Source organism: Rattus norvegicus, chromosome 4 (assembly GCF_036323735.1).
Source record: "Rattus norvegicus strain BN/NHsdMcwi chromosome 4, GRCr8, whole genome shotgun sequence".
Lineage (NCBI taxonomy): Eukaryota > Metazoa > Chordata > Mammalia > Rodentia > Muridae > Rattus > Rattus norvegicus.
Genome location: NC_086022.1, coordinates 166,071,273 through 166,132,220, shown reverse-complemented (window position 1 = coordinate 166,132,220; position 60,948 = coordinate 166,071,273). Strand labels below are relative to the sequence as shown.

Here is a 60,948-nt window from a genome sequence, read left to right as displayed (position 1 = left end):
AAGATTAAAACTTCATATTGCATCCTCCAGGCTGCTCTCTGCTGTTCCCACACCTGACCTGGCAATGTGCCCTTTCTATATTCCTGGTTCTTGGCAGTTATTAAATATTACAACTCATTTTGAAGACTTTGCGCCAGGTGTCTCAGATGAGAGAGAATATTCATTGTTGTTTATTTGGGCCTGAATTATCCCACGCAGTAGGATCTTTTCTAGTTAAATCCATTTACCAGGTACCAGGATGAGTGGGATCTATAGACTGTGGCTTCCATGGAGAGGTTGGCCATCTTAGGTGTTTGGGTCTTCAACACATGAACTCAAGTGATATTTTTGTGTCTTGGATCACCTGTAGTAATGTCTGTGAAGCTGTGAACATAATGTATAAATAAAGACAGAAAAAAACATTTAATATTCTTGTGTTTATCAAAATGTGTAATAATAACTTTAAAGCAACATTTGTATTTATTACTTAAACTTTGACTCTTTGCTATTTGCATAGATTGTTTAAAAGTCCTTCAATGATTTTCAGTGGTACTGATTTTACCTAACATTTTTGGGTGTTGAAATCTTGAACAAACAGGCCATGTCAATATTATAATAATTTAGTATTAAATTTTTAATTCTTTCCATATTTCCTAGAACTTGATGTTAGCATGTGAAATGTAAGCAACTTTAACACAAATCTGCAAAGTTTTCTCACCTGTAATTGAATTCAGGGTTAGTCCATATCAGGGTGTTTGGATCATTAAGTGAATTAGTCAGGCCCCACCCTTTCCCAACCCTCTGTACCATCAGATCCAGGTACTTTCCTAAAGGCAAACATTTTAACTTTTTCTGTTTTTAAAAATCACTCAAGTACATATTTTAACAGAGAAGATACTCCAAATACTCCCAAGATGAATGAGCAGAGGGTCACTTTCTGAACTGCGAGATTTCATAATTCCTCAGTGCTGCAGAACCAGGAGAGGACAGAGGGGGACTCAGAGGCCTAGAAAAGCTGGAAACAGAGGTAAGTGATTTTACCATTTAAAAAATGTATTTTAAACTTTTAGGAATTTAAAAGTATCCAACTTGCTTTTATCGAAAGAATAATGTTCTATTACATCTGGGCTTGGTTATGCACATGGGTGAGTGGGAAGCAGAGAGTATTAGTTGGAGGGTAATCACGTACAAAAATTGCTGAAAACTAAGTTTAAAAAATAAGGCAAACAAGTTTAAGAAAAAAAACAGAAAGAAAAATATAACCCTATTTCTACTGCTTAGATATTTTTTGGTACGGGAATAAATCAGATGGGCTGATTTGAACACTGGAACTTTGTAAAACAAATTCTTGTTATTGAAGAAGTGAGGTTTTTTATTATTTAGTTTAGTGAAAATTTATTTTTTTATATTTGTTTATTGGATTTTTTTCATTTATTTACATTTCATATGTCATCTCCTTTCCCGGTATCCTGACCATAAACCCCTTTTCTTGCCCCATTCCCCTTCTTCCATGAGGTGTTCCTTCACCCATCAAACCACCCCTTCCCACCTCCCTGCCCTGACATTCCCCTACACTGTGAGGTTGGTCCAGCCTTGTCAGGACCAAGGGCTTCTCCTCGCCTTGGCGTCCAACAAAGCCATTCTCAGTCACATATGCAGCTGGAGCCATGGGTCTGTGCATGTGTAGTTTTTGAATGGTGGTTTAGTTCCTGGGAACACTGGTTGGTTGGTATTTTTGTTCTTATGGGGTTGCAAACCTCTTCAGTTCCTTTAATCCTTTCTCTAACTCCTCCAATGGGGATCTTTTTCTCAGTTCAATAGTTGTGAGCATCCACCTCTGTATTTTTCATGCTCTGGAAAAGCCACTCAGCAGATAAATATAGCAGGCTAAACCTTTAAAACTAACAGAAAAGCTAGTGCCTAAATAATATTAAGTGTTCTAGAGAAATGAACTCCTAAGGAAATGAAGCTTTTGTTTTCATTTGTTAGGAGTGAAATATTTCACTCTTGAAAAATATGTTTTAATTGCCATAAATACCCCAACTTCTAATGCAACTAGGCAACAGCAGATGTCCATCAGAAGAATTAGTGTCCTCCTGAGAATAAAGGTACAGATGAAGGGAGAGCAAATGAAAGGATTAGTGTGTGTGGGAATGAGTAAACTCCAATGTTATTTCCCCAAAATACCAAAGAACAATTTTGTTTATTAATGAAGCCAAGGAAATCTTACGTTTTATTCTCTTTGTAGTTACTCTGTAGACACTGCATTTGAGGTGCTCCAAGCCGAGATTTTTTCTTTTTCTTTTTCTTTTCTTTTCTTTTCTTTTTTTCTAATACAGTGTTAATTAGAGGCATGAGTTTCCGATTTCAATCACCTTAGATACACCAAAATGTTTAGTATTATATTAAGGAATTTTGAACTTAAAGGACAAAAGAGATTGTTGACTTATATGCCCTTTCAAGGATGGGATTGTATACAGATCAAATCCAGAGCAACTCAGGTTCTCTATCAGTTCTCAAGAACATTCATCCCTCTTTCCTTCCTCTTCATCTTCATTTATGCTCTCTGGCTGGTTGACTGCATGCTCCAACTTGGTATCTTGTACATGGATTATAGCTGTGCCTCCAGTGTCTTCTGTAGAATGTACTACAGTTCCTATGGGACTGTGTGAAGGGACATGCCTGTCATCTACCTCCTTCTAGGCTGAGTAGGAGGATTCACAATACAAGGCCATGGCCTTCTTCAAAATTTTATGAGACTTTACCCCAGTAGCATTCCTAGAGCAGGTACATTTTAGATAGAAATCTACAGCTTTGAGAGCACATTTTCAGTCAGTTCATATCATAGACTTGCGTAAAAAATTTTCTGGGTTTCCATGCTACACAGACTGTAATTTGTACTGAGATGTATTCTTTTCATGGGGATTTTCTTGCATATTTTGCCTTTTTATGATTGTTCAGTCTGCTGGCAGAGCACTGTGACAGCTCTTGGAATCCTGTGTTCCTTTCGGCTAGTATCGGTTGCAGTGTTGGTGACAAACTGTAAGTAATTGAGATACACATTTTTTATCTTCTGCATAAAGAATAGTTTTAATCATGAACTGCTATGCAGTTACACACTTTCCGTTTTTCTGCCTATAATCAGGGGATGAGCTAGAATCTCTGTACACTAATATTTTTTATCCTGACACGCTGCAGTCTCCTTTCCCCTTACATACCTAAGCATGAGCACTGGGGTTGTTGTAAACTCCCCTTTCTCTCTCACTTTTGGCAATGTTCTGTCTTACTACTTGGTGATTGTCTGCCTTTGGATCTCAGGTGACTGTGAATGTTACGTAAACATTTTGGGAGAAACAGCTCTGTAAAGAATAACAATGACCTTCTTTTCCTTTTTCTTCAAAGTATATTGAGATCATGGTTAAGTAAAGAGACTCATCTGCACAGCTAAATTAAAAGTTATACTTTATGGAATTCCTTCACAATTAAAAAGAAATCACTTTCAGAATGTGTTTTAATATTGTTATACGTGTGGATATGTAGCTTTCCATACATTGCAATAAGAATTTCATCATTTCCTAACGATTTTTATGTCAAAATTTTATGTTGTGTTAAGGTATTTATTTGTAAATTTGTGCTGTAATAATGAAGTAATTGGTCATTACTTCTACAATAATTTTATACAGCTGTATTTATTTTATAATTAACTGTCCCCTAAGGAAAACTTGATGTATATATTTCTATAGTGAGTTAATTGAAGGGCCAATTTACAAATGGAACAGTACCAACAAAATTAATGATGTGTGTTAGCTGTCAACATGAATCTTTTCTTCTAATCTTAAATTTTAATATGTAACACTTAGGACCATTTTTGATATTTTATATGTTACTAATTTTAGTTTTTCAGTACAGTCACGAAAAACATGAACTTCAGGAAACTCTAACCAACCACCACCATAACTACAGCATCATGCAAAATGACATCAACTTAAAGGAAGAAATGCTGAGAGATATGCCTACAGAGTATAGTGCTATTAATCATTTTCTGGAATTCCTCAACAGAGAACAGAACAGATGATACAACAAAACCAAGATTGTTTTAGATTCTTCACAGCACTCAGGTACTGAGCATGGGAGGACCATGAGTGCAGAACTGCATTACCCTATTATTTCTTATTTGGAACCTTTGAAGTACAACAAGCAACTTAAAATGCTGGTGGTCTCTGGGTTAATTGCTTGGAGGTTCCTTATTAGGGCCTGGAAACTCAGAAAACCCTGTTTGGATTAGAAGAATATTATAGTTTCTAGAAGTGAGTGTCTGTTTGGCACTCCTACTGATCCTAGGGGATGGAATTAGACATTAGTACATCTGAGAATTTTGATTGTTTTGGTCTATGGGAAAGTCTGAGTCTCTGACTTCATTCCTGACACAACATGAAACTTTTTCATAAGAGCATAGTATAAAATATTTATGCTAAAATATAGTTAGAGCATTTACATGAATGCAGTTATAAAAATAACCGTGTGTGTGTGTGTGTGTGTGTGTGTGCGTGTGTGTGTGTGCGTGTGTGTGTGCGTGCGTGTGTGTGTGTGTGTGTGTGTGTGTGTGTGTTTTCCATCTGAATTGTTTTGAGAGAGTTGGCCAATAGTAGGTTGTGATGATTCTCATTATGTAAGGAGTGATTTTTTAAATCTGCTACAGTATAAAATATGTGTCAGGGGAAAAATGCTCCAAAATATGTAATTGAAATATTTCAGACCCATGAAATAGGTTTTGGGTCATTATTTTAATATAAGTTCATTATCTGTTAATGGTAGCATACTGATGTAGTCCCTATAATTTTGAGATTGGGAGAGGAGAATTATAATTGTAAGGACAATGTAGACAGTCCAGTAAATTTCAGGCCAGTCTGACCTGCACAATGATATCTTGTCACAGAAAAATGAAGATGGGAGATAAACTTTAACAGAGCATAGACATTCCCAGCACCTCACTAATCAAAAAATTCATATTGGGTGATCCTACTATACAAACTGCACACATCGTAATGCATCAAACTTGAATCATTTGTGCTTGTGGGCACACCAATGAAGGCCTGGACATAACAATGAGAAGAGCATCAGTAGCAAAACCTCCTTCATATGTCTCTTAATTTTCTTAATATAATAGGATTTAACTCAGATCAAGTTGTGGGGACTAGTGTGGGCACAATGCTTTACTAGAATTCAGTCATCAGTTTAAATCCCTTTGAACAGAAAGTGCTCATTGCCTTCCCTTTGGCTCCTAGTATCTCACAAGTGTCTGCTTCAGAGAACTGGGCTGTTTTAGAAATCTAATCTGAAAGCATTCATACAATTTTGTCCTAGGCCTAAAGTGTTTCACTTTGCACAGCATCCTTAAAGTCAATGATGCTCATCACATAGGTCAGCATCCTGCTTTTGTGTTCAGTTTGAAACAAGATGTCATTCTGTAGCCTAACATGACTTGGAACTTACTGAATAGCCAAGGCTGGTATGGAAGTCAACACTTAGTCTAGGCTGGCATCAAACTGGCAGTGATCTTTCTGTTTCTCTCTTTGGAGTGCTCTGATTTCAGGCATAAGTCATCATGCCAGGCTGATTCATTTCACTTTAAAGAATAAATAGTGTTCTTTTGTGTATTTGTGCTTCATTTTCTCTAGTGATTCAACTATGATTGCCAGAGGAAATGTTTCTATAGCTCTATGTTATTAACAAAGGATCCTTTATGTGCAGGGGTCTCTGGTCATCATACAATCTCAATTTTTGAGCCATGTGAAAGTTTACTTTTTTTACACAGGTTGAATAAATACAATGTTCTCATAACGAAATACCAGAGAATAATAAGTTTAACCATTTACATTCTCTGTTGTAGATAGAGGTGTTGAAATACACTGGTTCTGTTATGGTATGGAATGTTATCATTTCATCATGGACAGAAAAACATGGAGTGGATATAGCCAGACCTGTCAGAATTACAGTTTGGCCCTTCTGGCAATAGATGATGAGGATGAACTGGTGAGATACTGAATACAGGATGTTTTTGTTTTGTTTTGTTTTTTAAATATTTGTATATGGTTTTCTTGTAATGGGAACAAAACTGTAGAACATAGTACTTTTAAAGGGAGACTTGTTTTTATAGAGACACTTCTGTCTTTCAGTCTCCTCCCTTTCCAGGAATCTACAAGAGAATTCCTCAGAAAGCATATCTTTCTCAGATGTAGTTTGATCCTTTGGTAAAACATATCCTGTGGTAGCCAGTTGTTTATTAAATCCCTTCTGCCTAGAGATTTGCTCTTTGGAATTAGGAGTGTGGCTGCCTGAAATGAGTAATCAGATGACAACAGGGCAAATGGTTGAACTCTGGGCCTTGATGCATAATGAGATAATATGAGAAATGTGAATTTAATGTTTTGACCAGTTAGTCCCATTGCATTTTTCATGGAAAATCTCCATAATCTTTATTATATACTATTCCTATGTTCTGTGAAAAAAAGATATCCATCTTTAGAAATGACAATTTAAAAGAAAACAAATTTACAAATTTCTGGCATTTCCTGTTTATGTTTTGTATATGCCAAGGATAAGCTGGGAATTGATGTAGAACTATTACCAGTTTTATCAGAAACCACCAAATGGATTTCCAAAATGCTTGTAAAAGTTTGCACTCCTATTAGAATTGGAGGAGTCTTCCCCTTTCTCCACATCCTTTCTATCATGTGCCATCAATTTAGTTTTTTTTTTATCCTATTAATTCTGATTGCTGTAAGATGGCATCTCAGATTTCTTCTGATTTTCATTTCTTGGAAGGCTAAGGTCTTTGAAATTTATTTATGTGCTTCTCAGCCATTTGAAAATCCTATGTTGGGAATTTTCTGTTTAGCTGAAGCTTAGAAGGTACAAAAGAAGAAATTGATACATCAGTTAAACAAAATGCTAAATTAAAAAAATCCTGACACAAATCACCCAGGAAAACTGATATACCATAAAAAGGCCTAACCTAGGAATAATAGGATTAGTAGAATTTGACAAGTCCCTGCTCTAAGCCCAAAATTATTTTCAGCACAATGATAGAAGAAAACTTTAGCAAGTTAAAGAAAGATGAGACTATAAACATTTAGAAAAAGCTTTTAGAAAACTAATTAGATTGGGCGAGAAAAGGAAATCCTCCCACCACATAATAATAAAAAGACAAAATCTACAGAGCATAGAAAAAATATTCAAAGCAGCAGAAAAAAATTGCAGGTAACATATGAAGGGAGAACTATCAAAATTACACCCAAATTCGTAGCAGAGACTGAAAAGCTAAAAGGGCCTGGGCAGAAATCTTGTAACCTCTGACAAACCAGAGATGACAACATAGACTACTATACCCAGTAAAACTTTCAATCACTTTAGATGGAGAAAAGAAGATATCACAAGACAAATCCAATTTCAAGCAATATCTATTCATAATTCCAGACTTCCACAAAATACTAGAATAAAAATCCAACCTAAGGGAGTAACTAGGTAACTGCATCCAGGTAAACACAAAAAATAAGTAAATCCTTACCAGCAAAAGCATGTAAGCACACACAGTCACACACACACACACACACACACACACACACACACACACACACACACCACCACCACCACCACCACCACCACCACCACCACAACCACCACTACCAATAAAATTAGATTTAACCCCAGAACATATTTTAATATATAATTACTCTATTAGACATCATACCACTCACGTATCTCATGTAAGATACACTAAATGCTAGCAAATATGTCCCCATCTACTTCTCAGTTCTGTCACTTCTGGATTTTACCTAGGGAAAGTTCCTCTCTGGAGTATGGAGCTTCATGCACAGAATTTCATAGAGCAATTTTTTAAGTTTTTTTTTTCCTTTTTCCTTTTTTTTTCCAGAGCTGGGGACCGAACCCAGGGCCTTGCTCTCACTAGGCAAGCTCTTTACCGCTGAGCTAAATCCCCACCCACTCATAGAGCAATTTTTGTCTTTATAAATTTTCTTTGAAAATAGGGCAGTACTTCCCATACAAGCACTTCCTATATGCTTGTGAAGTATTCCAGAATACACTGCACATTTGAACAATTTCATAGAGCATCAGAAACTGTTTAATGATCTATGTGCTTTTATCGGCCTTAAGCAAGAAGATTGTTAATTCAAGGACTGGCTTTGTACATAGTAAGACTCTGTCTAACAAGCACTGTCACAAATTGTGTCATGAACCCAGTATCTCAGGACACCTGAAGTTTTTATTTTCAATAACTCATTGAATTGACATAGTTTTGATTTAAAAATGATACTAGTAGGAATTTCTTTAGAAAGTTTACATGGTGAGACTGAGAGGTGGGACAGGAGAGCAGAGAATGACACAGTAATGCTGGGAAGTTTTGCTGCATGTGCTCTCATTCAACAGAAAGAAATTTCATCATAAGGTTTGTTGTTTCCTTTATAGCTGTTCCTTCATCTCCTGGTTACTCCAGACAGTTACTGGATTGGATTATTTTATGATAGTACAAAAAGTGATTGGACATGGATTGACAACAACCCATCTGAACTGTGAGTTTCTGAACCCTTCAGACTGTAACACTGGTGTGGGGATTGGGAGAATTGTGTGCAAAGACTTTTCTCTCATTTTACATGACTTTCCTCATTTTCTATGCACCGCACGTATAAGAAGTTACTTAAGGCCTTACACTTGTACACTGTGCACTTGTTTCAGAGGGAAGATGTATGTTTTAGAAACTGACCAAAAGTGACTTAATACTGCATACACCTCAGGACTGTGTGTTCTAAGTTGTGAAGGGCACTAGAAAGTCAAAAATCTTGAGAGAGTGTGAAGTGACCGAATAATCATGACAGATACAATGAGTCTCTCAGACATTCCTGTGACATTTTTGTTATCATTAGCTTACATAATTATTGGTTACTTAAGAATATAAGAACATGTTTATGAAAACATATATATGTATGCCTACTTTCTATTTCAAGGTGTTGTGTAGACTCCAAGATTATGTTTATTTATAATCTAATAGAGAATTCTTCACTGATTATCTTTATTAATAATATTCATTTTTCTTGATAAATTTCATTTATCTCACTATATTAAATAAATTATGATCATGTCATCCCACTCCCCACAAAAGCTTCTTCTGCCTAAGCTCTACCATGTGCCCTGCTAACTCATACTTCGTATTTATGGTTCATGGTTATAGGCCACAAAATTGCGTAAAGAAACACATCAATGTCCACACTATCAAAAAAAGAATGAATCCCTCCTTTCCAGCACCTGTCACCCAAAGAAATTTATTTCCTAAGATGTAAAAAGTTTTGCCAGTCTTTGCCATACCTCTTGTCCACAGCCTGCATTTTAGAGAGCACTTTCCCGGCTGTGATTCCTACATTCTTGTTCTGTCCTCTTCCATGCTGTTCCCCAAGTCATGGTGGTGGTATGGAGGGGAAGAAGTTGATGTAGATGTCTCCTTTATGGCTGAGCACAAAAAGCTTCTCCTAAGCATTTGACCAATATCTGCCCCTCTGCACTGACTTCTACCCACTGTAAAAGAAGCTTCTCTGATGGAGGTTGACAGAAACTCAGGTTTAGGTCATTACTATAAATGATAAGAATACTATTTAATTCCCGATATCAGCAGAGTGATAGTAGCTAGTTCTCACCTAGGGCCTGAGTCCTTCCCAATTCCGGATTTTGATTTCCATATCGAATATGTTTTTCCTGTGGTAAAGGCCACAGTTCCACTAAGAAGGTATCTCTATTACAATTGTAATGCTGCACATATCTGTATGGTTTGTATCAGGTCAGCATTGCAGGATTGAGTGTCCAGTGCAGGACAGGATTATTCATAAATTTTCTCCCCTGCAACCTGCAAAGCACCTGCTAACCATTAGAAAGCCAGCACAGAAAAAGATATTTCCATATTTGTTTGAAGTTAATGTCTCTGTCTTGATGGGAAGGTGTGGAATATCCTCAGCAATAGGGCCTTGCTTTACACTTATAATGGATTACTAAGGACAGTAGCAATAGCTTGTGCTATGTGGGAGACAGCTTTTGTCTCCCTGACCAGTAATTCCTCTGGAGTAATCCTATGCCTTGCACATTGGTTTTCTTATAAAAATACATATCTTCTAAATTGTAACTCTTCTTTAATGTTAAATTTCAATCAATTAATTTATTTTTTATTTTTAAATATTTTTTTACAGTCCACTCTTAATCACCTCTTGTTCTACCTTCTGTTCTTCATTCCAAAACTCCTTGCTCAGTCTCCAGTAGGATGTCCCCACCTCCCCTACCACCTCTCCAACTATCCTCTGCACTGCCTAGGGCCTCATGACACTCCAGGGTTAAGTGCATCTTCTCTCACTGATGTCAGAACAGGCAGTCTTCTGCTGTATGTGTGTAAGGGACCTCATGAAAGCTGATGTATGTTGCCTAGTTGGTGGCTCAATGTCAGAGAACTCAGGGGTCCAAGTTAGATGAGACTTCTGGTCTTTCTATGGGGTAACCTTCCTCAGCTTCTTCCAATTTTCCCTAATTCAACTACAGGGCCCTCTGACTTCTGTCTATTGGTTGGGTATAAATATCTGCATTTGACTCGTTCAGATACTTGTTACATTTTTATTTTTCAATTAGATTTTTTCATAGAATATATATTGATCAGGTTCTGTCTCCACTAAATACTCATTATTCCTTCCCAAATTCCTACCCAGTCATCTTCATGCTACTTGTTTCTCCAAAACAACAACAACAACCCAAAAGGTAACATAAAATCAAGCAAGCAAGCAAACAAAATCCCAGTAAGAAAAAAAAATTGTCCCCAAATAAACACTGAAACACACCACATATATAAAAAAAGCAAACCAAACCAAACACAACAAAAACTCCAAACCACCAAGAAAACCTGGAGAGTATTTTGTTCTTGTCAACATTAATTTACTACCTCCTGGGTTTCATGTAACCTTCTGTACATCCTTGGTTTTGGTTGACCCATCTTTTTTTCTCTCCTTTCTTTTGTTTCGTCATCCCTTGTCCTTGAATCCTCAGAATAGCCCTTCTGCCTTTCTACCATATTTTAACATTTTTGCTGATTGTTGATTTTTTTTAGAAATATGAATTTTAAGAAATCACCTTATAATTCTGTATTTCCTTTAATGACTTTTCTAGGTAATTGTAGTTTAAGTCGCTTTTTATTCAATTTTAAAATAATTTTACTTTTTATTATTTCATGTTATATTGAGATAGAGATTCATCAAACCCAGGCTGTCCTTCAACTCCTCATTGTCATGCCTCCATTTCTCTGGCATTGGGACTATAGTTAGACATGTCTACCTTATCATTCAAATGATGCCCAATATTACTTATTTTACATGTGCTATCCTACTGTCTGTACTTTTGTGTGTTTAATTAATTATTCCTGTTGTCTTTTGTTCATGATGCCATTTTCTTTGTGACATTCACCGAGTTTCTTCTTCAGCTGCTACAGAAAGCATCTGAGGCATCTTACTCACAGTGATAACTTTATCAGGAATATTTCTTTCAGTGACTTGAAAAATGGCCTTTCAGTTACTGGTCCAAGTCTATTGTAAATGAGGTGTTTTCAGTGTGGACAGCTAGATTCCAAACCATCCAGAAAATTTCTTCCTCTCTTTCCTTGAAGGACACTGTTAAGCAGGCTGTCAGTGAATTAGACAGAGTACCTACAGCCTTCTAAGATTTATTAATAAGTTCTTATCACAGAGATTATTAGTATTGTTATTAATGTTTTTCTACATACATTATCATTTCAAACAAACTAGCCTTTATAGTCATATCTCTTTCTCCCAAGCACCTGGATTACTTGTATTGGCCTCTGAGACTGACCACAGAGTTAATAAATTTGCTTACAGCCTGTAGAAGCATTCACCGTCAGCGAGGAGCAAGTGGTAACAAATGGAATGAGGTGCCAGAAGAAGAGAATATGCCTGTATCCAAGTTAAGAGAACTTTGTGGACCTTGTCTATGCTACAGAACAATTGCCTGATGATGGTGTTGTTACTAGGGCCAGACCTGAGGTTTGAGTAAGGGAGTCCAGGTGTCAGAACTTTCCTGTGGCCACCACAAACATTTTTTTCCAGTGAGAAGGTACAGAACCTGGCTCTTCTGTTAAAATGTCATCTTCTAATCAACTCACTGAGAATCATGCTCCTAACTTGTGTTTCCGTACAGGTCTAGGTTACTATGAAAGTAACCATAAGAGTTCATGATACAGCATATGTACTTTATGTCTATCTGTGAATAGTTAGTATCTGTTGGAGCCTTTTCTTCTTTTGTCATGTTCAAGACATATTCTTTATTGATTGTACCCAAATTTAATCTTATGGCTGGCTAACTAACACATATACTTATTACTACTGTATCTTACCTCTGCTCCCTGTTATTCATGCCACCTCGACTTCATTTATTTTCACATTGTGTTCCTAAAGTAAATCTAAATACTGTTTCTTCCTGGTTTACATCCAGGATTAAAGAAAGGTCATCATTTTTTTAAAGTTTTATCCCTTTGCCATTTCAGCTCCAAGGAGCTTTTTGGATATCATTTTCTGTATGGTATTCTTTGACATACATTCTCATTAGGCTAGCCTGATTCAAACTCACCATCTTGACCAAATATGCCTTGAACTCCTGGTCTTCACGGATTCAGTATTTAGTATTTAAATAACCATTTTACATATTTCACATTTCTTCTTGACATGAATATTAAAAGAGAGACTGACTATCAGGCTTTGCTGATCCTCTGAAGTGTCAGCTCTGCTTAAGCCTAAGCTTATTTAGGAGTCTGCTTACTGATTGTTCAGAGTGCATTGATTGAGGTATTAATTATTACTTAAAATTTAATTAGGAACTGACTCTATAGCCTAGTCTAACTTGGTTATGATCCTCCTAATTCAGCCTCCCAGTGCTGATGTCACAGGCCTGCTTCAGCTTTCCCAGTATTACATATTTTAGTCAACATTTTAAAGGTTGTTTTTTGAAGAACACAGTCATAGCACTTAATACACCATCCTGCAGAGGTTGCAGTTGTATTGCATGCAGAGAAGATGGTCAATCACCATGTTTCATCCAAGTCCCATGAGTTCTGAGAGAGAGAGAGAGAGAGAGAGAGAGAGAGAGAGAGAGAGAGAGAGAGAGAGAGAGAGGGGAAAGATAACAAAAACCACAATAGTGGTCACAAAACCTCTTCTATGACTCTATTCCAAAACTCTTTCCTCTTGGAAAAGAGGTATATAAGACTTTGTCCTGTTTGCCATGTAACATATTTCTTCTATTCATCTGTTGCTTTTGCAACGAGTATCAGAGGAAATCAACTTTAATATAAAATTATCTGTTAGAAATATGGAAATCTATGTTAACTATCTAATGAAATGTTAAAAGTGCAGAGTGTATTAGGATCTGAGTTTTGTCCAAAAGACCAGCATTTTCTTTTTTAATTCTTTCATCATTTTTTTACAGTCCAGAATTTATCTTCCATCCCTGTCCACTCTGACACCATCTCCCCAACCTAGTCTCCAAGAGGATGTTCCCCCCATCACATACCCAACCAAACCTCCCTACTCCCTGGAGTTCCAAGTCTTTCAAGGGTTAGGTGCATCTTCTCTGATTGATTCCAGAATTGGCAGTTCTCTGCTGTATATGTGTTGGGGGCCTCATATCAACATTTGTATTCTGCCTGGTTTGTAGCTCAGTGTATAAGAGATTCCTGGAGTCCAAGTTAGTTAAGACTCCTAGTCTTCATATGAAGTTGCCCTCCTTCTCAGCTTCTTTCAGCTTTTCCATAATTAAACCACAGGGGTCATCAACTTCTGTCCTTTGATTGGATGCAAATATAAACATCTGTCTCTTTCAGCTGCTTGTTGGGCCTTTCCATGGGCAGTCATTATAGGCCTCTGTTTGTAAGCAGGCAGTAATAACATCAGGCCTTGTGGATTACCCCTGAGCTGGATCTCATGGACTGTCATTAAACCTTCTTTTTCTCAAGGTCTTCTCCTTTTTTTCCAGTAGTTCTTTCAGACAGTACATGGCCAGAAATTTTGACTGTGGAATAGCAACACCATCCCTCACTTGATGCCCTGTCTTTCTGCTGGACGTGGGCTGTACAAGTTCCCTCTCCCCATTGTAGGGCATTTCATCTAGTCCTGAATGTCTCTCACCTCCCAAGTCTCTGGTATATTCTAGAGGGTCCCCTCCCCCCAACATCTATCTCCGAAGGTAGCCTATTTCCATTCTTCCTGCTGGCTCTCAAGGCTTCAGTCCATTCCCCTACACACAATACCTGATCATGTTACCACTTTCCCCTTCCTGGCCCTTCCAACCCAGCACCCTTCCCCATAGTGATTATTTTCTTTTTCAACGCATGTGCGATTGAGGTATCCTCATTTGGGCTTTTAGGCTTGTTAATCTTCTTGAGTTCTTTGGATTGTATCCTGGGTATTCTATACATTTTTTGCTAATATCCACTTATTGGTGAGTACATACCATCATGTCCTTTACAGTCTGAGCTAAATGTATCACCTTTTTTATGCGTTTAGAGAAAAGTAAATTTCTTTACTTATACACTTATAATTAAGTGCATAATCAGTATGTTTTTTAAAAAAACATTGTTTTAAATACCTTCACATAAATATATATAACGTTCAAATTTAAATAACTGCCCACTATATATTTTATAGTGATTTCACGGTAGCATTATCACTATGTAAGATGGAGACAGTACATTTTTTGGTTTCACAGATATAAACAATGTTGACTGTGGTAAATTCTACTCCTGTGTTTGTAAAAAACATAGTATATACACTTCGTGATTCAGTTTGATGAGTGAAGGAAATATAAAAGTAGAATATTTTGTCATTCTTGTTGGTTTCCTGTGATGGTTTGTGATTACTTAGTGACTGAATGATTTAACCACAGGACTCAGGCCACTGTGGAAATAAGGTAATGAGCTGGGAAGGAAAGAAATGCTCTTTGAAAATCTGTCTTAACACTGCAAAAGCCTTGGTTTTTTTTTTGTTTTTTTTCTGCGTGGTACTCAGAGCATCTATTTTTATAGGATGGATGTCTTTTGCCCAAAACCTGAGGAATTACTCTGTTGTTCCCAAATCACACAGAAGCAAATACATAATCCTGATGAATAGCACACACTTCATCATCACCAGGCTTTCAATATTCTAGTGCTCTGGCAGCCCAATTAAGAACTGGGATGTAGTTGTGTGTTTCTATTTGTTTGTCGGTGGTTAGTATCTGTTACTTTTTGTACATAGAAGAATTTATACTTTTAGAGTGTATTTATTCTCTGTAAAGTACGTTTAGAATTGAAGAGTATTTGCCTGACTAGTTCAATAAAATCATACAAACTTCCACAATCTACCTATGTCCTCATTCACTATCTCTCTTGGATCCATTTGATTAAAATTGATATCTCACAGATATAGTAATATTCACTGCATCCAGCTGCATGTGATAGCTCAACACTTACAATCTTATATTTTGCTGAGTTCAGGGTGAGCTTATTCTTCACAGTGTGTTTGAAGTAACTGTATGCTACACAGTGAGACTACTTTTTTTTTTTATTAACTTGAGTATTTCTTATATACATTTCCAGTGTTATTCCCTTTCCCGGTTTCCGAGCAAACATCCCCCTCCCCCTCCCCTTCCTTATGGGTGTTCCCCTCCCCGCCCTCCCCCGATTGCCGCCCTCACCCCAACAGTCTAGTTCACTGGGGGTTCAGTCTTAGCAGGACCCAGGGCTTCCCCTTCCACTGGTGCTCTTACTAGGATATTCATTGCTACGTATAAGGTCAGAGTCCAGGGTCAGTCCATGTATTGTCTTTAGGTAGTGGCTTAGTCCCTGGAAGCTCTGATTGCTTGGTATTGTTGTACATATGGGGTCTCGAGCACCTTCAAGCTCTTCCAGTTCTTTCTCTGATTCCTTCAACGGGGGTCCTATTCTCAGTTCAGTGGTTTGCTGCTGGCATTCGCCTCTGTATTTGCTGTATTCTGGCTGTGTCTCTCAGGAGCGATCTACATCCGACTCCTGTCAGTCTGCACTTCTTTGCTTCATCCATCTTGTCTAATTGGGTGGCTGTATCACTATTGCTCTGTAATACTACTTGAGTTCAGGGATAGTGATTCCCCCTGAAGTCCTTTTATGGTTGAGGATAGTTTTAGCTATCCTGAGTTTTTTGTTATTCCAGATGAATATGCAAATTGTTCTGTCTAACTCTTTGAATAATTGGATTGGTATTTTGATGGGGATTGCATTGAATCTGTAGATCGCTTTTGGTAAAATGGCCATTTTTACTATACTAATCCTGCCAATCCATGAGCATGGGAGATCTTTCCATCTTCTGAGGTCTTCTTCAATTTCTTTCTTCAGAGTCTTTAAGTTCTTATTGTACAGATCTTTTATTGGCTTGGTTAAAGTCACACCGAGGTACTATATATTATTTGGGTCTATTATGAAGGGTGTCGTTTCCCTAATTTCTTTCTCGGCTTGTTTCTCTTTTGTGTAGAGGAAGGCTACTGATTTATTTGAGTTAATTTTATGCCCAGCCACTTTGCTGAAGTTGTTTATCAGCTTTAGTAGTTCTCTGGTGGAACTTTTGGAATCACTTAAATATACTATCATATAATCTGCAAATAGTGATATTTTGACTTCTTTTTTCGGATATGTATCCCCTTGACCTCCTTTTGTTGTCTGATTGCTCTGGCTAGAACTTCAAGAACTATATTGAATAAGTAGGGAGAGAATGGGCAGCCTTGTCTTGTCCCTGATTTTAGTGGGATTGCTTCAAGTTTCTCTCCATTTAGTTTAATGTTAGCAAATGGTTTGCTGCATATGGCTTTTACTATGTTTAGGTATGGGCCTTGAATTCCTATTCTTTCCAGGACTTTTATCATGAAGGGGTGTTGAATTTTGTCAAATGCTTTCTCAGCATCTAATGAAATGATCATGTGGTTTTGTTCTATCAGTTTGTTTATATAATGGATCACGTTGATGGTTTTCCGTATATTAAACCATCCCTGCATGCCTGGGATGAAGCCTACTTGATCATGGTGGATGATTGTTTTGATGTGCTCTTGGATTCGGTTTGCCAGAATTTTATTGAGTATTTTTGCGTCGATATTCATAAGGGAAATTGGTCTGAAGTTCTCTTTCTTTGTTGGGTCTTTGTGTGGTTTAGGTATAAGAGTAATTGTGGCTTCATAGAAGGAATTCGGTAGTGCTCCATATGTTTCAATTTTGTGGAATAGTTTGGATAATATTGTTATGAGGTCTTCTAGGAAGGTCTGATAGAATTCTGCACTAAACCCGTCTGGACCTGGGCTGCTTTGGTTGGGAGACCTTTAATGACTGCTTCTATTTCCTTAGGAGTTATGGGGTTGTTTAACTGGTTTATCTGTTCTGAGTTAACTTCGGTACCTTGTATCTCTGTAGGAAATTGTCCATTTCCTGCAGATTTTCAAGTTTTGTTGAATATAGGTCTTTATAGTAAGATCTGATGATTTTTGAATTTCCTCTGAATCTGTCGGTATGTCTCCCTTTCATTTCTGATTTTGTTAATTTGGACACACTCTCTGTGTCATCCCGTTAGTCTGGCTAAGGGTATATCTGTCTTGTTGATTTTCTCAAAGAACCTACTTTTGGTTCTGTTGATTCTTTCTATGGTCCTTTTTGTTTCTACTTGTTTGATTTCAGCTCTGAGTGTGATTATTTCCTGCCTTCTACTCCTCCTGGGTGTATTTGCTTCTTTTTGTTCTAGAGCTTTTAGGTGTGCTGTCAACCTGGTGACATATGCTCTCTCCTGTTTCTTTCTGCTGGCACTCAGCACTATGAGTTTTCCTCTTAGCACAGCTTTCATTGTGTCCCATAAGTTTGGGTATGTTGTACCTTCATTTTAATTAAATTCTAAAAAAGTCTTTAATTTCTTTCTTTATTTCTTCCTTGACCAGGTTATCATTGAGTAGAGCATTGTTCAATTTCCATGTATATGTGGGCATCGTTCCCTTATTGTTATTGAAGACCAGTTTCAGGCCGTGGTGGTCTGATAGCACGCATGGTATTATTTCTATCTTTCTGTACCTGTTGAGGCCTGTTTTTTGACCAATTATATGGTCAATTTTGGAGAAAGTACTATGAGGAGCTGAGAAGAAGGTATATCCTTTTGCTTTAGGATAGAATGTTCTATAAATATCTGTTAAGTCCAATTGGCTCATGACTTCTCTTAGTCTGTCTATGTCTGTTTAATTTCTGTTTCCACGATCTGTCCATTGATGAGAGTGGGGTGTTGAAATCTCCTACTATTATTGTGTGAGGTGCAATGTGTGTTTTGAGCTTTAGTAAGGTTTCTTTTATGTATGTAGGTGCCCTTGTATTTGGGGCATAAATATTTAGGATTGAGAGTTCATCTTGGTGGATTTTTCCTTTGATATATATGAAGTGTCCTTCCTTATCTTTTTTGATGACTTTTAGTTGAAAATTGATTTTATTTGATATTAGAATGGCTACTCCAGCTTGCTTCTTTCAACCATTTGCTTGGAAAGTTGTTTTCCAGCCTTTCACTCTGAGGCAGTCTCTGTCTTTGTCTCTGAGGTGTGTTTCCTTTAGGCAGCAGAATGCAGGGTCCTCATTGCGTATCCAGTTTGTTAATCTATGTTTTTTTATTGGGGAGTTGAGGCCATTGATGTTGAGAGATATTAAGGAATAGTGGTTATTGCTTCCTGTTATATTCATATTTGGACGTGAGGTTATGTTTGTGTGCTTTTCTTCTGTTTGTTTTGTTGCCAAGATGATTAGTTTCTTGCTTCTTCTAGGGTATAGCTTGTCTCCTTATGTTGGGCTTTACCATTTATTATCCTTTGTAGTGCTGCATTTTTAGAAAGATACTGTGTAAATTTGGTTTTGTCATGGAATATCTTGGTTTCTCCATCTATATTAATTGAGAGTTTTGCAGGATACAGTAACCTGGGCTGGCATTTGTGTTCCCTTAGGGTCTGTATGACTTAAGTCCAGGATCTTCTGGCCTTCATAGTTTCTGGCGAAAAGTCTGGTGTGATTCTGATAGGTCTGCCTTTATATGTTACTTGACCTTTTTCCCTTACTGCTTTTAATATTCTTTCTTTATTTTGTGCGTTTGGTGTTTTGACTATTATGTGACGGGAGGTGTGTCTTTTCTTGTCCAATCTATTTGGAGTTCTGTAGGCTTCTTGTATGCCTATGGCTATCTCTTTTTTTAGGTTAGGGAAGTTTTCTTCTATGATTTTCTTGAAGATATTTACTGGTCCTTTTAGCTGGGAGTCTTCACTCTCTTCTATACCTATTATCCTTAGGTTTGATCTTCTCATTGAGTCCTGGATTTCCTGTATGTTTTGGACCAGTAGCTTTTTCTGCTTTACATTATCTTTGATAGTTGAGTCAATGATTTCTATGGAATCTTCTGCTCCTGAGATTCTCTCTTCCATCTCTTGTATTCTGTTGGTGAAGCTTGTATCTACAGCTCCTTGTCTCTTCTTTTGGTTTTCTATATCCAGGGTTGTTTCCATGTGTTCTTTTTTGATTGATTCTATTTCCATTTTTAATTCCTTCAACTGTTTGATTGTGTTTTCCTGGAATTCTTTCAGGGATTTTTGTGACTCCTCTCTATGGGCTTCTACTTGTTTATTTATGTTTTCCTGGAATTCTTTCAGGGATTTTTGCGATTCCTCTCTTTAGGCTTCTACTTGTTTATTAATGTTTTCCTGTTTCTCTACGGGATTTGTTCATGTCTTTCTTGAAGTCCTCCATCATCTTGATCAAATATGATTTTGAAACTAGATCTTGTTTCTCTGGTGTGTTTGGATATTCCGTGTTTGCTTTGGTGGGAGAATTGGGCTCCGATGATGCCATGTAGTCTTGGTTTCTATTGCTTGGGTTCCTGTGCTTGCCTCTCGCCATCAGATTATCTCTAGTGTTACTTTTTTCTGCTTTTTCTGACAGTGGCTAGACTGTCCTATAAGCCTGTGTGTCAGGAGTGCTGTAGACCTGTTTTCCTGTTTTCTTTCAGCCAGTTATGGGGACAGAGTGTTCTCCTTTCGGGTGTGTAGTTTTTCCTCTCTACAGGTCTTCAGCTGTTCCTGTGGGCCTGTGTCTTGAGTTCACCAGGCAGTTCACTTGCAACAGAAAAGTTGGTCTTACCTGTGTTCCCGAGGCTCAAGTTTGTTCATGGGGTGTTGCTTATGAGCTCTCCGCGGCGGCAGCAACCAGGAAGATCTGTGCCACCCTTCCAGGAGCTTCTGTGCACCAGGGTTCCAGATGGTGTTTGGTGTTTTCCTCTGGAGTCCGAGAAGTGTGCAGAGTGCAGTTTCTTCTGGTTTCCCAGGCATGTCTGCCTCTCTGAAGGTTTAGCTCTCCCTCCCACGGGATTTGGGTGCAGAGAACTGTTTATCCGGTAGATCCCTTCAGGTTCTGGCGGTGTCTCAGACGCAGCAGTCCTGCTGCTCTTGGACCCTCCTCCACGGGAACCCAGAGGCCGTATACAGTTTCCTCTTGGGCCAGGGATGTGGGCAGTGGTGGGCAGTGTTGGTGGTCTTTTCCGCTCTGCAGCCTCAGGAGTGCCCACCTGAGCAGGCGGTGAGGTCTCTCTCCCACCGGGTTTGAGAGCAGAGAGCTGGTGCTGGCCGGGATCCGCGGATGTGGGACTCCTGGTAAACACAGGAAGTGCCCGGTCCTAGAGGAATTCTGCCTCTGTGTGTCCCGAGTTCACCAGGCAGGTCTCTTGCAGTAGAAAAGTTGGTCTTACCTGTGGTCCCGAGGCTCAAGTTCTATCACGGGGTACTGCGCACGAGCTCTCTGCGGCGGCAGCAACCAGGAAGATCTGCGCTGCTGTTTCCGCGAGACTATATTTTAATAAAGCCTAATAATAATAATAATTATATTACTTAGCTCTCTATCAATACTTTCAAAAGAGAAGCAATTTCTTTTATAGATTCACTCAGAAACTCAATAATTCAGTATAGACAAAGAAACAGGTTTTAATCTATAGTCCATATTCATAACTGTATGTTTCCTGGATAACATCACTGTCGATATTCTTCGTATTCAGGATCATGCTGTGATTTCACATGTAACATCCTTTAGTTCTGAGACAGCTTGGCTCACTGTTTGAAAATTACTTTTAAAAATTCAAGTCTGGAACTTGGAGTTTGCATGTAAATGTACCCACTGTAAGTTGTAGGTTGATGTCAAAGAGGTACCCGATTGGACAGTAGAGAGTGGGTTGGGGACAAAGTTTTTGTAATACAGGAGAAAGGAACAAGGAGAGCAATCAAGATGGAGTTTATGGAGCAGGATGGTTCAGATTTAGGTGAACTAGGTCGATTTTATCTTGTCTAGGTAGGCAGTTCATATCATTATCAATTGGCAGTGAAATAATTGTGTGCAAGAATTGTGGATTGAGAATTTAACATGAAAATCTAATTGCTAAATTACAAGTATCTGGAAATTCCTTTTTACTGGGCTAAAGAGGACAGTGTGTGAAATAAATGGCTGAGAGGCACTTGGAGTGTGTGGACCAGGTTCTGTTTCTCACACAGTGTGAGAACACGCAGGGTCCCACAGAATGAGATGTGTGTGTATGTGTGTGTGTGTGTGTGTGTGTGTGTGTGTGTGTGTGTTTGCGTGTGGTGTTGTAAGTACCACCTATTGGACCTTGTGGAGGGGGTGAGTAAAAGGGAGACAGCTGGGAGTGGGCATGGCAGGGTAGCAGCCAGAGCCAGCAGATCCAGCTTATGGGGATGGATAGAAAATGTTCCTTTTTAATTTTTACCACAACAGTAAGTCATGGGAAATTCGAGTTTTAACAAATATGTACATTTTTTCAATCATCGTTCTGCAAATTAATTTTATATCAACTCAACAGAAGTTACCTGAGAAAAAGGAATCTCAATTGGGAATATGCCTTAATAAGATATGACTGTAAAACCTGTAGGGCATTTTATTATTTAATACCTGTACTGGACCTCCTTAAATGGCCTCTATATTTCTATATTGGACCTTCTGGAAAGATAATCATGGTCCATGCTGCTTCTTGAGGCCACTCTGTTATCCCTGATTTGCTGTTTCAAGTCATTTGAAAGGCCATATATCATGTGGATATTCCTGGTCATATAGTAATCTGGAGTTGTATTAATGTCTTGGCCTGAATTGTCATTGAAGGGCCCAGGGTTATCAATAAATTGTGTTGATTTGAGATAACTTTTGGATGATCTTAGTCTGTAATATGTCCAGAAATCATGTGAAAGTTCCTATCAACCTTTTGCTATTGATAAATGGCAAAGGAACCATTTTTGACATGGTATAGATGACTGCAATACCAGAATTCAGAGAGAGGGACATAGAAGGTATCTGTGGCAATCACTAACACCTGTCCAAAGTAATTATCTAGACAGAGAGCAACCAAGAGAACCTAAAAATGTGATATGGATTCTTTAGTGTAGCTCTCCACAATGGATGGCTTCTCACAGGCTGCAGGTGGGGAAGGATTCATTTATCTATAATAGGATGGCCAGAGAGGGGTTGGCAATTCTCTAATGACTATGTGGACAACACATATTGGTCTTCTTTTGATTGTTGTTTGCATTTTGTTTGTTTATTTGAGTTGTCCTTTCCACCACCTTTCTTCTCGTTTGGAGGCATAGTCACAAGAATGGGTACATACCTGGGAGGAGTGGGAAGTAGGTGTGCAGTTTATTTGACATTACCAAATAAAGTACAAAAATATGAAAAATGAACTAGAATATAGTTGTGGACTTTTGTTCCTTTATTACTTGATTCTATTTGGTTGACTAGTATTTGTTACTTTTTGCGCATAAGAAGAATAAAGTCTGGAATGCATTTATGTGTTTTAAAATAATTTTAGAGTTTATTAATATTTTTGGGCTAGTTCAAGAAAGTCAAATGATCTTCCATAATCTATACATGTCTTGATTCACTCTCTATCTCTCTTTGACTATTTGATGATATATTGAAACCCCATAGACACGGTGATATTCATCAAGGCCAGCTGCATATGACACCTCCATCATATGTTTGAGGTCATTCTGTGCTATAGAGTGATTATTTTGTCTCATGGCACCTAATACTACTAATAATGATAATGTGTTAATACTATGCTGTCAGTAAATATTTTGTTGTGTCAAGAAGTTTCTTTTGTGTCATCACCTTAAAATGTAAAGCTCAAAATCTTCCTTATGGATCTAGCAATATGTTTTAGTCCATAACTCATATTTACAATTGTCAGTTTTCTGGATCATGCCACTGTTGATATTTATTCATGTTAGGATCATACAGTGCATTCCCTGTACAGTCCTTTAATTCTGAAATGATTCACTCCATTGTTTTGTTTACTCACCTGATACTTACATCTTTTAAAGTCAAACCTTATAACCGGAGTCTGTAAGTATAACGTTTAACACTGTACATTATGAGATAAATGGATTTTAACAAATACATACACCTTTTCAAGCCCCATAGTACAAACTAGTATTGTGTCAACCGAGAGACGGGACAGTCATCTGAATGGAGGAAATCTTAATTGAGAAAGTGTCTCAATAACACAGCTGTAAGGAAAGGTATAGAGCATTTTCTTAATTAGTTCCTGATGAGGGAGATCCCAGACTAGTTTGCGTTTCACTCCTGGGAGAGTGGTGTTGGGTATGCTATAAAGTACACTGAGCCAGTTTTGGAAATCAAGACTGTAAGCTGTACTTCTTCCTAATATCCAAATCAGATGATGTTTTCCATCTCGTGCCAAGAATAGCTCTTGCCCTGACTTCCTTCAATTATGGATGTTGATGTGGAAGTTTAAGTAAAATAAATTCTGTCCTCTCCAAGTTGCTTTGACCATGGTGGTTTATCAAGCAACAGAAACCATCTAACTAAAACAGAGCAAATTTGTTAAGATTTAAAGAACTTCAAGACACTGAAGAAGGAAATTGAAGAAGACCTCAGAAGATGGAAAGATCTCCCATGCTCATGGATTGGCAGGATTAATATAGCAAAAATGGCCATTTTACCAAAAGCAATCTACAGATTCAATGCAATCCCCATCAAAACACCAATCCAATTCTTCAAAGAGTTAGACAGAACAATTTGCAAATTCATCTGGAATAACAAAAAACCCAGGATAGCTAAAGCTATCCCCAACAATAAAAAGACTTCAGGGGGAATCACTATCCTGAACTCAAGCAGTATTACAGAGCAATAGTGATAAAAAGTGCATGGTATTGGTACAGAGACAGACAGATAGACCAATGGAATAGAATTGAAGACCCAGAAATGAACCCACACACCTATGGTCACTTGATTTTTGACAAAGGAGCCAAAACCATCAAATGGAAAAAAGATAGCATTTTCAGCAAATGGTGCTGGTTCAACTGGAGGTCAACATGTAGAAGAATGCAGATCGATCCATGCTTATCACCCTGTACAAAGCTTAAGTCCAAGTGGATCAAGGACTTCCACATCAAACCAGACACTCAAACTAATAGAAGAAAAACTAGGGAAGCATCTGGAACACATGGGCACTGGAAAAAATTTCCTAAACAAAACACCAATGGCTTACGCTCTAAGATCAAGAATCGACAAATGGGATCTCATAAAACTGCATAGCTTCTGTAAGGCAAAGGACACTGTGGTTAGGACAAAACGGCAACCAACAGATTGGGAAAAGATCTTTACCAATCCTACCACAGATAGAGGCCTTATATCCAAAATATACAAAGAACTCAAGAAGTTAGACCGCAGGGAGACAAATAACCCTATTAAAAAATGGGGTTCAGAGCTAAACAAAGAATTCACAGCTGAGGAATGCCGAATGGCTGAGAAACACCTAAAGAAATGTTCAACATCTTTAGTCATAAGGGAAATGCAAATCAAAACAACCCTGAGATTTCACCTCACACCAGTGAGAATGGCTAAGATCAAAAACTCAGGGGACAACAGATGCTGGCGAGGATGTGGAGAAAGAGGAACACTCCTCCATTGTTGGTGGGATTGCATACTGGTACAACCATTCTAGAAATCAGTCTGGAGGTTCCTCAGAAAATTGGACATTGAGCTGCCTGAGGATCCAGCTATACCTCTCTTGGGCATATACCCAAAAGATGCCCCAACATATAAAAAAGACACGTGCTCCACCATGTTCATTGCAGCCGTATTTATAATAGCCAGAAGCTGGAAAAAACCCAGATGCCCTTCAACAGAGGAATGGATACAGAAAATGTGGTACATCTACACAATGGAATATTACTCAGCTATCAAAAACAACGACTTTATGAAATTCGTAGGCAAATGGTTGGAACTGGAAAATATCATCCTGAGTGAGCTAACCCAATCACAGAAAGACATACATGGTATGCACTCATTGATAAGTGGATATTAGCCCAAATGCTTGAATTACCCTAGATGCCTAGAACCAATGAAACTCAAGACAGATGATCAAAATGTGAATGCTTCACTCCTTCTTTAATAGGGGAACAAGAATACCCTTGGCAGGGAAAGAGAGGCAAAGATTAAAACAGAGACTGAAGGAACACCCATTCAGAGCCTGCCCCTCATGTGGCCCATACATATACAGCCACCCAATTAGACAAGATGGATGAAGCAAAGAAGTGCAGACTGACAGGAGTCGGACAGCCAGAATACAGCAAATACAGAGGCGAATGCCAGCAGCAAACCACTGAACTGAGAATAGGACCCCCGTTGAAGGAATCAGAGAAAGAACTGGAAGAGCTTGAAGGTGCTCGAGACCCCATATGTACAACAATGCCAAGCAACCAGAGCTTCCAGGGACTAAGCCACTACCTAAAGACTATACATGGACTGACCCTGGACTCTGACCTCATAGGTAGCAATGAATATCCTAGTAAGAGCACCAGTGGAAGGGGAAGCCCTGGGTCCTGCTAAGACTGAACTCCCAGTGAACTAGACTGGTGGGGGGAGGGCGGCAATGGGGGGAGGGTTGGGAGGGGAACACCCATAAGGAAGGGGAGGGGGGAGGGGGATGTTTGCCCGGATACAGGGAAAGGGAATAACACCTGAAATGTATATAAGAAATACTCAAGTTAATAAAAAAAAATAAAGAAGAGCATAAAGTTGGCAGGAGAAAGCGTTGTAGAGGATGTAGGGGTGGATATGACTAAAGTGTGCTGTGTATGCCTATGAAATTCTCAAAGTAAATAAAAACATATTAAATATGTAAAAAAAAAGATTTAAAGTTCTTTTCTGAACCTTGAACACACCTGGCCCCAGACAAGCAGACATGTGCTTTCTTGTACTATAAATGAGTGTAGCCTAGTTCAGAGTGTTAAGTACTATGTACAGATTTGTCTTTGGTCAATATTTCTCTGACTCTTTTACAGTTGCCATTGTCACTATGTTGTTTTGGCTAACTCAAGCTTTTTATTAGATCAGTGTTTCACTGTCCTACTTACAAAGCCCATTTACATTGTCCTGATATTTCACAATATTTCTCAATACACATGTGAACATACTTTTTCCAAATTTTGACATTTATTATCCTTTGTCATTTATAAAAGTTGTCATGGCAATTCATGTGCAAGTCATTGTGTGAACATATATTTTATTTATATTTTAATAATTATCTTTTGTGAACTGCTCTCTTCCGGGTTCTTTCTTCCATTTGCCTCTATTGCACATTCACACATGATTTCTTGACCATACCTACTAGAATTTCTTATGGATGTATAATATGCATATCGATTCCTAAGGTTTTTTTTTTTTTGCCTATTCTGTATATGATCCGGACAACATTTGGTTTAATTTTTCTTCTTTGTTCCTTTTTCATACCTATATATGTTAAGTATGAATATTCAATTTCTCCTCATCTTAAACCCAGAGTTAAAAGACAGTAACATATTTCACTATGACTGATTCCTTTGAAGTCCCATTCCCATGTGGAGTGGTTTCCATTCTCTCTCTCTCTCTCTCTCTCTCTCTCTCTCTCTCTCTCTCTCTCTCTCTCTCTCTCTCTCCCTCTCTTTCTCTCGACAGAGTGTCATTGACTCAGTCTAGCCTAAAACTCTTTTTGTATGGAAGGGTGTCAATTCCCAAATCCTGGAACTAGAATTGAGTCCCACATGGCATCAATGAATCTAATATTGAGGATCTCCATTTTGAGTGTGTTATTTAGTCAGATATCTCTATTAGGCAAAAAACTGGCTGAGGTACTTTTTTGTCTGAGTAGAACTCTGATTTATGCTGGTTTATAAAAGATATTAATTATTAAATAATTACTTTTTGACTTATGTTTTTGCTATGTAGCCCAGGCTCTCCCAGAACACATGTTCCTTGTATTTCATCCTACATGCTAATTTACTCTGTGTTCTGATTTTATATTTATCTGTTTTGCAACATGTGATTTCATTATAAAAGGAAGTAATTCATATGCTGTAATACACTCTCTTGCAGATTATCATGTTTCTGTGATGCCCCATTAGCCAGGATGTGGGGAAGGAAAAAGGAAAGAAAAGTCCAAAATTTTAGTTACCAACCTTCATCTGTGATTATATTTCAAATCCTCCCTTTCTCCTTACAAGACAAGCATATAAGACAATATTTTCTGTGTCACACATCTGATTTTACTTTTATCTTAGCACTTTCATTCATATGATATAAGTAAGAGAACAGGTTCAGCATAAAGTAATACCTTAGAAATATTGTCATTCAGTTTTCCCAGCTGACCACAAATTGCAGGTATGAAAAGAGGTAAGGATTTGGTTGTTACCATGTCTTTTTAATGAGCTTACACAAAAGATGACATTTTAGTGATTAATTTATGATTAATAGTGTTATATTCTGTTTCATTTGGCAAATAGAACTTGTAAAACCATGCTTTATATCAGAGAATGTCCAAAATTAAACAATTGTCCATTTTTTGTTCCCCAGTGCCTTGAACACAAGGAAATACAATGTTAAGGATGGAGTATGTGTATTCTTATCTAAAACAAGACTAGAAAATATTAACTGTGATTATTTATTCAACTGTATTTGTGGGAAGAGACTGGATAAATTCCCTGACTGACAATCCAATGAATGTTAAAGGTAAAAGATGAAATCTGTTACTCATTTGTTTCCAGTAGTAATTCCTAGCTCTTATAAAATTGTTTTGATCTTAGTCCGCAGGGCAAACAGAGAGACAATCTGGAAGATTTTGGGAATGTTCTCTGGAAACTTACCTGACAGAGCAGAGGACATCTTCCTTCCCTCTGGAGACAAGACAGATCCTCTGCTGTATACACCAAAGCCTGGAGGAATTTGTCTTATTTGTGTGCATAAACTCCCACAGAACTAAATAAAGAACCCTAAGAAACAGTTTGAATATTTCTTTATTTGTAGAATAACTCATCTTAATTGAAAGCACAATTAAGAGCTAGACTTTCTTTCATCCACCTAATTCCCTTCTGGCTAGGACTTCTGGAGCAAACTGAGCTGCTCTGGCAAGCCTGCTATACCAGGGACACCTATGTTTTCCACCCATTATTCTTCCTGCTTTCATCAGATCTGTCACTGCTGAGCAGATCTGCAGATTCTCATCCACAAAGACCTGTACATTCAGAATCATACAACACAGGGATACTTATCAGAGGCCTGCCACACCAGTAAAATTTTCTCTCAGGATGTCAGAAGCAATAAAGAGAGATAGAAATAGAAGTAATAAATAAAACATAAACTTATTGAATCTTGGAGTTGAAAAATCTAGGGAAGAGGACGGGAAAAACAGATCCAATCATCACAACCAGAGTACAGGAGATGGATGAGATAATCTGTGGAGTAGAACTACAAAAAAAAGTTGTTATATATCAAAGAAAAAGTTAACTCTAAACATTTCCTTACAGAATACATCCAGGAAATCTGGAATACCATATAAAGAACTAACTTGAGGATAATATGAATAGAAGCAAGTTGTGTGTCTTAGCTCCGAGTCCTGGACAGTATTTTCAATGAATCATAGAAATAAGTACTAACCTAATAAGATGTCTGTAAATATACAAATACCTAGAGAATACCAGTTTGATGGGACCAGAAAATATAATCTTCCTTCCATATAAAAACCATAACCCAATATCTTCAGAACAAAGAAAGAAAATTAAAAGAACCAAGGGTAAAAGGATCTAGTAACATACAAAGGCAGATCTGTCAGAATTACAAATAAATCCTGAACAGAGTCTCTAAAACCCAGGAGGGACTGGACAGACATGTTGCAACATCTAAAAATCCAGAGCCCAACATAGACTATAATACCCCTCAAAACTCTCAATCACCATAGACAGAGAAAACAAGCTATGTCTAGAGAAATCCAAATTCAAAGACTATATATCCACCAATCAAGCACTACAGAAAATACTGGACCAACCCAATGAGGATAACTACCAGAAAACACAGGAAATAAGCAACTTTGTACCCGCAAAAACAAGAAAAGGACAGAGCAGCACACACACGCACACACACAAACACTAACTCCACTCACTGGCCCTTAATATCTCTCAATTTCAATGGACTCAATTCCCCAATAAAGATTCAGTCTAAATGAGTGGTTGGAAAAGCATCCATGATTCTGCCACATACAAGAAACATACCTCAGAAATTAAGATAGACCTAACGTCAGAGTAAATGGATGGAAAAAGTTTTCCAAGGAAATAGAGCCAAGAAACCAGCTGAAGTAGCCATTCTAATATCTAGTAACCAATCACCAAGATTACTCAAAAGGGACATGTAAGGACTTCATACTCATCGAAGGAAAATTTTAGCAAGATAATATCTCAATTCTGAATGAACTGTACTCAAACACAAGGATACCAACACTTCAAAAGTAACATTGCTAAATTTTAAATCCTAAATAAAATGTCACACATCAATAGTGGGAGACTGTAGCACCCAACTGCCAGTAATTGATAAGTTATCCAGACAAAATGTAAATAGAGAAATAATGAAACTAACATGTATTTTGAATGAAGTGAACCTAACAGGAATCTGTAGAATATATCACACAAACAAAAAACAAATATGCCTTCTCCTTAGAACCTCATGGATCCAAAATTGACCATTGATCATGTAGTCAGTAAAATAACAAGCCTGAACAGATACAAGAAAATTGAAATAGAGCTTTGTGTCTCAAAATATCACCATGAATTATAGGAGAACTTCAAAAATTGTTTAATTGTGGATCACAATTAAATACCTAATTGGGAAAGTCATGAACAAGACTTCCTAAAATTTAATGAAACTGAAACCACAACATACTTAAAATTATGGGACAGAATGAAAACAGTGTTAGAGGAAAGCTCATAGCCCTTAATGCCACCATAAAATTAGAAAGTTCTTTTACCCGGAACTTAAAAGTACACCTGAATAATCTATTAAAAAAGAAAGAAAAAGAGGGGTAGAATAAAAGAAATAATCAAAACTGGAACTCAAATCAATCAGTTATAAAGAAAGTAATACAAAGAGTCAACAAAACCAAGAGTTGGTTTTTGAGAAAATCAACAAAATCAACAAACTCTTAGACAACCTAATTAAAAGACAGAGAGACAGAATCTAAATAAACAAACTCAGAAATAAAAAGGGAGACATAATAAGAGACATTGAAGAAATTCAAAGGATCATTAGGCCTCACTTTAAAAGCAAGTGTTCCAATAAGTTGCAAAATCTTAAGAAAATAGACATTCTATGAGAATGTGAGATCTTTCCATCTTCCCAGATCTTCAGTTTCTTTCTTCAAAGACTTGTGGTTGTTGTCATACAGATCTTTTACTTGATTAGCTAGAGTCACACTGTCTTTTATGTTGTGACTGTATAAGGTTTCATTTCCCTACATTCTTTCTCAGCCCGTTTATCTTTTGAGTGAGGGGATGCTACTGATTTGTTTGATTTATTTATGTCCAGCCTATTTGAGGAAGTTGTTTATCATCTGTAGGAAATCTCTGATAAATTTTTTGGCTTGATTATGTATACTATCATATCATCTGTAAATAGTGATACCTTGGCTTCTTCCTTTCTAATTTGTATCCATTTGACCTCCTTAATAGCTTCATTTCCCTAGCTAAAAGTTCAAGTACTATATTAAATAGATCTTGAGAGAGTGGACAGCATTTTCTTGTCCCTGATTTTAGTGAGATTTCTTCATGTTTCTCTACTTTTCCTTTCATGTTTGCTACTGGTTTGCTGTATATTGCTTTTACTGTGTTTAGGGATAGGTGTTGAATCCTGAATTTTCCAAGGCTTTCACCATGACGGGGTGTTGAATTTTGTCAAATGCTTTCTCAGCATCTAATGAGATGATCATGTGTTTTTTCCCCTTTGAGTTTGTTTACATAGTGGATTACTTTGATGGATTGATCATGTGTTTTTCCCCTTTGAGTTTGTTTACATAGTGGATTACTTTGATGGATTTCCATATATTGAACCAACCCTGCATCCCTGGGAAGAAGCCTACATTATTATGATGGATGATAATTTTGATGTGTTCTTGGATTTGGTTTGTGAGAATTTTATTGAGTATTTTTGTGTCCATATTCATAAGGGATATTGGTCTGAAGTACCCTTTCTTTGTTGGGTCTTTGTGTGGTTTATGTTTAAGTGTAATTGTGGATTCATAGAAGGAATTTGGTAGTGTTTGTCTGTTTCTATTTTGTGGAATAATTTGGACAGTAACGATATGAGGTCTTCTATGAAGGTCTGATAGAATTCTGCACTAAACCCATCTGGTCCTAGGCTATTTGTGCTTGGGAGACTTTTAATAACTGCTTCTATTTCTATAGGAGTTATAGGATTGTTTAGATCGTTTATCTTTCCAGATTTACCTTTGTACCTACGACTTGTCTAGAAAATTGTCCATTTTCTCCAGATTTTCAATGTTTGTTGAATATAGGTTTTTGTAGTAGGATCTGATGATTTTTTTAATTTCCTCAAATTCTGTTGTTTTGTCTCCCTTTTCATTTCAGATTTTTTTAAATTGGGTATTCTCTCTGTGCCCTATGGTTAGTCTGGCAAAGGGTCTATCTATCTTGTTCATTTTCTCGAAGAGACAGCTTCTGGTTTTCTTTAATCTTTGTATAGTTGGTTTTGTTTCTGCTTGGTTGATTTCAGCCCTGATTTTCATTATTTCCTGCTTTTTATTCCTCTCTATTTCATTTGCTTCTCTTTTTTCTAGAGCTTTTAGCTGAGCTATCAAGCTGCTAATGTATGCTCTCTCCAGTTTCTTTGGGGAGGCACTTAGAGTTATGAGTTTTCCTATTAGCTCTGCTCTCATTATGTCCCATATATTTGGGTATGTTCTGCCTTTATTTTTATTAAAGTCTAAAATGTCTTTAATTTCTTTCTTCACTTTCTTTTCACCAATTCATCAGAGTAGAGGATTGTTCAGCTTCCATGTATATATGGGCTTTCTGTTGTTTTTGTTGTCATTGAAGACCAGCCTTAGTCCGTGGCAATCTGCTAGGATGCATGGGAACATTTTTAATCTTCTAAGGGCAGAGCAACTTCTAGGTCTAGAAAAGTTTAAGTCCAGACCTGGTGATACATACTTTTCATCTCAGCATTTAGGATTCAAAGACATGCAGACCTCTGAGCTCCAGAATAATCTAAAGATCAGCTTTCAAATCACCCAATATTAGGCAGTGTGGGAGTTAGAAATAAGAAAGTTGATAATATAATGTGGAGGAGGGGTATGTCTCAGCCACAGCAAGTAGTAATATTTGCCTTCGTCAGCCACAAGGAAGTGGGTTTAGAGCAAAACACAAAGGAAATACTGGGACATTTGATTCCATTTAGTTGGATCTAAGATTTTAGCAGGAATTGAGAAGAGAGCAGCATCACTGCAGTGAGTTAATTCTTCTGGGAAGTATTTTCTGAGAGCATAAAGTAGCCGTGTTTGAGAGAACCCAGGTTGTATTTCTCACATTAGCTGAACTGTGTAAGGTGCAAGAATCACCCAGTTTGTTCTCATTTTGATGGTATGAAGGGGTCATGGAGAATAACTGAGACTCAGCACCATAAAAGGCTAGAGAAGGCCATTGGTAAAGGTATAGTCTCAGTAGCAGTTGATATCCCAGGACTGAAGGGGTCATACAAAGAAAATGAGGTTTGGCACCATAAAGAGAAGAAGAAGTTTTTGTTGAAGCCTAATTTCTGCAGAAGACCCCAGCATATTAGAGATGCCAGTATCAGGGAATGAACACCAAGAACCGTAGCAGCAGTAGTGTAGAGTCAACCATACCTTAGAGTGCTACAAAAGGCATAGCTGCAAAAGCTGCTAACAGGGGATGGAACCAGCCCAGGTCGAATACATTTGTTGCTGTCAACAAAGATGAAAAAGGAATGAGGATTATAAAGACTGCTTTGATATCAGACATACAGATGCAGAATTTAGAGATGACTTACTGGTTGCCTGTCTTTCTTTAGTGTAGCATTATTTCATGTGGAATTTTGAATGCTATGGTAGGTATGTGATCTTCTGTTTGATTTTGATATTTTTCCATATTTATTAAATTGGGTATTTCTTAATTACATTTCAAATGTTATTCCTTTTCCAGTTTCCAGGCCAACACCCCCCTTACCTTCCCTCCACTTCTTTATAAGTGTTCCCCTACCCATTCTCCCCCCTCCCATTAAATCCATCCCCACAAGAATCCCGTTCACTGGGGGTCCAGCATTGGCTGGACCAAGGGCTTCCACTTCCACTCGTCCTCATACTAGGCTATTCATTGCTACCGATGCAGTTGGAGCTCACGGTCAGTCCATGTATAGTCTTTGGGTAGTGGCTTAGTCCCAGAGCTATGGTTGGTTGGCATTGTTGTTGATATGGAATCTCAGGCCCCTTCTGCTCTTTCAGTCCTTTCTCTGATTCCTTCAATGGGGGTCCCGTTCTCAGTTCAGTGGTTTGCTGCTGGCAATCGCCTATGTATTTGCTGTATTCTTGCTGTGTCTCTCAGGAGAGATCTATGTCCGGTTCCTGTCAGCTTGCACTTCCTTGCTTCATCCACCTTATCTAGTTTGGTGGTTGTACATGTATGGGAAACATGTGGGGAAGGTTCTGAATGGACATTACTTCAGTCTCTGTTCTAAAATTTTCCTCCCAATATCCTCCTAAGGGTATTCTTGTTCTCCTTTAAAAGAAGGAGTGAAACATCTGCATTTTGATCATCTTCTTGAGTTTCATGTGTTCTGTACATCTAGGGTAATTCCAGAATTTAGGCTAATATCCACTTATCAATGAGTACATACCATGTGTGTTTTCCTGTGATTGGCTTACCTCACAAAGGATGATATTTTCCAGTTCAATTCATTTGCCAATGAATTTCATAAAGTCATTGTTTTTGATAGTTGAGTAGTATTCCATTGTGTAGATGCACCATATTTTCTGTATCCATTCCTCTGTAGAAGGGAATCTGAATTCTTTCCAGCTTCTTCCTATTATAAAGAAGGCTGCTATGAACCTAGTGGAGCATTTGTCTTTGTCACATGTTAGAGCAAAATTTGGGCATATAGCCAGGAGTAGTTTAGCTGTATCATCAGGTACTACAATGTAAAATTTTCTCTGAAAACTTCAGACTGATTTTCCGAGTGGTTGCACCAGTTTGCAATCCCACCAACAATGGAGTAGTGTTTCTGTTTCTCAACATCCTTGCCAGCATGTGCTGTCACCTGAGATTTTATCTTACACATTCTGACTGGTGTGAGGTGGAAACTCAGGATTGTTTTGATTTGCATTTCCCTTATGACTAAAGATGCTGAACATTTCTTTAAGTGCTTCTCAGCCATTCAATATTCCTTACCTGTGAATTCTTTGTTTAGCTCTGAACCCCATTGTTAATAGAATTATTTGTCTCCCTGCAGTCTAACTTCATAAGTATTTGTATATTTTATATATAACCCTCTATCTGTTGTAGGATTGGTAAAGATCTTTTCCCAATCTGTTGGTTGCTGTTTTGTCTTTACAACAGTGTCTTTTGTCTTACAGAAGCTTTGCAGTTTTAGGAGACCCCATTTGTCAATTATTGATCTAAGACCATAAGCCATTGGTGTTTTATTCACGAAATTTTCTCCAGTGCCTATGTGTTTGAGATTCTTCCCCACTTTTTTTCTATTAGTTTGAGAGTATCTGGTTTGATGTGGAGGTCCTTGATCCACTTGGACTTAAGCTTTGTACAGGGTGATAAGAATGGATCAAACTGCATTCTTCTACATGCTGACCTCCAGTTGAAACAACACCATTTGCTGAAAATGCTATCATTTTTTCATTAGATGGTTTTGGTTCTTTTGTCTAAAATCAAGTGACCATATGTGTGTGGGTTCATTTCTGAGTCTTCAAATCTATGCTAATCCTACCTGTCCATGAGCATGGGAGATCTTTTAATATTCTAAGATCTTTTTCAATTTCTTTCTTCAGAGGCTCTAAGTTCTTAGCACACAGATCTTTCACTTGCTTGGTTAAAGTCACACTGAGGTATTTTATATTATTTCAGACTATTATGAAGGGTGTTGTTTCCCTAATTTCTTTCTCAGCTTGTTTTTCTTTTGTGTAGAGGAATGCTACTGATTTATTTCAGTTAATTTTATACCCATCCACAATGCTAAAGTTGCTTATTAGGTTTAGTAGATCTCTGGTGGAACTTTTGGGATCACTTAAATATACTATCATATAATCTGCAAATAGTGATATTTTGACTTGTTTTTTTCCAGTCTTTATCCCTTTGATTTCCTTTTGTTGTCTTATTGCTCTGACTAGGACTTTAAGAACTATATCGAATAAGTAGGGAGAGTGTGGGCAGCCTTGTCTGGCCACAGATTTTAGTGAGATTGCTTCAAGTTTCTCTAAATTTATTTTAATGTTAGCCACTGTTTTGCTCTATATGGATTTTACTATGTTTAGGTATGGGCCTTGAATTCCTGTTCTTTCCAGGACATTTTATCATGAAGGGGTTTAGAATTTTTTCAAATGCTTTCTCAGCATCTAATGAAATGATCATGTGGTTTTTATATTTCAGTTATTATATAGTGGATTATGTTGATGATTTTCCATATATTAAACCATCCCTGCATCCCTGGAATGAAGCTAGTTGATCACGATGGACGATTGTTTTGATGTGCTCTTGGAATCGATTTGAAAGAATTTTATTGGGTATTTTTGCATCAATATTCATAAGGGAAATTGGTCTGAAGTTCTCTTTCTTTGTTGGGTCTTTGTTTGGTTTAGGTATAAGAGTAATTGTGGCTTCATAAAAGGAATTTGGCAGCACTATGTCTGTCTCAAATTTGTCAATTAGTTTGGATAGTATTGGTAGGTGGTCTTCTATGAAGGTCTTATAGAATTCAGCACTGAACCCATCTGGACCTGGGCACTTTTTGGTTGGGAGACTTTCAACAACTGCTTTTATTTCTTTAGTAGGTATGGAGTTGTTTAATTGTTTATCTGTTCCTGATTTAGCTTTAGTACCTGGTATTTGTCTAGGAAATTGTCCATTTACTCCAGATTTTCAAGTTTTGTTTAATATAGGGTTTTGTAGTAGGATCCGATGGTTTTTTGAATTTCCTCTGATTCTGTTGTTATGTCTCCCATTTCATTTCTGATTTTGTTAATTTGAACACACTTTCTGTGTCCTCTGGTTAGTTTGACTAAAGATTTATCTGTCTTCTTGATTTTCACAAAGAACCAGCTTTTGGTTCTGGTGATTCTTTGAATAGTCCATTTTGTTTCTACTTGGTTGATTTCAGCTCTGAGTTTGATTTTTTTCCTGCCTTCTACTCTACTCCTCTTGTGTGTATTTGCTTCATTTTGTTCTAGAACTTTTAAGTGTGCTGTGAAACTGCTGATATATATATATATATATATATATATATATATATATATATATATATATATATATACTCTCCTGTTTCTTTCTGCAGGCACTCAAAAGGATGAGTTTTCCTCATATCACAATTTTCACTGTGTCCCATAAGTTTGGATATGTTGTACCTTAATTTTCATTAAATTCTAAGATGTCTTTAATGTCTTTCTTTTTTTTTTTACCTTGACCGTGTTATCATTGATTAGAGGATTGTTCAACTTCCATGTGTATGTGGGCATTCTTTCCTTATTGTTATTGAAGACCGGGTTTAGCCCGTGGTGGTTTGATAGGACACATGGGATTATTTCTATCTTTTTGTATCTGTTGAGTCCTGTTTTGTGCCCAATTATGTGGTCAGTTTTGGAGAAAGTACAATGAGGTGGTGAGAAGAAAGTATGTCCTTTTGTTTTAGGATAGAATGTTATGTAAATATATGTTAAGTCCATTTGAATCACAAATTCTATTAGTCTGTCTATGTCTCTGTTTATTTCTGTTCCATGATCTGTCCACTAATGATAATGGGGTGTTGAAATCGCCTGCTATTGTTGTGTTAGGTGCAATGCTTACTTTGAGCTTTAGTACGGTTTCTATTATGTGTGTAGGTGCCCCTGTATTTGAAGCATAAATATTTAGGTTTGAGAGCTCATCTTGGTGAATTTTTATTTTGATGAATATAAGTGTCCTTCCTTATCTTTTTTGATGACTTTTAGTTGAAAATCGATTTTTTTCTAAATTAGAATGGCTACTCCAGCTTGCTTCTTCAGATGACTTGCTTGGAAAGATTTTTTTTCCAGGCTTTTACTCTGAAGTAGTGTCTGTCTTTGTCTCTGAGGTGTTATTCCTGTAGGCAACAAAATTCTGGGTCCTCATTATCTACCAAGTTTGTTAATCTGTGTCTTTTTATTGGGGAATTGAGTCCATTGATGATAAGAGATAATATTGAATAGTGATTGTTGCTTAATGTTATCTGCACATTTGGAGGTGTGATTACGTTTGTGTGCTTGTCTTCTCTTTGTTTTGTTGCCAAGACAATTAGTTTCTTACTTCTTCTAGGGTATAGCTTGCCTCCTTATGTTGGGCTTTACCATTTATTATCTTTTGTAGGGCTCAATTTGAAGAAAGATACTGTGTAAATTTGGTTTTGTCATGGAATAGCTTGGTTTCTCCATCTATGTTAATTGAGAGTTTGCTGGATACAGTAACCTGGGTTGCCATTTTTGTTCTCTTAGGGACTGTATGACATCTGTCCAGGATCTTTTGGGTTTCACAGTCTGTGGTGAGATGTCTGGTATAATTCTGATAGGTCTACCTTTATATGTTACTTGGCCTTTTTCCCTTACTGCCTTTAATATTCTTTCTTTGTTTTGTGCATTTGGTGTTTTGACTATGATGTGACAGGAGGAGTTTCTTTTCTGGTCCAATCTATTTGGAGTTCTGTAGGGTTCTTGCGTCTCTATGGCCATCTCTTACTTTAGGTTAAGGAAGTTTGCTTCTATGATATTGTTGAAGATATTTACTGGTCCTTTGAGTTGGGTGTCTTCCTTCTGTTCTATACCTATTATCCTTAGGTTGAATCTTCTATGTTTTGGGCTATTAGCTTTTTCTGTTTTACATTATCTTTGATAGTTGTGTTGATAATTTCTATGGAATCCTCTTCTCCTAAGATTCTCTCTTCTATCTCTTCTATTCTGTTCATGATGCTTGCATCTGTGACTCCTGATCTCTTCTCCAGGTTTTCTATCTCCATTGCTGTCTCCCTTTGTGCTTTCTGTATTGTTTTTATTTCTAATGTTAGCTCCAGGATGGGTTTGTTCATTTCTTTCTACTGTTTTGTTGTTTTTTCCAGTAGTTCCTTAAGGGGTTTTTGTGTTTCCTCTTTAAGGGCTTCTAGTTGTTTGCTTGTGTTGTCTTGTGTTTCCTTAAGGGAGTTATTTATGACCTTCTTAAAGTCCTCCATCATCATGATAAAATTTGATTTTTGCATCGAGATCTTGTTTTTCTGGTTTGTTTTTGATATTCAGTGTTTGCTTTGGTGGGAGAATTGGACTCTTATGATGCCATGTAGTCTTGGTTTCTGTTGCTTGGTTCCCTATGCTTGCCTCTTGCCATCAGGTTGTCTCTGGTGTTACCTTGTTTTTTTATTCCTGACAGTGGCTTGTCAGCCAATAGGCCTGTGTTTCAAGAGTGCTGTAGACCTGTTTTCTTTCAACCAGTTATGGAAATAGAGTGTTTTGCTCTCATTCATATAGTCATTCCTGTCCACTGGCTTTCAGCTCCCCCTGTGAGCAGGTGCCAGAAGGGCTTGCCGCTACTTCTGGTTCCCTGTGCACAGGTGGCCCAGATAGTGCTAGGTGTTTTCCTCTAGAGTCAGAAATGTGGGCGGAGTCTAGTCTCTACATGTTTCCCAGGCATGTCTGCCCATCTGAAGTTCTAGCTCTCCCCACCAAGGGATTTGGGTGCAGGGAGCTGTTTGACTGAGCACGATCAGATCTGGATGCAGTCTGGACCATAGGGCTCCTGCAGCTTGACTGCCCCTCTCTTCCTGTACCCAGATGCTCTATACAGTCTCCTCTTGGGACAGGGATGTGGGCAAAGGTGGGCAGAACCGGCAGGCTCTCCTGGCCTGCAGTCTCAGGATTGCCCACACTTTTGGGAGATCTGCTCTCTCTCCCACAAGGTTTGAGAGCAGGGAGCTGTGGGCCAGGATCAGCGAGGTTTGGTAATCAGCGAGAAATTGTAAGTGTCTGGTCCCAGAGGAATTTTGCCTTTGTGTGTCCTTAGTCCACCAGGCAGGTCACTTGGAGCAGAAAAGTTGTTCTTACCTCTGGTCTCGGTTCTGAAGTCACTCCATGGGGCTGGGTTTCAGTTCTCTTTGTGGGCAGCAACCAGAATGGCCTGTACTTCTCCTGGGTCCCTGTGTACAGGGTGACTAGATGGCACTAAGTGTTTTTCACTAGAGTCAGAAATGTGGGCAGAGAGTAGTCTCTTCTCTTGATTTTGATATTATAGAGGATTATATTTACATGTTTGAATCTCAGAAGATTTTGAACTTTGGACTTTTAAGATTTTTGGGACTGATTTTGACTTTGGGGATTTTGAAATTGGACTTAATGCATTTTGTATTATGCTATGCTTATGTTTGTCCTCCATAGACTCATGTGTTTGAACAAGCCTATGGAGACTAGGGACTAGAATATAGTGGTTTGTGTATCCTTGGACTACGGAGTGACACTGTTAGGAATTATGGCCATGTTGGAGCATGAGTGACCTTGTTGAACAAAGTGTGTCAATGTATGTGTGGACTTTGAGACCCTTCTCCTAGCCTTGGGGAAGCAAATCTTCTCCTGTCTGCCTACTGATCAAGATGTAGAACTTTTGGCTCTCCTTACAGTCCCCCATCTGCCTGGATGTTTCCATCCTCCTGTATTGATAATGACTGAACCTCTGAACCTGTATGCCAATCCCAATTAAATTTTGTCCTTTATAAGAGGTGCTTGATCATGGTGTCTTCACAGCACTGAAAACCTAAGTAGGTGTAGGCAATAAACATAAATTATTAATAATTCAATTTTTCCCATGCCCATGTGACAGTAGGATTATAGAAGATTCCTCCTGCAGGTCCCCGATCTCTCTAGTCATGGGTTTTTAATTAAATTATAATTTAAAACATGATATCTCTCATATGGTGAATGATTCAAATCCAGTAAGTTAGCAATTAGATATACTCTAACAATTGTATATCTGGGCATTTCTTGCTTAGCATGTGTAGAATATGTAGCTAGGCATGGTAAGATTAAAGTCATTGATATCATTTCTCCTCACAGCAGAGTCTAATATACCTTCTGACCTTTCTAAAGCTAGTCAAAAAACAACTGTTCTCTGATGGATTGGAGATTTAATTTCTATATCCTGGTGTCTTCAGCAATAGGGTGTTTCCATGTAGTTATGATGTATCAGCAAGTCTAGAGGCAGTGGTCTGTGTTGTGTTGAAGACATTGGTGCGCCCTGCTTTGCACTTTGATTTTTCATTTAATAACACATGTTTCTGTGGTTTAATTCTTCTTAAGAGTCATATTTTGAATTTTTAGTGTGTTTGAATACAGACATTATGTCATCCTGGGTGTGCTGGAACTTACTCAGTAGACATGGTTGACCTCAATTTCAGAGATCTGCCTGCCTCTAGTCCTGAGTGCTAGGATAAAAGGCATGTACCACCCCACATTCAGGTCTATTTTGATCTCCAAGTTACATTTTCATCACAGAATATATTGTGATCAGGTTTTACAACCTCACATCCACCCAGATCCTCCCCAACATTCCTACCCACTGAGTTTCACGTGCATTCTCTTTCTTGATGAGCACAAAACATACAAAATGTGAAAATCGATTCAAATTCTGTGGGAAAGAGAACTGAAAACCAAGAAGTGAAGAACATCCTGAGATCGCAGGACACACTGCCACTTCTTCCCACTTCTGCCCACATCCTTGGACCAAGAGGAAACTCCATACTGTCTCAGGACACAGAAATACAGGAGTAGTCAATTGCTGGTACTTGTGGTTCTGGTCTGCACCCAGAAATGAACTGATTTGAACCAATACTGCTTCCTGCACCCAAATCCCATGGGGGAGGGAGCTGGACACTCAGAAGTACTGACACTCCTGAGAAATCAGAGGAGACTACCATCTGCTGGTAGTTAAATGAAAATCAAATTTATTTCACACTCCCAACCCAAGAGGGAATCACCTAGTGCCAGCTGTGCCCCCTGGGTGTAAGGATTAAGAGCAGTCAGGGTCAGGACCCATCTGATCCCTGCCTGCATCAAGAGCTGAAAGACAGTCTCCAGGAGTGCCTACACACCTGAGAGAAGAGCATCTGTTCTCATAAACTGATGAACGAAAACGGGAAAACAGTTCTACAAGAGTGCTTACGCAGAGGCCTACAGGAGGGTTAAGCCACTTCCAAAAACAGCAAGACAATGAAACACCAGAGACAACACGATGGCAAGAGGCAAGCACAGGAAACTAAGCAATAGGAACCACGACTATTTGGCATCATCAGAGCACAGTTCTTCCACGAAAGAAAATATAGGATATCCAAACACACTGGAAAAGCAAGATTTAGGTTTAAAATCACAGTTTATGTTAATGATGAAGGACTTTAAGAAGGACCTAAATAACACACTCAAAAATTCAGGACAACATAAGTAAACAAGTAGAAGCCTTTAGAGAGGAAACCCAAAAACCCCTAAAAGAGTTACAGGAAAACACAAGAAAACAGGTGAAGGAATTGAAAATGGAAATAGAAACAATAAAAAAAGCACAAAGGGAGACAACCCTGGATATAGAAAACCAATGGAAGAGACAAGTAGCCGTAGATACAATGATCACCAATAGATAGAAGATGAGAAGACAAGTGATAGAAGAGAGGATCTCAGGGGCAGAAAATACAATAGAAAACATTTAAACAATTGCCAAAGGTAATGTAAACTGCAAAAAGCTTCTAGTCCAAAACATACAGGAAATCCAGGACACAATGAGAAGATCAAACCTAAGGATAATAGGTATAGAAGATAGTGAAGATTTGCAACTTAAAGGGCCAGTAATATATTCCACAAAATTATAGAAGAAAACTCCCATAACATAAAGAAAGTGATGCCCATAAACATACAAGAAGCCTACAGAACTGCAAAGAGGATGGGCCAGAAAAGAAATTTCTCGTGTCACATAATAGTCAAATGCACAAAACAAATAAAAAATACAAAAAACAGTAGGGGAAAAAGGTCAAGTGACATATAAAGGCCAACCTATAAGAATTACACCAAACTTTTCACCAGATATTGTGAAGGCCAGAAGATCCTGGACAGATGTCTTACAGACTCTAAGAGAACACAAATGCCAGCCCATGGTACTATATCCAGCAAAACTCCCAATTAACATAGATGGAGAAACCAAGGTATTCCATGACAAAACCAAATTTACACAGTATCTTTCTACAAATCCAGCCCTACAAAGGATCATAGTTGGAAAACTCCAACACAAGGAGAGGAACTATGCCATTCAAAAAGCAAGAATTTAAGCTCCTCACAATGAAACCAAAAAGAGAGACACACAAACATAATTTAACCTCTATCAATGAAAATGACAGGAAGTGACAATCAATATTCTTTAACAATGCTCAACATCAATGGACTCCATTACCCAATAAAAAGATATAGACTAACAGACTGGATACATAAGGAGCATCCACCATTTTGCTGCATATTGGAAACACACCTCAGAGACAAAACAGTACCTCAGAGTAAAAGGCTCGAAAACAATTTTCCAAGCAAGTGGTTGTAAGAAAAAACCTGGAGTTACCATTTTAATATTGAATAAATTTCAGTTTCAAACAAAAGTCATCAAAAAATATAAGGAAGAACACTTCATATTCATCAAAGGAAAAATCCACCAAAATGGACTCTCAATCCTAAATATCTGTGCTCCAAATGCAAGGGCACCTATATTCATAAAAATAATCTTACTAAAGCTCCATTCACACATTGCACCTAACACAATAACAGTAGGAGTTTTTAACACCCGACTCTCATCAATGGACAGACCATGGAAACAAAAATTAAACAGAGATATAGAGAAACTAACAGAAGTTATGGACCAAGTGTATTTAACAGAAATGTATAAAGAACACTTCATGTATATAGAGCACTTCATGGAACCTTCTCTAAAACTGACCATATATGCAGTCACAAGTCAGGCCTCAAGACATACAGTAAGATATAAATAATCCCATGCTTCCTATCAGATCCCTATGGACTAAGGCTCATCTTCAATAATAACAAAAATGACAGAAAGCCCACATATACATGGAAGATGACAACGCTCTACTCAATGAAAACTTGGTCCAGGATGAAATAAAAAAGAAATTAAAGACTTATTAGAATTTCATGAAAATGAAGATACAACATACCGAAATTTATGGGACACAATACAAGTATGGCTAAGAGGAAAACTCATAGCTCTGAGAGCCTGGAAAAAGAAACAGGTGAGAGGAGAATCCACAAACCTATAGTCACTTGATCCTTGAAAAAAGGAGCTAAAATCATCCAATGGAAGAAAGATGTCATTTTCAACAAATGGTGCTGGTTCCACTAGAGGTCAGCATGTAGAAGAATGCAAATTGATCCATGCTTATCTCCATGGGCAAAGCTTAAGTCCAAGTCAATCAAGGACCTGCACATCAAACTAGGTAAACACAAACTAATAGAAGAATAACTGGGGAAGAGTCTCAAACACATGGGCACTGGGGAAAATTTCCTAAACAAAATACCAATGGCTTATGCTCTAAGACCATGAACCAATAAATGGGACCTCAGAAACCTTCAAACCTTCTGTAAGACAAAAGACACTGTCATTCAGACAAAATGGCTTCAAACAGATTGGGAAAAGATCTTTACCAATCCTACATCTGATAGAGGACTAATATCTAAAATATATAGAGAACTCAAGAAGATAGACTCCAGAGAGCCAACTAACCCTTTTAAAAAATGGGTACAGTGCTAAACAAAAAATCCCCATCTGAGGAACATGTAATGGCTGAGAAACACCTAAAGAAATGTTCAACATCCTTAGTTATCAGGGAAATGCAAATCAAAACAACCCTGAAAATCCACCTCATACCAATCATAATGGCTAAGATAAGAAACTGAGTTTATAGCAGATGCTAGCGAGGATGTGGAGAAATAGGAACACTCTTTCATTGTTTGTGGGACTGTAAACTCATTCAAGCCATCTTGAAATCAGTCTGGAGGTTCTTCAGAAAGTTGGACATACCACACTATCTGAGGACCCAGCTATACCTCTTTTGGGCATATACCCCAAAGATGCTCCAATGTACAATAAAGGCACATGCTCCACTATGTTCATAGCAGCCTTATTTAAAATAGCTAGAAGCTGGAAAGAACCCAGATGCCCTTCAGCATAGGAATGGATTCAAAATATGTGGTACATCTACACAAAGGTGTACTACTCCTCAATCCAAAACAATGAAATTATAAAATACATGGGCAAGTGGAAGTAACTTGAAAATATCTCCCTGAGTGAGGTAACCCAGTCATAGAAAACCACACATGGTATACACTCATTAATAAGTGGGTATTAGCCCAAAAGCTAGAATTATCAAAGATGCAATCCACAGACCTCAAGAAGCACAAGAAGAAGGATGACTAAAGTGCGGCTGCTTCCACTCCTTATTAGGGGGAAAAATATCCATAGGAGGGGATATGGAAGCAAAGTTTAGAGCAGCGACTGAAGGAACAGCCGTATATATACAGCCACCAAAACTAGATGAGATTTATGAAGCTAAAATGTCCATGCTGAACAGGACGGGATTTTGATGTCTCCCGAGACACATCCAGAGCCTGTCCAATACAGAGATCAATGATAGCAGCAAACTACTGAACTGAGAACAGGACTCCCTTTGGGGAATTAGAGGAAGGACTGAAAGAGCCAAAGGGGCTTGCAACCCCATAAGAACCAAAATGCCAACCAAAAATGCCAATGCTTCCAGGGACTAAACCACTACCAAAAGACTATATATGGACTGACCAGGGCTCCACCTGAATATGCAGCATAGAATAGCCTTTTTGGGTCACCAGTGGAAGGGGAAGCCAGAGGTCCTGTGAAGGTTGGACCCTCAGTGCAGGACGATGTTGAGGGGGTCTCATAAGGGAAAGTGTATGGGGGAGAACACTCTTATGGGGTAGGAGTAGGGGATAGGTAGCTTATGGATAGGAAACCAGGAAAGGGAATTACATTTGAAATGTAAATAAAGAAATATATTCAATAAAATAATAAATAAAAATGTGAAAATCAAACAAGTAAAGAAACAAATAAACCAAATCAAACAATAAATAGAGCAACACATACAATAAACAAACAAAAAAGCAATCTACCAAAGAAACACAGAGTCTGTTTCATGATGTCAACTTCTGACTTACTAACTAGTATTTTTCTATCAGACATTTTCAGAGAGCTTTTGTTTTTGTTAATCCATCTTTTATTCTCTCCTGCATCTTGTTTTTCATTTTTCATCTCATTTTGATCTTTTAATACTCACAATCAAGCCCTCAGTTTTCATATAACACACTTATCCCTCCTCTGGTATATTGATGGTTTTAGAAACACTAAATATTAATTTCCCCCAACAATTCTGTAGTTTTATTAATGTAGTGTCTATAGTTAGCAATTTTCAGAGTTGTCTTCTATATCTTTAAATGTGTTTTAAACTCTTATTCTTTTTTGTATTCATATAGGTAGTCATATCAGCCAGGCTACCCTTGAATTCCAGATTATCATGTTTTTATCTCTCAACTGATGTCACAACAGGCATCTGAGCCTGTCCTATAATAATAATGATAATATAAATTATTTATAAAACTTTTTCTACAGAGAAGCAATTACATTCACAGAATAACACTAAAATGATAAAACTCAAAAATTTATTAATGATCTAATACTATGTTCCATTGCATGATTCACATTCATATCTATCCATTTTCTGGATGATCTCACTATGTCATTATGGTCAGTATCATGCTGTATAGTCACTTGTAATGTCCTCATGAACATTGCTTTTGAAATGCTTACTGGCTTGTAATTTCTTTGCGTCTTTTAACTTGACATTTAAAAAATGTAAACTTAAAGTTGGAGTGTATATGTAACAATATGTATCTTCAGTAAGTCATAAGAAATAAGAGTTGTATCACATATACACACCTCTTTAATCACTATTTTGCTCAGTAGTTTCATATCTATTAAAATAGAATAGAAATAAAATCATATCAGAGGTGGGAACCTCAGTTCTGAATGCACCTTGATAAGATCTGACTGTAGGTAAACCTGGTGTTATTTCCTTAATTAGCAAATAATGTGTGTGGGCCAGTCAGATGTGGGTGCCACCTTTGGCTTAGTGATCTTAGGTTCTGTAATAAAGAAGGATGAGCAAGCCAAGCAGAATAAACGATTGATCAACACCCTTACTTGACCTGTGCATCAGCTTCTTCCTCTTGGTTCCTGTCAAGTTTGAGTTTCTCTTCTTATTTCCTTAAGTGATGGATTATAATGTGAAAATGTAAACAACATAATTGCTTGCCTCTCAAGGTTACTTTCATCATGCTGTTTCATCATACAAATGAAAAGTCGGATGAATAGAGCCATCAATCCCTAACAGGGAAACATTTTAGGAAACATTTTAGGGAAACATTAAAGACTATTCTACTTGACACTCTCCTGCCTGACTCCAGACAAGTAGACATACATTGGTTGTAATGCAAATTAGTATGTCCTATTTCAGAGTGAGAATTTGACTCCATTTTCTCTGTATTATTTTTATTTCTATTACTGAATTTCAGCCAATTCAAACTTTTTTCACAAATCAGTGTTTAATAATTTTTATTAATCAGCACTTTGCCTGTTTCACAAATAACAATGATATTCCTCTGTCCACAGTTGAACATATGTATTTCTAAGTTTTATCAATTCTGAATAAAACTTTCATGTGAAGTTTTGGCCAGAGCCTTACTTATAGAGATGAGGATTCTTTCAGGTAACCATCAGATTCAGCACATGGGCCTCAGTGGAGCATTTACAAAAAGGACTGAAGGAGCTGAAGGGGTTTGCAACACCATAGGAAGAACTACAATATCAACCAACTAGACCTCCCCAGAGCTCCCAGGGACTAAATCACAAACCAAAGAGTACATATGGAGGAACCCATGGCTCCAGCCACGTATGTATCAAAGGATGACATTGTCTGGCATGAATAGAGAAGCCCTTGGTTCTGTGAAGGCTATTTTCCCCAGTGTAGGGAAATGGCAGTGTCTTGTGGTGGGAGTTGATGGGTGTGAAGTGGAGCACCTTCATAATAGGATGGGTGATATTTGAAATGTAAATACATAAACTATCCAATAAAAAATCTTATGTTATTCACTGCGAGTGAATATATATCAAATATCTGTCTATCTGTCTAATCTATCTATCTATGTCTGTTTGTTAAGCATACAGAGCTATATTTGTTTTCCTGTGAAGATATTTTCACAAGAAACTTTTAAAAGTTACCCCTTACTTTTACCATTTGGTAATATCAATGCATTGAATTTTTAATCATCTGGATGAATTGAGGAGGTCTTAATTCTCTGAGATCTAATGATACCAACCATATTTTCATGTACCTTTTGATCACTCAGATGTTTTCCTTTCTCAAAAATCCGTTCACATAAGCTCATTGCTTACAAGTCTTTTCATCTTTGAATTGTAAGAAAATATCCATATATACATACTTATATACACAAGTAGAGACACACACATATAATTTGTATTCAAAACCTTTGACTACATGCTATAACAAGTTCCCAATGTCTAGTTCTTCATTTTCTGAAATAAATCAATTAATAACAGATAATTTAGCATTCTATTGAAGATTGACTTAACAGTTATCAATCCTTTCTGCATCAAACTGTATCAAACTGCAGAGATTTTATCTGTTAATTTTCCCAAAAATTATGTATTGTTTTTGTAGATGTAGAAATTTTCTCTACTCTTTTTTAAATTATTTTTCAGTTAACTACTTATATGACTTCTTTTGCCCCTGTTTTACTGGATAATTTTTATTTACCTTCAAATGTTATTCCCCTTCCTGGTTTCTGGTCGATATGCCCCCAATACGATCTCCCTTCCCATCTTCTATACAGGTGTTCCCCCTTCTAAACTACTGCTCCTTCCTGCCTACCTGCCCTGACATTCCCCTGTATTGGGTGGGTTCAGTCTTGGCAGAACCAAGGGCTTCTCCTCCCGCTGGTGCCCAACAAAGCCATCATCTGCTCCATATGGAGCTAGAGTTATGGGTCAGGCCATGTGTACTCTTTGGGTAGTGATTTTGGGAGCTCTTGTTGATTGGTTTTGTTCTTCTTATGGGGTTGCAAGCTCCTTCAGCTCCTTTAATTGTTTTCCTCCTTCCTCCAACAGAGACCCCATTCTTAATTCAATGGTATGCTGCTAGCATTTGGCTCTGTATTTGTCATGCTGTGGCTGAGCCTCTCAGCAGACAGCAACATCAGATTCCGGTCAGCATGGTACTTCTTGACTTCATAGATATTATCTAGTTTTCGTGGCTGTATATGCATGGGCTAAATCCCCAGGTGAGGCAGGCTCTGAATGGCCATTCCTTCAGCCTGCTCCAAAGTTAATCTTAATTTTTCCTGTGAATAATTTAATTCCCACTTGTAAGATGGACTATAACATCTGTTGAAGGGAATCTGGGTTCTTTTCAGCTTCTGATTTTATAAATAAGGTTGCTACGAACATAGTGGAACATGTGTCTTTTTTGTATGTTGGAGCATCTTTTGGGTAAATGCCAAGAGAGGTATAGCTGTGTCCTCAGGTGGTGCAATGTCCAATTTTCTGAGGAACCCCTTGACTGATTTCTTGATTGGTTGTGCCAGTTGGCAATCCAACCAACAATGGGGGAGTGTTTCTCTTTCTCCTCATCCTCACCAGCATCTGTTGTCACCTGAGTTTTTGATTTTAGCCATTTTTGACTGGTGTGAGGTGGAATCTCAGGGTTGTCTTGATTTACAATTCCCTGATGACTAAGGGTGTTGAACATTTCTATAGGTGCTTCCCAGTCATTTGATATTCTTCATCTGAGAATTCTTTGTTTAGCTCTGTACTCCATTGTTAAATAGTGTTATTTGTCTCTCTGGAGTCTAACTTCTTTGTATAAATTGGATACTAGCCCTCTCTCTGATGTAGGATTGGTAAATATCTTTTTTTCCAATCTGTTGGTTGCTGTTTTGTCCTAATGACAATGTTATTACAGCTTTACAGAAGCTTTGCAGTTTTATGAGGTCCCATTTGTCGATTCTTGTAGCTTTAACTTATACATTTAGATCAAATAATATTTTATTTTAAATATTCATTTACAAATCTGTTGGTATGTCTTTGTTCAAATGCTGTGTGTGTATGAGTTCTTGCAGAAGCCAGAATGTGCTACTAGATCTCCTGAAGTTTTAGTTTTAGGTATTTGTGAACCAACTCAGTGCTTGAAAATAAATTCAGATCCTCTGCAAGAGTAGCATACTCCTCATTCTCTTTTAAATATTATAACAGAGATTCAGTGAATACATTCTGTGAGCTCAACCAAGTGCTGGGCATTTAAAACTGACTTTACTTTTCCAAGAAGTTTTATTTTTTCAAGTATATTTGTATTAAAAATAAATTTTGTAAGAGTATACGTTCATATGATGGTTTCACATGAACATTTCTCAGTTCTGTCCCAATTCCCTTACACTCTCAAATCAATATAAAATTTTCTCCTCTCTCTTTAGTATACAAACTGACATCAAGATGATAATAATAATGAAATAAAATTATGTACAGTAATAAAAATATCTAAACTGGACAAAGCAAAGGAACATAATCAAAAAAGTAATGAAAACTCTGAAGGAATACAAGTAGACACAGAGCCATCTACATTTGTATACACAACTAGAGTCTGTAATAAATAAGCAAAGGGCCTATAAGGAAGAAAGAAAAAAAGTTCCAATATTTAAGACATTGTGGGACAAAGATCTTGTGAAAGTGCCATTGAATTCATTTTACGTTGACCTTCTATTGTAGCACATGGGGTATATCGTTCAATGTGGTCTATATACCCAATGAGACTCTATAGGAAAATAACAAACACTAATTTTTCCTTTAAAAATGGTTCTTGTTTCAGAGAGTCCAGTCCACCTGATCTAAGTAGCTTTCCTGTAGCCATCCATGTTTATGTCTTTTCTTCATTTGCTTACTGCCCCAGTTAGGCCAATCCCTGCATCTATGCAGAGCACAGGTGGAGAAATTTTGTCTATATAGGCTGCTATGGTTACTTGAAGTAAGTCAAATGAAAGCAATGATGACCCCTCCTCCTTTCATTTTTCAATAGCCAATAGTTTCCAAGCAGGGGCCAATGTCCCATGAACCTTTTCCCTATACAAGACTGAGTGTTGGCAGAATGAAACTTGTGCAGTCTCAGTACTGACATCCATAGGTTAAGAGAGGTATCTTTTCATGGTGGATAATGATTATTCCAGAAGCTGGAAGCCATCAAAGAAAAGTCTCCCGGCCATATTTTGGACAGAAAGTTCCCGGAGGTACCCAAAGCAACATAGGGTAATGCTTTTGCTGTTGATTTGTCACCACAACAATATTATAATATTCTATTTCTGAACACTTTGGTTAGGGCATATAGAGCAATCAATTTGGAACACACACAAGGTTTCATGCTGCTGGACTGTGTACAGAGTGACAGAAGGTGACATATAGGAAAAGGAGGGAAAAATCTATCAACCTTCATATGCAACTATGAACCATGAGGGCTAGAATATCAACCTCCCAGCCAAGATGTACAGCCTTGTGAAATAATAGCATGTCATTTATGGAAGTAAGCAAAAAATTACTTCTGATTGTCATGGGGCCCACTGTAGAGAAGAGTTTTCATGTCTAGTAATGGGAATCTGGTCAAAATCCGTGGACTGACAGATTGTGTTCTCAAATGGGCAACTGGATACTTTGTTCAGGTGAATTGAATCCATCAACCTACCTTTTGAATATTTATGGTTCTATCCATAGATGAATGCATTTGCCGTTGTTTGACTGTTAAACTTCTACATGTGGAGATATTACATTTGTTCTTTGTTCTATTTATTATCCAATTTATATAGCCTTGTCAGCTAAGAGCATGTGTTCATTTGAAAATAATTTTGTCTTTAACATAAAATAAATAAATAAATAAATAAATAAATAAACAGTTTTCATTTTTTATTGGATATTTTTTATTTACATTCCAAATGTTATTCCCTTTCCCGGTTTCCTGGACATAAGCCCCAAATTCCATCCCTCTGCCCTTCTTCTATAAGCGTGTTCCCCTTCCCAACCACCCTCTTCCTGCCCTGTAAGATTCCCCTACACTCCTACACTGGGGCGGGGGGTCCTGCCTTGGGAGGGCCAAGGGCTTTTCCTTCCATTGGTGCCCAATTTTCTTTTGAAACAGAGTCTTAAACGTGTCCTTTACCTGACCTGCAATTCAATGTGTAGCCTGTGCTGCCCATTAACAATTTTACATGATATTATTATGAATGTAATCTATAAAATTCTCTTTAAAACTTATTTATTTATTTGTGTGCTTATTTTTTTTCTTGAGACAAGGAATTTGTCTGTAAGCTTGGTGGCACTGAATTCACTATGTTAACCTGACTGATATTAAGCTCACAAAAATTTTCTTGTCTCTGCCTCCTGGGTGCTTTCATTAACAGTATGTGCTGTTATAACCAACCCTTTTATGTTTATGACATGGAAAAAACTGGTATTTGCTTATTTGGAATTCTTAGAAGTCATTCTTGTATTTTTAAAAGTTTAGATTTTGGAAGAATTTCTATTTTATTTTCTTAAATTTTAGTTATCAATTAACAATGGGGCTTGAAGATGGCTTTGGGGGAAGATATTTATTGATTAGGCATGTATTTAATAGACTTAATGTAACTTAAATATTTCTCTTTTAATTTGTGTCAGTTTGTCTTTTAATATATTTGTGCCTATTGCTACATTCTTGGATTTCTGTGACTTTTGTTATTGTATTAGTTTCTTAGGCATATTCTAATTAAAAGCATACATTATGAGCATAAAAGAAAAAAAACATTGTTTATTTGCTTACCATGTGCAGTTTACATTTGGTTTGTTTGGATGTTTGTTTGTTTATTTGTTTTTGCTTTTGTAGAGTCAGGATTCAAGGGCCAACCTAGATTCAAACTCAGTCTATAGAAGAAGATGAATTTGACTTGCTAATCCACCTACAATGACTTTCTGACTACAGTTATGCATCCAAGTTCCACCTGGAAGACAGATGGATAGCTTTTGTTTCTGTTTGAGACTTGACCATTGTCATCATTTGAAAAAGTGAAGCTGTGATTACCTACAGATGACACGACACTCATGAGACCTTTCACACTAGTTTTCCTTGTGGAGAGAGAGTGAGGCTGAAGAGCACTCATAGGAATGATGGGCCCTGAAGAAACCTTTCATAGACCCCATCCATACAAAGTAACATCAGGCTTTGGAGAGGATTCTTGAGTAATATGGATCTTTATGTTTCCAGTTGTACAGCTTTTTCTGGAGTGCACATGCAGCTTAAATGTACTTATCCTTCCCAATATGTTTGTTGTGCTTTTGGAGAAGAGTCTCACTATGTAGTAATGTTTGCCTTATCACTTGCTATACAGAGAAAGGTGAGTTCACATTTCCTTCAGGTCCAGAAGTTCATGGTTGACTTTCAGAATGCAGACATTATTACACAACATGGATTGACATAATTGGATTCGGGTTTTACTTAGAAATATTTTTCTGGGTCATTCCTCTTATAAAAATTATGTAGCATAGTTTTTATCGGAAAAAAAAACAGTCAATACCAAGTACTTCTAATTTCTAAACACTGTTTGGAATTTTAAATTATTGAAAATAATTTTAAAAGATTTTTAACTTTTAAAAAGTTTAATGTGTACTGCCCAAGGATGGGTAGGGTTAACATAGTGAAAGTGGCCATCTTGCCAAGATAACTCTACAAATTCAATGCAGTTCCCACACATTCTAACACAGTTAGAAATTGTGCTAGAAATTCTAACACAATTCTTTAGACTTTGAAAGAATAATTCTCAACTTCATAGCAAAAACAATAATCTCTTAACGTACAGAATAGATAAAATAATTCTGTAGTATAACAGAACCTCTGGAGGTATCACCTGCTTCACTTCAATAGAAAAAATCGACATAGTATTAGTGTAGAAACAGATAGGCAGATCAATCGACTTGAATCAAAGAAACGTAATTAGACCTAGATACCTACAGGCACTTATATTTTGACAAAGAGGTTAAAACCATACAATAAAAACTGGAGAGCCACTTCACCACATGATGCTGGTATTACTGGATATCTGCATGTAGAAGAAAGCAAATGCATCAATATTTGTCATCCTGAAAAAAAAACTCAAGTTCAAGTGGCACAACATAAACCAGATACACAAAATTTAAAAGAATAGAAAGGTTGGAATAGCCTTTAATTCTTGGTACAATAGACAACTTCCTGAAGAGAACACAAATAGCTAAGGCACTAAGATCAAGAATGAATAAATGGGACCTCATTAAACTGACATCTCTGCAGGGCAAAGAGCACTGTCAATAGGATAAAGTAAGAGTCTGCAGATGGGAAAAAATATCTTCACCAACCCTGTAGTTGACAGAGGGCTGTTATCCAAAATATATAAAGAAATCAAGAAGTTAGACCCCAATCCAAATAACAAAATTAAAATTTAAGTACAGAGATAAACAGAGAATTCTAGACAGAGGAGTCTTGAAGGGCTTAGAATTTTAAAGAAATGTTCAACATCTTTAGCCATTAGGGAAATGCAAATCACTACTCTGAGATTCCTTACACCCATCACAAATGCTAAGATCAAATCTTAGGTAACGGCATATGCTTGCAAGGATGTGGAGCATGACAAAATCTCCTCCGGTGTTGGCTGGATACAAATTTGTATAACTACTCTGGAAATCGGTTTGGCAATTTTTCAGGAAATTGGCAAAAGTTCTACTACAAGATTCAGCTACACAACTCATGGGCCTATACTTAAAAGACGCTCCACCATATCGTAAATCTGGTCAACTATGTTCGTAGCAGCTTTATTAGTAATAGCCAGAAATTTGAAACAATTTAGATGTCCATTAGCTGAAAAATGAAAAAAAAATGTGTTATATCTGCACAAGGAATAATTTTAGCTATTAAAAACAAAAACAGCATGAAAATTTCAGTAAATTAATGGAACTGGAAAATATCATCCTGAGTGAGGTAAGTCAGATCCTGAAAGACACACATGGCATGTATCACTTACAGGTGGATATTAGCCCTGGAAAGAAATAGACACCAAACTATTGTTTGCCTAAAAGTTTGTGCAGTCTACAATCTGGGAAGGAATAAAGATGGAGCAGAGATGGAGAGAATGGACAGCCAGTAGCTGTCATATCCTTAGACTCAGCCAATGGGAAAGAGCCAAATCACGACACTATCAATGATACTGTTAAGTTTGCAGACTGGAGCCAAGAATAACTGTCTCCTGAGAGTCTTCATCCATTAACTGATGGAAACAGATGTACTGTCCCCACAGTCAATTGTTAGGCTAGACTTGGGGAGTCTTGTGGAAGGGTGTGGAATTAGAAAATCACTCCTGAGGGTCAAGGGTACCACAAGGGTACATACAAAGTTAACTTACCTGGACATGTGGCCTAACAGAGACTGAACCACCAATCACAGAGCATGCGTGGGTTAAACCTACGCCCCCCTATTTCTTTTTAACTGATGTGCAGCATAGTTGATTATGGGTACCCTAAGAATTGGAGAGGAGGCTGCTGCTATACTGTGGCTTACCTTCCCCAAGGCATTCTTGTCTATTTAGAGGCAGAAGATGTTCCTGTTGCAATTGGATGTGCCAGGGCAGGTTCTTACACATAGAGATTTCCCCCTTCTCTGGGTAAATGGAGACGGGTTAATTGGGGGAGGGGTTTGTGTGGGCATGAGTGTGAGGAGGGGAGAGAGTGATGAATTATTAAATAAATTATTGAAAAAGTAGAAAGAGAAGGAAAGAAATAGATAAACTTGAATCAAGGAGCAATCAAGAAAGATTGTTTCTCTGTGGTTTTTGCTTTGAGAATTCACCTAAATTTTTGTTCAGTATTCCTTTAACATCTTGAGTAACATGTGAAGTGAAATAAACCATTCGCTCCAAAGTTTGTTTGGTTCACTATACAGGACAAGACAGAGACCTAGGATAAGAAAGAAGCACCCAAGGTTCAATGGCTGTGACCTTAGTGTGACATTAGGGATATGGGAACTGTACAGGCCTATGAGAGATCTTTGTATTTAAAGTAGTGACCTTAAGATAATGAGTAGTTCCACAGGCTTAGTCTCTCACTGGGGGAGCTGATAGCTCAGTGTTTTTTCAGTCCACAAGACTGGGTCCCTCAGTAGTTCCTGTGTGGCATGGAAAACCTTTAGGATTCCTGGAATGCAGCGGTTTCTTAGCCCATGATTGCAGTCTGGAAATGCTGCTCTAACATCAGCTGATTCCAATGTGTGGTGGGTTGAAATGAAAACTGCTCTTAAAAAATACGGTTAGACTAAAATATCATCAAGGTTTTCAATGTGGATTCCGCGATTTCAAACTTGGTTCTGTGGTAAACTAGTCATTAGCAATGTAGCTACTCCATTTTATTTTCAGGCCTATGAATAACAGTTGAGCTTATTTGAAAATTAGGCTACTAGACTCCAATATCTTTCTTAAAATGAGTGAGAGTTGTGTGCTACAAAAAGCTAAGGTATATGTTGAACCAGACATAAGTTTGCCTGTTTTAATAGCAGGATCCCTACGCTTATTGGATAATGAACTAGAATAAAACTTCTCACCAAAATAATAAAAATAAATACACAATCAACAGTTAAGAACAGAAGGACTGAGCATGGTAGATCATGCTGTAATTAGACAACTCACAAGTTACAGGAAGCAAAACCAAGTGTTTCAGGGCTGTCTCAGCTATACAGTCATTCTGGGAATCATGAACTATATCACACCTTACAACAGGAATAAGAAATAAGCTTAAAAGATTAAGCTTGAATGTGGTTTAAGGAGGATGGGTGGAGCCTGTGGAGTCTCTGGATGCACTGGAGCTGCATTAGTGTCTCTGTATGATACAATGAGAAACAGGGAGTGAGGAAGCAAACTTTAAAGGATTTTTGCCTGTCTTCTCCAAGAGGGAATTTGGAGATCCCAGATATCCACACAAAATTCTTTTCTTGGCCCCTTTTTTCATGCTCACTACATTCCTATATCTTCTTTATTTCCTTGCTCTCAGTGCTTTAGCACATCAAGGGCCATGTGTGTAGGCAGATTAGTCAGAATGTTAAAGTAGCTCTGATTACAAATACCCAGGGTAGATACAAGCACAGGAAATCTCAAAATAGAGCTGTTTGGGGTTGCCTTAAGACCTGTGAAGTTTACCATATTTCATGGTTGTGAAAGTTCCACCTTAAGAGACAGTACCTAGAAGTGAGATACTCCCAGTGAAGCAAATGATCAGTCCTTCCTATGGACTCATAGCTACTCCAGGTGTCCCTCTTCTCAGCCTGGGACAGGAAGAGTAGCTTGCAGCTCTGCAATGATGGCACTGAGGTCTGAGGGTCTGACTGGAAGTTTGAATGTATTACTAGGATTTTGTCTGTCCCAACATAAAGCTATTGTCACGACTAAAGGCTTTTGCAACAAAGCAGTCAGGAAAATATATGTGTGTGTGTGTCTGTGTGTGTGTGTGTGTGTGTGTGTGTGTTTATATATATATTTGTTACGTTTTTGTTTGTTTTTTCATAAAAATACAAAAATGAATTTAGTAGACAAAACTGAACAAATATTTCTTTACTGTTTTATTACCTTGTCATGTGAGTTCAATACTTCCTGTTTTCTGCTGCACTTTGGTTGAAACAACAAAACTGGAGTATCAGTCACTTCCTTCTGCAGTTACTATATCTTCCAACATTAATTGTGTTGCTTAACAGTTTACAGTCTTCTACAAATTCAGAGTTCAATTGTAAGCACATAAAAGAAGGGGCTGCTCTTTGGCTTTTGTTTATGGGCCTTCTCCATCATCTCTTCAAAGAAACAAACACCAACTCTGTGTTCAGTTTCAGTTAACCACCCTCCTCCTTCTTTAAGTCCACTGATAGGATCCTCCTCCCCTGCTAATACTATGTTCAGAGTAACAACCAAACAGCTCTGGACTTTTTTGCTCAGCATCTTTGCATGATGTTAGGGGAGGCAAACAATATGTAAAAAGAACAGCCAAATGTGTCCTGTGCATGTGCTTTTTAGCCTCTGTGTTCAGAATGACACGCTCTCAGCAGAGATAAGGATGAAAGAAAGTCCAGCATATATTTCTGCGGGCAATGTGACACAAACCTCCCAGATTTGGGGGTAGAATGTGGGTTTTCTAAAGCAGCAATGGCTTAGGGATGTAGATGTGTCAGATTCTCACTTTTGCTCATGGACCCTCCCTCTAATGTCCTTCCAAACACCTGGAAATGATCAGATAGAAAATCTAGCCTGGTTTGTGTCTTAGAGAAGCTTCTGGAGGCTAAAATCTTCAAAAGATTTCCTTGAAATCTATGAGCTTCTGTCTATATTCCTGATTACAGTTAGTTCAAAGCCTTTGAAGTAGGTCACACACGCTGGATGACTTCCTGAATGCAGAGGCTTGCAGATTCAGTGTTTTGGTCAAATTTGTATGCTAAAAAAATAATTGAGTATTGCTCTGGAAATAATAATGTTTTGTATTGAATGAAACTTGCAATCTACTTTCCAGGTTATGATTAAAACCTTTATTTGTAGCTGGGTGTGGTAATCACATTTTTAGTCCCAGCATTTGCGAAAAAAGACTCAGCTACTCTATGATCTTGAGGCCAACCAGGTCTGTATAGTTTGTTCCAGGTCAGCCAGGGCTAAATAGTGAATTCCTGTCTCTCACAAACAGTAAAACAAACCTGCTTGTGTATCTTATTAAAACTTCATATCAATCTTGTAGAGAAATGACTTTTTTAAATTTTGAAGAATTTGTGAATGATGGGACTTACATGAAGTCACAAGAGCCTGAGATGGTATGATACTCATGTCTCCACAGCTCCTATATTCAAGTTTTGTAGAAAGCTAAAACCCAAGTTCTTCTAAGTTATCATTTTATTCATATTCTGTGCATGCATTGATGATGTACTTGGAGCAAAGGTCCAGTGTTAGTTATACAGACTCCTTAAGTAAGTTAGCTGATTCTTCAGAGACTTTATGTGGAAAATTGAAATAGCACAAGTATCTACCTTCATAGGGAAACTATGGCTACTTTCTTCAACACTCCTCCATCCCGACTTCCCATGCCCTCCAAAAGTTAGAGATAGAGAGAGAGAGACAGAGATACAGAGAGACAGCACACAGATGCACACACACACACACACACATACATAAAGGGGAGAGAGAGAGAGAGAGAGAGAGAGAGAGAGGGAGAGAGGGAGAGAGAGAGAGAGAGAGAGAGAGAGAGAGAGAGAGAGAGAGAGAGAGAGAGTATGTATGAAGGCTACAAATAGAGGGATCTCCCAGGGCAGAGAGGTAGGTACAAAATAGACTTCCTGCATGTGTTATGGAAGCATCTACACTGTACCCTTTGAACTTTTCTCACAATGTTGAGATGATTTAATGTCTGTCAAATGTTTTATGGGACTTCAGGTGAACAATAATGGCAGATTTTAGTGGTAACCCAGGTTTATTTGGGTTAAAGAACCAAAAATTGTACCTTTGTAATATCTCAGAATGTAATCCCTGGGCACACAAAGTCTGATGTCTTCCCCATATTTGACCCATGGAATCCTTCACAGAAGAAAGGAACTAACTCCTCAAAATTGTCCTCTGACCACCATGTACACCACAAGACATGTATACTCAAACTCATTCACTCTTTCTTTCTCTCTCTTTGTCTCTCTAACACACATACACATATACATAAGCATGAAACAATAACGATCAATATAAAAGTTGTGTTTACTTTAAGTATAAATGATGAAAAATGTATGGAGACAGAATCTGGTCATTTAAGATAAAAGCATCAGAGGTAATTGGTAAGGACAGGTATGGATTAAAAAGTAGGAGAAAACCTTGGAGGGGGATTGAAGAAAAACTAAGGAAATCTCTGAGCTGCCTAGAAGTTACTAATGGAGGGGAAAGGAGTCCTTTCAGTTTCTCTTCTAGTCTTGAGCCATCCCCCATTGTGCAATGCTTGGGTAACCACAGTCACTTAATTTAAAGAACAATTGAAATTGTTTTCAGCAAAAACAAGCCAGTAGATGGAAAAAAAAAACTACAATCAAATGAGAGTACAGTTAAGTAGGAGACAAACATATTTACCATGGCAAAAGACTACTGAAGTCAAATAGCCTGTTACCTCATCTCTTTATTTTATTATTATTATGGTTGATTTTATTACTAACATTGTCATTTGTATTATTATTATTATTATTATTATTATTATTATTGCATTGTCCAAGGTCAAGCATATGCATATTCCCAACTATGAACTGTACCCTCAATCCCAGTGAAGTGTCTAAAGTCTTCAGCAGAAGCAGCATTACTAGTAATGTGCATAGCAAGAGCTATAAATGAAGGGCTACTGATGCAAAAACTATCTTTATCTTTGGAAGAAATAAGCAATAGTATATTCTGGAACCATTTTGAGTGACCATGGCTCCTTGTTACAATGTGGCATCATTTCATTAAGGTGTGCAGTTTTAAAGATCCTAGAAAGTCATAAATGAAGGCAATTTCATCATACATTGGTGGCTACATCAGAGAGTTGGTTGCAGCAAAATGGAAGAAGCTATTCTATAGGTCATCACTAGGCATTGTTAGACTTCAGGTTGGTGGAAGTTAATGGTTTGCTATGTTCAAAGATATCATGAAGTTTTTATCTATTAGTCACAGGATGTTATTTCTGACATATGTTACTTTAGAAGACTAGAGCTAGCCTGTGACAAAAAAAAGTCCCTAGATCCACAGCATCACAACGTCCCCACTTCTCTGTAGTTTAAATCAGTCTGAGCTGAAACAGTTTCTTTCCAGGAATTCTCATCAGAAACCTAAGGGCAAAACCCAGAAGAAAAACCACCTCATCTCATCTCTATAAAATCAATTGTGAAAATTTTCATGCCAACTGGTAGACTGTAAGTTTAGTAGCTGTCATGTGATAATCTATGTCAGAGTTTCTTAAATACATATATATATATATATATATATATATCCTTGAATCTTATGAGTACATGCACATAATATCTTTCTTAGTATG

The 60,948-nt window shown here is 37.6% G+C and overlaps 1 pseudogene; it reads left to right on the top strand.

The window, feature by feature from the left end:
- The first annotated feature begins 779 nt into the window (after window positions 1-779).
- On the top strand, window positions 780-28,428 carry LOC134486849 (killer cell lectin-like receptor 4; annotated as a pseudogene).
- Window positions 28,429-60,948: the final 32,520 nt, after the last annotated feature.